General features: G+C 37.9%; 4 protein-coding genes across 5 annotated transcripts in view; 2 read left to right on the top strand and 2 right to left on the bottom strand.

The window, feature by feature from the left end:
• LOC121856717 (organic cation transporter protein-like) overlaps positions 1–14676 on the bottom strand; it is a 20270-nt gene extending 5594 nt beyond the window's left edge. Inside the window, exons 1-5 of the mRNA XM_042352406.1 lie at positions 14476–14676; positions 3089–3223; positions 1119–1251; positions 580–760; positions 89–192 (exon numbers count right to left, since the gene is read on the bottom strand). Coding sequence (XP_042208340.1) covers positions 89–192; positions 580–760; positions 1119–1251; positions 3089–3221 — 551 coding nt within the window. The 5' untranslated portion in view covers positions 3222–3223; positions 14476–14676. The remainder of the gene's footprint in view (positions 1–88; positions 193–579; positions 761–1118; positions 1252–3088; positions 3224–14475) is intronic.
• Positions 14677–41875: 27199 nt separating this feature from the next.
• LOC121856716 lies at positions 41876–53537 on the top strand. The gene is made up of 5 exons (XM_042352405.1): positions 41876–41997; positions 43413–43584; positions 47127–47261; positions 51108–51203; positions 53143–53537. The coding sequence occupies exons 1-5, from the start codon at positions 41914–41916 to the stop codon at positions 53190–53192; spliced, it is 537 nt and encodes a 178-aa protein (XP_042208339.1). The 5' UTR covers positions 41876–41913; the 3' UTR covers positions 53193–53537.
• A 5878-nt stretch (positions 53538–59415) lies between these two features.
• On the bottom strand, positions 59416–62142 carry LOC121856715 (cytochrome c oxidase subunit NDUFA4-like). Its single transcript, XM_042352404.1, has 3 exons — positions 61927–62142; positions 60381–60527; positions 59416–59881 (listed from the first exon to the last, which is right to left on the bottom strand). Exons 1-3 carry the CDS (start codon positions 62101–62103, stop codon positions 59819–59821), a joined length of 387 nt encoding a protein of 128 aa, XP_042208338.1. The 5' UTR covers positions 62104–62142; the 3' UTR covers positions 59416–59818.
• Positions 62143–62343: 201 nt separating this feature from the next.
• On the top strand, positions 62344–69549 carry LOC121856714 (vacuolar protein sorting-associated protein 16 homolog). 2 transcript variants are annotated; one of them, XM_042352402.1, is made up of 6 exons: positions 62344–62437; positions 63418–63607; positions 65273–65401; positions 66536–66680; positions 68190–68305; positions 69345–69549. In XM_042352402.1, the coding sequence occupies exons 1-6, from the start codon at positions 62364–62366 to the stop codon at positions 69522–69524; spliced, it is 834 nt and encodes a 277-aa protein (XP_042208336.1). In that variant the 5' UTR covers positions 62344–62363; the 3' UTR covers positions 69525–69549. The 2 variants fall into 2 exon arrangements, with proteins under 2 accessions (XP_042208336.1, XP_042208337.1); XM_042352403.1 differs by lacking the exon at positions 62344–62437 and adding an exon at positions 62869–63025.
• The last annotated feature ends 2540 nt before the right edge of the window (positions 69550–72089 follow it).

Below are 72089 nucleotides of genomic sequence, written 5' to 3'. Positions count from 1 at the left end.
AGTCATGTGTAGAGATATTTAGACACAAAATATACGTCCTATTGATACAAAAACAGTGATTAGGGCAGGTTGGATTTCTCTCTCTCACCTGTCAGCAATGAAACCCATGAGAGGTTCCCCAACAGCTGTGCCAAAGAAGTAGAAGCTCTGGAAGAAGGGACTGAGGCTGGCCTTCCCACATACCAGGTCCCACTGCGAGAAAAATATAATTATGTTATGTGTGTGTAAAATATCTTTATAAAATACAATACAGTACAAAGGAACAAAAGCACCCATCCATTTGAATGTAATAATATGTAGCGAAATATATAACAGTATAACTATTATTTGGCATTACAAGAAGACGTGAAATATTACGCTATACATTTTAATATAACATCTTGTGTGAATCCCATAAGTGATACTCTCAACCTGTTTCAAAACCCCGACTCGTCCACAAATATCCTGACCATTGGGGGAAATATACCTAACTTATTGCAAGCTGTGATATATGACGCGTAAATGCTCACGTGGATGGTCTAAGAAAATCTAATTCGGGTATAAGTCATAATGTCACGATACTTCGTTACTAGGCCTCACCTCCATAGAGACAGTGGTGGAGAAGATGGAGGTGTCATACTGCCAAGAGTCACAATCCTGGATCTGGAGGGTAGCGGCCTCTTCCGGTGATGTCTGGAGGTCAGGGGTCCAGGGAACGCCCTCCACGGCACCGTAGTCCCTCACGAACATACGACATTGCGACCTCCCGCCACTCTCCTCCCTGCCGACCAACATCACCATCACCACAATACTCTTACTCGAGAGAAATACCACATGTTGTATCTGGTGTCTGGCAATAGAGCTCGGCCAAGCACCGGACCTAGCAGGTTAATTATCATGAATATATTAATATCGATAATGTTTTAAGGGCAAGTATGAATATCTCTTAAACAGCAGTTCAAGAGCAGCCATTACCTTATTTAGAATTGTCCAGGGGAAAAGGGGGAGTGTACCAGGGCATATTAGGGATCAATATGCCAGGGTATACAGAATACGGGCCAATGTACCAGGTTATTGGAGAGGTGCACTTAAAGATCAGTGTACTAGGGCATGAAGTGGTGTACTAGGGGTCAGTGTACCTGGGTATAGAGTAGTTCAGCCGCTGCTCGAGGGTCCAGGAAGAGTTGTCAAGTTGTGGGACGCGACACCAGTGGTCCACGGCGGGATTGTAGAAGGCGCCTCCCAGGGAGAAATAAGGCAGCAACAACGCCCCTGAAACACATAAGTCTCCCTCAGTGTACAAGTTACTGACGATACCCAACACCGCACGTTTATCTTTATGTCGTAAAGGTCCTCAAGTCTTTACGAAATTTTTTTCAGCCGCCACACTCTGTCATCAAAGATTTTACCTCAGTCGTTACGGTCTAAATGTTTCCTTTTCATCAACAGTATAATCCGAGTCTAACTTAAGAGCCAGACCCAGGAACGCAAGCTAGGATGGTTAGGTAGAGACAGCCTCATCTCAATGTCTGGTCATCAGAATATTTAGAAATTCCAACTCCTTGCGGCTCCAGGTTCACGCTGCCGACACGTGGACTGACAACGCACTATAAGTAGACGAGAAATCATAGCTGAGAAGCATGGCAGGAGAGCTGAACCATCTTGGCAGCCGCAAGATAATTTACACTGAAAACGAAAAAGAAAAAAATGTGAAACCAATGTTGAAGCCAAGTACCTCTGGTAATGGACGTCAGCGGCACTTCAAAAACATTGGATAAAAACCTTGGATTAATTTTCATCTCACTTTACTAATCACATGTACTGCAGTATATCCACCGACTTTGAAAAATGAATACTAATTAAATCTTGGAAGTGGTATATACATCCACCTGAATAAACGAGTCAAAGCAATCGTCCTTACGTAAAGAACCACCGTAACAAAATCTCCTACAGAATCGTAGCACGCTCTTGCCAAGACTTGTTACCTACTTTTAATGTGAATCTAACTAACCGCTGTCACCCATACCTGTTATACCACCAAACGAATACTAACTTTCTCTGATAAGACTAAATACCGATATAAGTGACCTTTGACTTAAACTAGACTACTGCTGAGGTATGACTGAGCTTAGTAATATACTGAGCATGTAATAATTATCTTGGGCAACGTTATTTCAAATGGACTCGATCACAACGCAAGCTGCCACACATGTCGGTAATCTTAGTGTAGAAAAGGCCAAGAAAACTCTAGGGAAAAACAATGAGAACACACCGTACTCGTATATAATATTTCAGTTCTTGATGACCTACTAAGCCCGGACAGGAAACATGTCCTGAGTACGTTATGTAAAAATAAAAGGCGGAAATATGCAAAGGCGAGAAAAAAGGAGACGATTCAGTGGCTTACCAATGAAAAATAAGACATTGGTAGCGGCGCCAATATAAAAATTTTTCCGCGGTCTGCTTGTTTTTGTTGAACCTCAGCGCCCGCAGGTCTCGGCCAAAAATATCCATTGCAGTAGAGGGACACTGATAGATGAACGGGTCCGCTTGGCAACTCTCTGTGAGTAGATGGGGTACACATGGAGTACTGTACCATTTTAGCCTAGCTTCTCTTACAGTGTTCATTTCAGACTCTTTGTAATTCTATGTGTCCATTTACTATTGTTTAGTGTATGAACACACCCGATTTTTTCTGGTTTAAAAATCCCAGTTTATAAATGAATATCCTCAGGTTTTCTTGTGGAAGTTGTGTTTTTGGACAAATAATTTTATCCTTTACTTTCTGTTTATACACTAACTGAATAATTTCTTTATCAAATTAAATTGCACGTTTTAGTTATATTACACACATACACACACACACACACACACACACACACACACACACACATATATATATATATATATGTGTGTGTGTGTGTGTGTGTTATTGCATTAATAGATGTATATCGCAAAACTTTAGTGTCAGGAATCCATCCGATAAAAATAATAAACACCAAACACTTACCACAGTTGTTATCAGCAGAGTGTACAAACAAGTACAGTAGTGTATTACACAAAAAAATATACACATAACAGATCTTCAGTTAAGTAGTACAGTACTCACATAGAAAGTATGAGCCAAACATGAGGAGAGTCCATCGTCCCACTCCCAAGGTGGTCAGGAGACTGTCGAAGTTCTTGAACTCCTTAGTGGTGGGTTGTGAGTGTCTCATCAAGGCCTCAGTCTGAGTCTCCATAGCTGCAGTGAGGGAGGATGAATAAATATGACTTGGGGATGTGCCTGTGTCCACCAGAAACCTTTGACAGTTCTTGGGGTGTGCAGTAGATAGTAATAAATAATAATAATAATAATTAACGGTTTATTGAAAGAGCTTGGCAGCCAGAAGGCTGAAAATATACAGTGGGCAGCGATGTGTGTTTACGGTGGCCTAAAAACGAGTCTCCAGGCCGCCGCCTTTCTGCTACACCTGAGGAACAAGAACACTGCCATTAGTGTTGTGTGGGGCTCCTTGACACGTAAAACTACAAGAGTTTTCACTTTCTTGTTTCTGGCACTTGACCTATGAGAAGCATATATTTGATTTTTTTTTTATTTGTTAATGTTGTACTTAAGTACACTGTTGACTCGTTCTTTCTTTTTACAGCAGACAGCGTTTAAATATACAGAATATTAAAAGAAACATATTCGGCTGTTCGACATTTAAAGATTAATGTGTTAATATGTTTATAATGCAGCGAGTTAAACAACCCGTGTCTAATATCGAGTTACAACACGGTCGTGAGCGAGGGGGCTGAAAAGGACACCCTGGCAGCATAGACACGGATTCAAGAGTCTGTTTGTGGTTCAGGAGAGGCGACAGGACTTTTGTGGGTAACTGTACATATTGTGACTTTTTAAAAGATAAAGAAATAATGACGTAGAGCATGCAAGCTGTTTAGGGCTACAATATACATTTGATTTAGTAAAAAATACAGTAGATTTATTTGTACTGAAACTGATTGCAGTGTAAAACCCAGTATGTAGCTCTATACGAATCTGTAAGGTTTGCAGCTCTATAAAGTTATACAGTTCCTGGTGTATCTTAATCCAGTCATTATTCTTCAGGGATATAATGTAAAGATTAAAAACATTGATGGAGCTACAGTTAGTGTATTTTGTGCCATAACAGAGGCACTAGTGGCACCACCGTTCCCTGCCAGCAGTTGTGGTCATGACACTATATTTCGTTAACCTAATTTAGTTCAGTTCCTAATTCCCGGAAATGTCTAACTTTATCTTCTTCACTCTATTGTTGCACATTACTGTTCCATGTTCAGCCACTGTAAATCGGGATAAATGGAATTTAGAAGCTCGGATTAGACCTTAAGACTATGGTGACAAATATAACCTTGCTAAGTGACGTCACGGGCAACCTTGCTTCAGCTATCTGGATTTTTTATCCCTTTCAATACGAATGAGACTGGGTGCTCGTCTCCAAAAGTGCAAACATTTCCCAAGTCCTCTTGCACTGTTATTTTCTGCCAATTTACTGCATCATGTCACATGATGAAAAATTATGACATGATGTTCCTCGAGCTCACTTTTATTGTAAATTATGACATACAATTCTACTCATTTGAGGAACTAGAATTCAAGGAAGTACATTATACTTCTTATAACATCACACCAGTTCATCATCTACTGTCCGCAGATTCCCGTCTGGTGTCGTTTTCAAACCCACAAACTTCTCTCGAGGTCTAGCCATCGTCGGACCTTCCTTCTGGCTCCTGAATGTCTTGCTCTGGAATCTATGAGTTCTTTTTGATAGACCTTGCGATGTAACGTACGACCTCACCCCCAACCATCACGGCAGCTCAGCTCACCGTTTTCCCTGGTAAAATATGTCGTCTGTAAACTGTTTGCAGTTTGAAACTGGTGTAGACATCCGCGGAGTAGTGACAGGTGACCGGGCCACAACAGCTAACAAAGATAACACTGGCTACAGGGAGAGATGGCGCGCCTAGCGGGAGAGATGACACTATTTATGGCTCGCACGTGCGCGTTTGTGCACGTGATAGGTGCGTGTGAGGTGGTTGTTGTTGCGACGGGGGTGTCGTGCACCAGTATACACTTGATGGCCAGGTGGGGCGAGGCGGTCTTCCCGGTGGTTGTGGTGTATCTCCTTGGCGACACTTAACTGATGGCGTTCACTGTCCACATTATTCATGGCTCATATATTGTGAAACTGTAGGTGAACCAGACCTTATACCCTTGATCTTCTGGTTCTTATCATTATAAATCTATACTATTTTCAGTCTCAGTATCTTTTATCTTTTAATGTGTAAGTTATCTCGTTCACCTGCGGTATATGTTTTGATGTGAACTGTAGATGATGGTTGACGTATGTACACAATTAAGAGGATTGATTAGCCTATTCTTGTAGGCAGACATGATTCTAAAAAGTAAATGACGAGACGAAACCGAAGCGCTACCGTTTTTTTCTTTTTCGTTTCTAATACTTGAATAAAAATAAAACAAATAAAACGTATACTGTAATTAGAAAACGGAATCCGTTACATGATTTGTGATTAACGAACAGAGAAACAATAGAAAAATCAATACGATATGCGGTTATTACTGAGGTAAATGTCAAGGTTTTAGAAAAGTAGACGTTGAAATAGTACATTACACACCTGAGAGTATACATGTAAACCAGTTGAACAGGTTCCTGGTGGTGGGGACTGTCAGTCAAGGATGCATGTACTGTACTGCTGTAACTTAAGGCAGAGAACTTCCTCAGGCGTAACGTTACATAACTGCTCCTTGGGATTTTCCGCACTAGAGAATTACAGCCAGTTTTTATGAAGATGTGAACAACATTGACACACGTCCATTATTGAAAAAAAAATTAATGTACAGTATGTGAAATTTAATTGTTATCGTCTTCCAAGCTGAGTGTCTATCTTCCGTGGAGGGGGGGGGGGGTTAATGGCATAGAAAGGATTTTTTCCTGTCATATTTACTGTAGGTGCATCTTCCTTACAACGTGAAGACATTTACTAATATGGCACAATAAGAAACTACACTATGGTAATTATTGTTTACATAGTGATAACTGAAACATGTAAGCGTGTTCTTATGGGTGAAGGGTAACAGAATACGTGTTGTGGTTCACTTCAACTTCTAAACAATACATATAGAGAGTACTCTAGACTTGTGCACAGATAAGGCAAAGTGAACGTCGTTTCATAGTGTTTGTATTATTACAATTTTATTAGATTGAGTTAGTTTGGATGGGTCTTGTTAACGATTGGTTAGATAAGGTTTAAAAGTAACACACACACACACACACACACACACACACACATTACACCATAAAACGCCCGTCACTGTTGGATAAAACTGTTGGCCGCTGTAAGAAGATAACTGGTCACTCAGTGATTACTGGTATAACACACCAGACCAGCAGACTCTTACAGAACATGCGTAAGATCGGTCAGAGAATCCTTGAATTAGTTATATGCGCACCTCCGTCTGCCGCTTAAAGTATTATGATGAAAATTAGTATATGCCAATAATGTTGTGAGTGAGGATCTTCCGGGGAAGTTAGAGACGTGTTCTTGACCCAGTGACTGACTGACTGACTAACCTGCAGTACAAGAACTTGAAAGAAAGTTTTTAACACGTCATCCTCAACATATGATGAAAAATAAAACAGCTGTTACATGACTGTGTTATTTTGGAGTATAAAACTAATTTCCCCTCAAGAAATTCAGCTGGAGGTAAATATTGTATGGTGGTGGACGCTGTGGCCACGACAGCTGCACTGAATGATATAACCGATTTAGTTCATCACTCCTGAATGGCACGGGCATAAGACCTCTTTCAGGCAAACCAGACCGCTCACTCACACCGCATCTGAGCCAACTACATCCACTAGGGGCTTCCCAGTTGAATTACGAGTCATTCGAGTTAACGTTACTCTCTGAACAACTCAGATCAAAATTAGCAGTAGTTCGTTGTCACCTTCTGGGCTGGCAATGTCTTGGAACTCAGCCTAGAAGTAATGCCAGACAAACGTCTGCTACTCAGCAATAGGGTAAGGCTGTCCAGCTGCTACATATAGCTCACGAGTCACTACGGGTTTCAGGTGTGGCCAACGACCGAGTTCACTAGTGTGGGCGTCTAACAAGGGTCGACGGTCGGCGTTGTGTGAGGACAGCCTCAACACTACCTTTATATAGTGTGTGTGTGTGTGTGTGTGTGTGTGTGTGTGACTATATTTCACATTATTTCACCAAGAAAGTCAATTTAAACACCCATACCATCATATCACCTCAGCTGTGATTAACTCAGTCGGATAAACTCATAAAATGATAATTACAGGTAAGCAGATGATAAACTTAGGTTAATGATACACTCTTCGATACACCACGAAGATTATTACCAATTATTGGGTTTATAGTATACAGTATTCACTTATTCAGTCACAGAATTATCTAAATTATGTTAATGATTAATAATGTTATCATCATCATAATTAATTATTCCTATAAATTTTATAACATTGTTCACTGAATTATCAATCATTAATTCAGTAAAAATATTGCAGTAGGGAGCCAGTAACTTGAGCGTGAACATATTTTTCAAGGGTGACTTTTTGTCACTCGTTATCATAAATAAATTTTAAACATGCCTTAAAATACAAGTTAAAAACTACCGCCAAGTAAACAACATGAAATTGTTGTTCTAAACAGCGTAAGAGTGAGAGTCAAACTTAACACGTGAAGAATCTGACACACTATAGCACACGCAGCGTAAAGACAGTTGCCAGATGACAATGTCACATGTCAGACCAGTGTGTTTTGTCTCTTTACTTCCTGTAAAATATATTTCTGTCCAAGATGCCAGACGTAATTTATCCGTTTGGGAGACGCGGTGTGTCTGGGGCAAAAAGTTACCATGGCAACAACCAACCTGGCCGCCCACAATGAATATTCTCGAGAGAAATTTAGTTTTCACTGTAAAAAAATTTCAAATAATTGTAATTTTGTTTTTCATCTCATTTTTAAGTGTTAATGTTTTTAATGAAATACGGTAATACAAGCGTTTCCATTTTCTTTGGTTATTTTTGGAGGCCGTCCGGCCGTCAGTGGTTTGGTATCTTTCTCGTTTCCTCCCTCACAACATTACAGGTACTATACGTACTGATTGTCACCATAGTATTTTAAGCGTTAGATACAACTAATTCAAGAATACTTTGAGGTATGTTATGTTAAGAGTCTGTACTGGTTGTCTTATAGCATCACAGTGTAAACGGAGCCAATTTAGGTAAGGTAAATGATCAAAAACTCGAAGTGAACGTAAACATTTTACACTTAAATCACTCATATGTCTGTAGAGGCAATGGAAATACATTTCTGACTTGAAACTCAGACCTCCATGATTAATCGTCATCATTATTAACTCTTTAGAGAGCACAGTGTCCCCTAGGTACTTTATTATGGCTGACGTAGGCAGTGTTCTCAGTCACAGCTTACACACTGGGAGAGGAGGATACTGAAGATCAGAAGTTCGTGTGTAGTAATCAGTGAGTGGTCAGTTATCTGCTTACAATGTCTGAAGTTCAAAACCGTTAGTTGCTTGGTAACAACCCACAGTGACGCGTTTTGTGGTGTGTAGGTGGACGGCGCCAGTTGGTCTCTAACCTTTACCTAGCCTATCAACAAAATCCATCCAAACTAATTCAACTTAATAAAATCTTAACTAATATAAACACTATGAAACAACTACTACTTTGTTTTAACTGTGTACAAATCTATGCCTTACCTAGTTTAGCTTAATAGTATGACCATTATTTAACCCATTAATGTACTGTACGGTACTTATTACAAATTGTGTTATGTCAATGTTACCACAAGACACTTAAAAACACACTTTGAAAGAAACACAGCGAGATTGAAGAACTTAGAACTTTTGTATTTTTTTTTTGGGGGGGGGGGATTTTAGTCACATTAGATTCCTATAACAAGTTCCTCGATAACTGGACTTATGGGTGAAACACTAACATGACTCTCTCTCTCTCTCTTTCTCTCTCTCTCTCTCTCTCTCTCTCTCTCTCTCTCTCTCGGAAACGTCAATTCTATCACAGTCATCGCCCCAATACTCGTGTCGCCAAAACACACGTCCTCATTTCCACACACTTTCCTCTTCCTCTCACTCTCTCCCCTGTACATTTTTATACCTCTCCCCACCCTCAGTCTGCATGCCATCCCCCCCTTCCCTCCTCCCTGACCCTTTACTCCGACTCAGTGACACACACACACACACACACACACACACACACACACTGGGTCATTTACCTGGTCTTTACCTTTGTAGTAAATCTAACATTCTTTACTGAGGCCATATTTATTTCTCACTGCTGTCCTAGCTATCATTGTTAAAGTACATTTCAGGACAAGATTTGTCCGTATGATTAGCCTTTGTTTTTATTTGAAGGTAAGCATCAGTGGTTGTGAATGAGAATGTATCCGCGAGAATGTACTAATAAATTGTATAATCAGTAGACTAAGCTGTATTAATATTTGTTTATGTTCTCTCTTGTCATAATTCAGTCAGGCAGACCAATGCCTTTTAATGTGTAAGTTGGCAACGGACATCACCTCCACTTTGTTTTGTTCACAATCTCTGGCGCACAGCTTGTGAATTCTCGGCGTATATCCACGTTGATTTATCCTACCCAGACCATTTAACGCTACACAGAGGATCATTACCCAACAACTGCGTGCGTCTGCCCACAAAAACCTCTCACTGCCACTGGTATTTAGGTCAGTGCCGGATTTCGACCTGTGGAGGCCCATGGGCAGCCTCTTTGTGGAGGCCCCCCGCATTATAGCTACCCAAGAGGGTGGGGTGGCGAGTGAAGCGAGCCTAAATATCTGGGAGTTCCGGGGGGCGCTGTAAGCCCCCCGGGAAAATTTTGAAATTTGAACACTTCTTTGGGGAATTTTGAAGCCATATGCAGTTATATTGAGGAAATTAGAACATTGAGAAATTTTTAATTAACTGTATATTTATTGATAGTGTACAAATTCCCAACACACACACACACACACACACACACAAAAGTGTATGTGTGTGTGTGTTGGGAATTTGTACACATGAATGTTAAAGAATGAAAATAAAAATAATCCAAATGAATAAACAAATAAATAAAATATTGTAATATGTGGAGGCCCCTGGGCAGCTGCCCACTTTGCCCACTCCTGAATCCGGCCCTGATTTAGGTCTGCTTCCTGAATATTTGTCCTTTCTAGTGGTGTGTTCAATACCCTTTCCTGTCATTTTATTAATGCTCTCTCTCTCTTACCTCAACCATGTTAATTCCCACTGACCATGGCCACCGCATTACCTAATCTCGGCACAGTCCCACATTTTCTCCCGCCACACACATCAGTCTCACTCGGCTGTAAGAACCTCATGTAACATTTAACCATTTCCCATTCACCCCATTTCTGATGAGTTTAACATGTGTTTTTTTTCCTCATATCTATCGATGCCATAATTAAACTCTCTGGGTCACCTGAAGATTAGACACCCCGGCTTATTTTTACCTGAAGATTAATCACCTTAGCGTTACCTGGAGAGGTTATAGGTTAGGTGAGATTAAGATATGCTGGGTTAGGTAACTTAGGTTCTAATCAGGTTGGTTTATAAGTGAAGTTATAGGCTATGTTATAATCAGTTTGGTTAGGTTAATCTTAAAGTTAAATTAGCTAGAGGAAGGGGACCAATTAATCCTGTCTTCCATCATATAATTCCTGGACTGGCTGCTTATATTCGCCTCCTTAAATCATCACTCAGCAACACCCGCTACACATACTTTGCCTTCATCCTCTCACCCTCACCCTCTCACTCATCCTCTCACCCTTACCCTCTCACTCGTCCTCTCACCCTCTCACTCGTCCTCTCACCCTCACCCTCTCACTCATCCTCTCACCCTTACCCTCTCACTCGTCCTCTCACCCTCTCACTCATCCTCTCACCCTCACCCTCTCAGCACTCCCTCACCCTCCCACTCCGTGTCCCCACCTCCCTCCCCCTCTACCCTCCCCACTCCGTCCCTCCTCCTCACCATCCCTCCCCACCCCACCACTCCCTCTCCCCCACTCGTCCCTCCACCCTCAATCTCACTCGTCCCTCTCACCAATCTCCTCACCTGTCTCTCTCCACCTCCTCTCACCCTCACTCACCCTTACCCCCTCACCTGTCCCCTCACCTCCCACTGTCCTCTCACCCCTCACTCTCCCTCCTCACCCCTCCTCACTGTCCTCTCACCCTCACCACCTCTCCATCGTCCCTCTCACCCTCACCCCTCTCACCTCACCCTCCTCATCCTCTCACCCCACCTCCTCTCACCTGTCCTCCTCACCCTCCTCACTCATCCTCTCACCCCCTCACCCTCCCACTCCTCTCCTCTCACCCTCTCACTCGTCCCTCTCACCCCTCCACTCCATCCTCTCACCCTCACCCTCCTTCACCTCATCCTCTCACCCCCTCACCCTCCCACTCGTCCTCTCACCCTCTCATCTCCCTCTCACCTCACCTCCTCACTCGTCCTCTCACCCTCACCCTCTCACTCATCCTCTCACCCTTACCCTCTCACTCGTCCTCTCACCCTCTCACTCGTCCTCTCACCCTCACCCTCTCACTCGTCCTCTCACCCTCTCACTCGTCCTCTCACCCTCACCCTCTCACTCGTCCTCTCACCCTCACCCTCTCACTCGTCCTCTTATCTCCCTCCCTTCACCCTCAATTCCTCTAATTTTGTTTCACGCAGATCTAAGACATCCAGGTTCATCTCTTGTTACACCCACACACTTACACACACACATCATTATTATTTTATGTCCTTTCTTCTGTTGTGTGTGTGTGTGTGTGTGTGTGTGTAATAATAATTAACGGTTTATTGGGAAAGTTCTGCAGACCGAAGGCTGAAAATATACATTGGACATAAATGACTTATTACATACATTGACATTGGTGGTTTAACAAAAGTCTTCATTAGAGAAAGGTGAAGGAACATTAGTGAACATACAGATTAATGTTTACAGTGGAGGTCACGTAGATCATGTGCGTTGGGATGTTGAACAGCAGACACGTAGTGTAGTAACTCCCTCACAGATGGTGTTATGAGGGACCTGATGTGGTGTAGTGATTCCCTCACAGATGGTGTTATGAGGGGCCTCATATGGTGTAGTAATTCCCTTACAGATAGTGTTATGAGGAGCCTGATGTGGTGTAGTGATTCCCTCACAGATGGTGTTATGAGGGGCCTCACATGGTGTAGTAATTCCCTCACAGATGGTGTTATGAGGAGCCTGATGTGGTGTAGTAATCCCCTCACAGATGGTGTTATGAAGGGCATCACGTGGTGTAGTAATTCCCTCACAGATGGTGTTATGAAGGGCATCACGTGGTGTAGTAATTCCCTCACAGATGGTGTTATGAGGGGCCTGACGTGGTGTAGTAATTCCCTCACAGATAGTATTATGAGGGGCCTGACCTGGTGTAGTAATTCCCTCACAGATGGTATTATGAGGGGCCTGATGTGATGTAGTAATTCCCTCACAGATGGTGTTATGAGGGGCTTGACTTGGTGCAGTAATTCCCTCACAGATGGTGTTATGAGGGGCCTGATGTGGTGTAGTAATTCCCTCAAAGATGGTTTTATGAGGAACCTTACATGATGCTGTAGCAACTCATTCGCTACGTGGTGTCGTAGCATCATGGGGACACCACGTGACCTGGTGTCACAGTACCGGGGAGTGGGACCTCACTGTGTGAAGGTTAGCTTGGGTACGACTCAGCTGTTACTGTGAATTGTTTTCACTGACTTAAACACTGTTCACCACTATTTAACACTGGTTCCATTCCTTTCCTAAATGAAATAGTAACTTCTGGCGAGAACTTGTTGATATATATTCCGGTGGGGAGGAGGGGTTCAGGGGAGGGAGTTGGTATGGGCCAACATAACAGTTAACCTGGCTGCTGCCAGAGCAGCGCCAGATACGTCTTGACCCTTCGGTGGCCATGGATGAAGTGTGTGTGTGTGTGTGTGTTTGTGTGTGTTAAATTGATGAAAATAGTTAAAGAAAAAATATAGACTTCGTGGGGGAGGAGTAGTGAGTGACGGACTGAATTTCATTGACCTCAAAACAGCAGACAGACACAGATAAGCGTTACATAGTGACAAAACACCAGCAAGTTATCAGTCACCATGAGATAAAGAAAATTCCCCGGTGAGGGATATTCTCCTAGCCTAATAACAAGGTTTATTTAAGGTTAATTTAATCCTTTAACTAATTATACTCCACGAAACAGAATTACTTGGTGTTAGTCGTTAGCGAGTTACTATGAGCCGCTGTTGAAACATAATATCCGCGGTCTTTATCGAGTCTAATTGACCTAAACCTTGATCTTGATCAAATTATTATCACCCACGTACTTATCTTTATCTTATTTAGCTCCTTAACTGACCTAACTCATAACAAAAAGTATCGGTCAATCAAAAGTTATCATTCCGAAACGAAATTCTCAACAACCGTATTTTTCCACTAACTATTGAACGTAACACCAAGGTAATAAATTAAATGTAGTAAGTCAATGAATAGTATTTAAATCTCGTTCACTTATTCATTGACACAAACCAAAACTACAAGAACAGTGAGTTGAGACGACATCCTGTAGGTACTCTGTATAGCCTACTTAGATCTCGTGCCTGCAGAAATTTGTCAACACTCGTTTAAAATTGTTCCCCACGTCATGATAACTTTTGGAGTACTGTATATACCTGATTGTTTAATGCTCAATGACGAAAGTTAAAGCCGGGGTAATATTTGTAACGTATACTGTACACCCAGACGTCAGCACCACAAGCCAAGGAGTGACTAGGATAATGTAGAGATAAAACTGTCAGTGAGGGGAGATGGAACTAAAAATTTACTCACAAAGGATCGGATTTTTTCACGCGGTTTTCCTTAGTTTCTTGTTCAAGTAAATTTCATAATACGTATTCAACTTTCTTTCATATACCACGTAAATTAAAATTCCCATAATGATTTCTACTCCCACTATAATGTGTAGGAAAATGTAAGTCATGTCACATTCTCTTCACCACGAAAAATGGTATATGAAAAGTATAGCTTTGTCTCTAGTGCCCAGGAAATGATACATAAAGAGTATATACCTTCCTAACCACTGTGTTCCCTCCCAGTGTCATGTTAAGTATGAGGATTATGTTGTTTTAGTGTTTATTAAGAGTGAATATCCCAATGTTTATATAATACCATGTGTAAGATTCTCTCACACGTGTCATGAACAATGGGTGAACGATTTTCTTCATTTGTGTAATCAGTGATAATAGGTTCACTTATTTATTCACATTTTTATCAGTTGGTGATAATAAAGTCTACCTTGTTCCTGTAATTAAGGGTTTTTAGCCTCACCTTAAGCCTTTACTGGCGAGAGAGAAGAAGCAACTTGTAACTCTTGGTGTTTAAGGAGAACAGCAACAGTTTATTGTCCTTGTAGTCTATAGGCATAGCAGCAGTGTCTTGAATAATGTGTCCGGGACAGCAGGTCATGTGCTGTGGTCATCAACCTTCCAGCGCGGCGCCCTGCCTACAACTGACACCATCTCCCGCCAACACGTCCTACATTAAGTTTGGTGATGCGCACGCCAGTTGGCTCAGTTAGATGTTCTGTACTTAACCCTTTATACTGCCCCGCGTCCCCCTCCCCAACAACCCCTTACCCTTATCCTATAGCTACCCCAGGTTCCAGGTTTTTAGTTGTAAAGGAATTTGAGAGGATTTTTTGTGAAATGGTAATACTAAGAGATTCTTATGGTCATGGGTGGGCTTGGGATCAGTTCTATAAAAAGATTTCTTAGTAATGTTCAGGCATTTACCTATGGAAGATCTAGGGTATTTAAGGTTTGAGCCAATATTATAGATATATTTATATTCCTCATCAATGAATTCCGGGCTGCAAATTCTCAAAGCACGTAAAAACATTGTTGAAAATACTGACTGTTTGACTCTATTATGGTGGGCAGAATAATAATGAATGTATGAACACACATTAGTAGGTTTTCTATAAATACTGAACTTAAAAGTGTTACCTATTCTGTGTATCAGACAGTCTAGGAATGGCAATTTACAGTCATGCTCTAATTCCACAGTGAATTTGATCGAGGGGGCTAAGTTGTTAAGTTGTGGCAGGAAAGCTTTTAGGTCCTCATTACATGGCCAGAGACATAATACATCATCAACATATCTAAACCAGACTGCTGAAGGTGGTAAAATATTACTTAATAGTTTCTTTTCAAAGAATTCCATATATAGGTTGCTTAATACAGGTGAGAGTGGATTACCCATTGCCATACCAAATTTTTGAGCATAATATTCTCCATTGAATTCAAATTACAATCCTTAATACATAGTTTGATGAGTTCGATGAAGTCGTCTTTCGAGACGGGCAATGAAATATTATCCAGGGAATCTATGAGGAACTCTAGTAAATCATCAACTTTCTGTACTCACCCCTGAAGATGTGAATTACACGAAAGCGCTTGGGAACTTCGTGTTTTCTTCTTTCCTTGTGGTTATCAGCATATATATATATATATATACTGCATATATATATATATATATATATATATATATATATATATATATATATATATATATATATATATATATATATATATATACTGTATATATATATAGCCACGTTTTTGTTGAACTAATGCGTTGATAAATGAATGTCACAAAATATACCTTACCATGGGTGTAAATACATGTGGTGTCTGGGCTTCATCACTACTTGGTAACTGGCGCCACAGAATCAACCAAAACTCCACTCAGGAAACAAATAATATTTTGTTGGTCTAATTAAGAACGATATAGGTATTAACGACACTGCAAAAGAAGTTTGTGTTTTGTTATTAGATTTTTTATTTGAAATACCTTACTGAGAATCAGTCACTTCATACGGTTTTGTGTTCTTTCATGTTGCTTACCTCACGTATCAGAGTAAACCTACCACCCTTTATCTCAAACTATTTTTGGTACAATGGCTGGCATATGGTCCGGTGTAAAGCAGAACTGCAGTTGTGATCAGCAATATGACAGAGTAGATTATCAGGTTCGCTTTCTTTATTCACGAGAGGAAAATGCTCAGTGTTGGTAGGACGGATTCCCGACACACTCCCGTCACGCCGGTACACGTCCTAGGGTGTATTGCATATGCCAGCACTTCTACTGATGTAATACTAGCAACTGGTATGCATGACAAAAGCCGCGTGAGGTCTATAAGTATGGCACCGTGGGGTAAGATAAGAGATAAGACGCAAGTACTGTAACTCTGCACTCCATGACAGATCAACTGATAACACATACACATACATACATACATACATATATATATATATATATATATATATATATATATATATATATATATATATATATATATATATATATATATATATATATATATATATATATATATATATATACATATATATACTTGAGTTCCCCTTAGCTACGAATTCGATTCTGAAAATTCAAATATTATAAGATCAAAGATATGAAATACAGACCTACTGTACTTGTAGGTGAAACGAGGCTGTAGGGTGATCGTGTCGTGGCAGTGGACAGACACCTTATATAGTGTAGCCTTTTACCGTTCAGAAATGTAAACTGTATGTATTTAGATAATCAGTAATACAAGGTCTTTATTAGATAAATGGTTTTCCCATACTGTAGAATCTTCTGCCATCAGCCAAAAAAAGCAGTACCTTGCTGTGTTGTGAGGCAGCGTGGCATGTTAGCCTGGCAACAATGTAAACATAACTGTTTGCTCATTATGAACATTAAAAAATAACAACGTCAACGTCTTTCCATGTGCCTTGTGGTTGGTTGGATAAAACTGGCCATGGATGTCCAGGGTTACAATTCCCGTGTACACTGTACTATCATTAATGTCTTTCAGGTGGCCAGGGAGGAGGGGCCGAGCAGATGGTTCCACGTCCTTTTTTTCCGTTGCCTTCCCCAACTTCCTTTATAGATAGAGACAAAGTGTAACAAGGATCAAGTATGTTGTCGTTGTATAGGTAAACACTAATATAGTGTTCTCTTTAGACTTACACTGTGCAGGAGACGATTAAGACTTCGGTACACGAGACAGCATGACCGGCACTGCACTCTCCTGCCCCGCATTTCCCATTCTACAGCTTGGTCGATTTAGGTCGTCTAACTCACCAGCAGACTGCAAGACTCGAGCTGGCCATCAGAGAGTCAAGACGCTGTAAACTGGCCGATCCCTGCTACGTCCTCGATGACGGTAGGAATTGCCACCCAAATCACTGAGATCGTATCGTTGACTATAATAATATGACATCTTTACATTCATATTTTTAAAGTAATTCTTTTAGTATATTTCTCATGCTTTTATGTCTGTTTGGAAGGCGCGAAATAGGTAAACATTGGTTTGGAAATAGATTAGTGGGCGAGTGGAACAAGTTACCAAACATCATCGTAAACTCGAACACGCTGGATAGCTTCAAACATAGGTTGGATGGATATATGAGGAATAGGGGTTGGGTGTAAACGGGACTGCCCAGTATGGGCCAATATGCCCGCTGCAGTTTCCTCCATTCTTATGTTCTTAAGGAAAGACAATTTTCGAGATGGAGTGAATTCACATTTGAACACAAGTACAGTGCTCTCAGTCATTGATTAGTTACCTGGGGTATGATAAGCGGAGTGAAGAGACACCTCACTTATCTCTGAGCACCTTCTTTATGGCCAGTCACCAGGCAACTCGAAAGATTGAACATAAAATAAAAATTAACTAAAAGACAGACCAGCTTGACGTCATTCGCCACTGTTCACCAGAATAAACCAGTCAGATGTAAGTGTGTGTGAAAGGAGGGTTTAACCGCCAGCAAGTTGTTACCAGCTCAAACCTGTTGAACCTACGTCGCCAGCCCCTTGGAGTTATTTTCATAATGGGGTCTTAAGTTCGTAGAGTATGGTACAATAACCTCTGTCTCACTCACACCTGCCCACCACCCACACCTTCCTACCACCAACACATAAAGAGCAGTGTTCATGACGTTCTGCGTAGATGTAGTTTTAATGGTTACTTCAGAGAAGCTTTTCTTGTAGCAAATTATCATCAGTGTCTGGCTGCCAGGACAAAGTCATTATCTTTAAAGAATCATCATCAAAGTGTTGTGTCCTCATTTTCTTAATTAATGTTACGAAATGCCCTACTTGTTATCATTGGCCCGAACCCTTCTTTTAAGCCTTAATGATAAAATTAAAAAATTGCTTAAATTTCTCTTCTTGGGATAAGATCTATTCGTTGTGATAGATTGTTTTTTCTTCAGAAGGCATGGGCATATATTTCAAGATAATTACAAATATAGAAGCAAGTTAACCAGGGCATCGTATCGTATCGTTAACTCCCATCACGCCAGGAACATATTACAGTGAACCAAGGTTAAGTGGGGTGGTGTGAGGGACGTCCTATCTCACTTGACATGAGGGAATGACCTTGGGGCTGTTTATGGGTGTTGCGTCGTGTTATATTCTCCGGCGTGAATACATGTGCTTCAACCCTTAACTTATGAATGTACACTTTAGATGGTCAGTGTCAAATAGTCTACACAATCTACACAGTGAGAGGTGTGTAGTACGATTAGTGTGGAGTTTATGTGTGTACAGCCGGTGACCGGATAAAACCCCAACGGACAAAACCCCAGTCTCATATATAAAATATAAAATAAAACACTTTTAAGCTTGGGTTAGGTTAGGTTGGGTTAGGTTAGTGTTGACAAATGACAACCCCGTTGGGGTTTTATCATGGAACCGAACAGCCACGGTCTCGGTGTTGGGCCTCTGGCAATAAGCCATCAACACTGGCCAGAAACTCGACCCTCTCAGATCGCAGTTTAGTTTAGTTTAACAAATTTATTGACAAAGCTTGGAGTACAGTTTGCCTATTCTGCGTAATTCAGTCAGGTCTTGAAACTGAGGATGGTATCACTTCTCACTGCCACGCAGGACAGAGGTTCATACACAAAGAAATACATCATATTCATTAACAGTATATATATATATATATATATATATATATATATATATATATATATATATATATATATATATATATATATATATATATATATATATATATATATATATATATATATATGCAAGTAAATCACTGTAGGTGCGCGTGATCCAGGTATATGCTGATAACCACAAGGAAAAAGAAAACACGAAGTTCCCAAGCGCTTTCGTGTAATTCACATCTTCAGGGGTGAGTACAGACTAAGGAGAAATACATAACAAGGCATATATACATACAGTTGAGGAGGGTGAGATCAAGTCCACAATGGTCAGGTCACTAGGTAGTGACCCTACTAATCTGCTGCGGTGCTTTTGAAGATTAGTAGGGTCACTTCCTAGTGACCTGACCATTGTGGACACATAAATACATAGATCAGATTCATGTGGGTGATGTCACTGTTCGCGAGCGTAGTGCCGTAGTGTTGGGAGTGGGGAGGTGAGGCTGTGTTCACTGTTGCCAAGACTAACACACTCACCCCTGAAGGTCGTAAGTTAACCATCCCGCCTCCAACACCCGTTAGTTAGATAGTTAATTTGTCGGTACTTAGTTTGTTTATTTGTTTGTCTGTTAGTTTGCTGCTGTTGTGTCCGTGGAACTATTAACAGTTGGTAAAAAGATAGATAGATAGATAATTCAGGAAAATCACCACACAAGTTTACAATTAGTTGTCCATATATTAGACAATGCAGGTATACAGTTCAGCTTACATATAGACAACGCAGATATACAATTTCAAATGTATCTAGACAGTGTAGGTGAACAAATAATGGTAAACAGTGCTGCAGTTTGACTAAGGATAGACGATAACGAACTCAGTTGCTTATTTCCAGAAGGGGCTTTGCTTAACCTTGGTAGCAGTATAAATCTACCTCTCCCTCCCTCCAACCTATCATACCTCCTCACAAGACTCAGCAGCACTGTTCTACTAGCTAATTTTCATTAAAAATTTTAACATTTCACATACCATAGAAGCGAAAAAGATTAATTATTTTTTTCTAATGTGGAAAACAAATAAGGTGGTCACTCCAGCTAATCAGAGCACTGTTGCTTGTGCGAGTCTTCTGGTTGGACTGCGCGACACACGGCTAGCCAACTAAAACAGTGAGACGGTTAAATTTTTCATCGCGACTAATATCAAGGATCTAGTCGCCCAGGGCGTTCATGCGTAACCTTTCAGTTTTGTTGTTGGTGGTGTTGTTTTTCACCACTTATCAGCTAGCTATCCGTTCGGAAGATTATTTTACTTTTATCCTCTTCGCCACTGATCGGCTGGTTAGCCGCTTGGGCGGTCGGTCACGCTTCCGATGTGCACTGTTGGCAGATACTGGGCTTGTACTGGCTCCTGAATATATCGGAACCTACTCCAGTGTTGCTCAAGCTTGGCCTTGAATCAGCTCACACTCGGTGCCAACGCTCTCGGCAGATTGTTCCAAGAGTTTACAATTCTCACTCCGAAAAAAATTTGCCCTCACAGTTTTCTGGACTTCAGTCTGGCAGCCTCTTTTGGACGTTTTCAATCAATTGATAGTCTCTAGCATATATCGGAGAGCAGACATTACTCCAAACAGGGAAGCACCTCACCTCTGAAGAGCGTCATGAGAGACAGACCATCTAGGTGTATTCATACCTGGAACTAGTGGATTCCCATCCCACTAGAGGTCACAGCCTTAGGTTAAAGAATTCGCTAGTTCAGAAAATTGTTAGGGCAAACTTTTTTGGAGAGTTGTGAATTCTTGGAATAATCTGCAAGAGGTGACGGCACCGAGTTTGAGCTCATTTAAGACCAGACCTGACCAACACTTGCACACATTCAGATTCATCCTGAACTTCTGAAGTCAGTACATGCCTGATATTTGTCAGCAGTGCGTCACAGAGACGTGACCGACCGCCCAAGCGGCTAACTGGGCGATCGGTGGCTTAGAGATAAAGTATAAAGTATGAAGTGTTGTGACGGCACCGAGTGTGAGCTCTTTCAAGAGAAGACTTGACCAACACTGGAGCGGGTTCAGGCACATTCAGGAGCCGGTGCATGCCCAGTATTTGCCAACAGTGCGTGACAGAGACGTGATCGATCGCCCGGGCGGCTAGCAAGCCGATCTTTGGTGAAGAATATAAATGAAAAGAGACGTGACCGATCGCCCAAGCGGCTAACAAGCCGATCAGTGCCGAAGAGGATAAAAGTAAAAAGTAAAGTGAAGCGGATGCAGAAAATTGTAATACCTAACCTTAAAATGTACTGTGCTGTGGCTATTACAGAAAATGAATAAGTATAAATAAAATTTGAGGAGGAACTACTTTACGTATCCATAAACACAAGCTCCAAATGCGCTACCTATTTCATGAGGTTATAATTTTATTCATTTTAATTGTATTATACATTAATCCTATTTGTTATAATTTCACTTATTTTTCTCAATGAGTGTGGTACACACGTAATTCGCGTCCATAATTGTCCAAATGCACCTCTCTTTTTTTATGGCAGCTTGCGCCTATGCGAAATACGTTTTGTTATTCAAATTCCCTTACAAACATCGTTTTGTAATACAATGCCTGACTTTACTTTTTCCCCTTCGTCACTTGTCTGCTTGTTAGCCGCATGGGCGGTCGGTCACGTCTCTGTGTGTTGCGGGATTCCGGGAAGTGTCCAAGCGTGGATCGGAGACTTTCTTCATGACCGCAAGTAGTGTGTTGTGATTAATGGCACGAAATCGTCATGTGTACCCGTATCACAGGGAAGTGTACTGGGCCCATTGTTGAGTGTTTGTTTCACAAATGTCATGCCAGAAGCTATACACTCCTCCATACAAATGCTTGCGGACGATGCCAAGTTATTCAGAGAAATTAAGAACCAAACAGACTGTGGATAGCTACAGAAAGATCTCTTATCAGTTTCAAGAGTGGTTGATGAAATGGCTGTTAAGAATGAATGTTACGAAGTGTAAGAGGATGCAACTAGGTAATCTTGGTCGTACCAACAGTAAGGAGGCGTATCACATGTCCCAACGGACGAAGAAACAGCATTAATAGAGACCGAATGTAAAAAGGACTTGGGTACTTTTATTTGCTTTTATCCTCTTCACCACTGATCGGCTCGTTAGCCGCTTGGGCGATCGGCCACGTCTCTGTTACGCACTGTTGGCAAGTACTGGGCATGCACTGGCTCTTGAATGTATCTGAACCTGCTCCAGTGCTTGTCAAGTCTGGTCTTGAAAGAGCTCACACTCGGTGCCGTCACAGATTGTTCCAAGAGTTCACAATTCTCACTCCGAAAAAGCTACCCCTCACAGTTTTCTGGGCTTGCGGCTTCTTCAACCTTGAGCTGTACATTCCTCCATACAAATGTTTGCGGCTGACGCCAAGTTATTTCGGGAAATTAAGAACCAAGCAGACAGTGAAGAGCTGCAGAAGGATCTCTGTGAGCTCTAAGAATGGTCGAAGAAATGGCTACTAAGATTCAATGTCACGAAGTGTAAGAGAGTGCACCTGGGACGTACCAACGGTAAGGAGGCGTATCATATGCCCCAACGGGACGAAGAAACTGCATTAGTTGAGACTGACTGTGAAAAGGACCTAGGTGTGTACAGTATGTTTACAATGAGGTGAAGTTCTCAGGTCATTGCGAGAAGAAGGTAAACGCAACTAAATTATTAGTCGTTCAGATATCTAACGATCTTCAAGAGTGAAGCTTCCCCCGAGATATGCTAGGGACTGTCAATTGATTGAAAATGTCCAGAGGGCTGGCCCACCAGACTGGTGCCTGCACTACGGCATCCCAGTTACCCTGAGGAGCGCCTGAACTTGCCTAGCTTATACTACAGACGGGCACTACTCAGTCGAGTGTCCACGGAACTGGAGGACGTCCTCTCCACCAGAGGTCACAGCTCAAGGTTGAAGAAGCCACAAGTGCAGAAAACTGTGAGAGCAAACTTTTTCGGAGTGAGAACAACCTGCCAGTGAGTGTTGTAACGACACAGAGTGTGAGCTTTTTCCAGACCAGACTTGACCAGCACTGGCCAAGGGCAGATCCAGGGGGAGTCCTGGGGGTCTGGACCCCTCTTTTCATCAGAAAATTCGAAAACATTTTCTTTAATAGTATAGTAAAAAGTAATTACTATTGACATCAGAATATTTCCTAATATCAAATGCACATGGCTTCAAAATCAGCCTAAAATTGTCCATGATAATGGTCAGATTTCTAAAAAAACCGGGGCTCTACAGCGTCAAACACCCCCACCCCCAGTTGGGTTGGCCTGCTCTCGCCACGTCCCCCCTTTAATATTCCTAGATCCGCCCCTGTTGGCGCAGGTACAGGTCCATTCAGGAGCCAGTGTTTGTACAGTACTTGCCAACAGTGCATAACAAAGACGTGCCCGACTGCCTAAGCAGCTAACAGGCCGATCAGTGACGAACAGGATAAAATTAAGTAAAAATAAAAATTAATGATCTCGGGGGTGTTTATAAATTTCCACTATGTCACCTCTTGCCCGCCTATAGTATAAGCTGGGCAACTGTATGATCTTCAATTAAGCTCTGAATGTAGGCGTTCCATTCTCTGGGTAACTAAAATGCCGTAGTGAGGGCACCTGTTTGGTGGCTCTCCTTAGACATTTTCAACCAATTAACAGTCTCTAGTACAGATGTCTGGGGGACTAGACTAGGTAACACTACTCCAAGTCAGGAGAGAATATACAGTACGTCTATTTCATCATCTAGCTTCACTAATTTGCTTGTTGTTGCCCTACCATATTCAAGTGCAACGGTGGGGAGAGCATTAACCGAGGTAAACAGAATGCAAACAAAATAAAGAAGCACCATATCTACCGCCACCTTAAGAATTCTTCATTCGAAAAAGACATCATTCTAACAACTAGTGCTTTAGCCTAAAAATATCACCTCAGATGTTTTCATTTGTGAAAAATAGAATGTATAAACATTCCAGTGATGATGAAGAGGAAGAAATTGACAAAGAATAATTTATACCGGTTTCTTTAGAGATGTGGAAAAATACTTTCTGCCCCCTCTGCTTTACATGATACGGACGAATGTTATTGTCTAATTTGTCTTTTTGAAATGAGTTTATTTTAGATTATTTTCTGTAATAGTTTTTACTATTTTTACACACCAAGAGCTGGGAAATTAGCAAATGTTGTACCATATTTTACATATTTTGAAAAATCCTTAAATAAGGTGTGCATTCACGATTTACAGAAAATTTTCCTAAATTTCAAGAATTACTGATATTTTAGGGTCAGTAAATGACATGGCAGCACTGTAAGGACAGCCACGTGTGACCGTCGTGTTCCTATTACCAGGTTGAGCCTCTGCTGATAAGGTGTGAAAGACTAATCTTGCCTCTCCAGGACGTTTCTTACTCTGCCAGCGAGTGAAAACTGTCTCTCATTATCATGGGACGAAAAAGGCAACAGCAGAATGAATTTTATTTCTTCATGGTTGAGAAAAAGTCAGAAGTAGAGAAGAGACTGGGTCGGAGTGTGTCAATGGCCGAATTGCCCGATTTGGTGTACAAGGAGAGTGAGCCCCGAGGTCCACCATCATTGTTTACGTCCAATAGAGACTTATTTGCATGTTGATATTATTGTTATACTAGTAAAACAGGCTGTTTTACCTAAGGTTTACTATATGTATGATACAATTATGAGGTAGAATAGAGGGTTGTTGATCGGATCATTATAATGTGTGGTTGTGGTAGCATTACGAAAGTGAAAGTACCTGGCTTAATTTTTTACTTAAGTTATAATGCATCATAGGGAAAGGTGTTTGCATTCATATATTCCTTATGTTATTTTGTGATTGTTAGAGCTTATAAAATACTCAAGTAAGATGAGCTGTCCCAGATCAAAGTAAGGGAGTTTAATTCTCTTAAAAAGCGGATTAGTATAGGCAAATGCTTAGATGGTGTAACCACCTCCTCCACTTCGAAAAAAAGGGTTAATATTCGTCCATTGGTTCTGCCATGCTTTCCTGAGGCTATACTCCTCACTTAGTTACTTGTCTCATCCTTTACTCCCCCTCCTTGTAGGTTAGGTTAGGTACGTTGGTTCCTTTGGTATGAGTATAAATTTGTTGTTTTACTCAAATCTGACTTCCATTTTTGGGGCAAAGCGTTTCTTGTTAAATTGAAAATGTAAAATTTTGCCCCAAAATGCTAATTTGCACAAGAAATGAAGGTCAGATTTTAGTAAAACACCAAACAATACAAAAAAATATTCTCATACCAAACCTGAGGATGGCGGTGGACGAATATTTACCCCCATAAAAGAAATAAAATAATTTTTCCATGATTCTTAAGCAACCTCAAATAAAATAAATGTTGAGAAAATTGGGTTAATATTGACAACTGAACCACAGACGAGTTATTTGTTGTGTTGTTTATTTTCTTACTCTATTTTCATCAGTGAGTTCTGATGATGATCATTTCTTGTGCATGACCTTTGTTTGGTAGATAATTTGGCGACTAGCGTGCATTATTTTGTCTTCGGCGGTAATGTGGAGGTGACGTTCATACCAGGCTGCAAGCAGCCAATCATATTGACGATTTCAAAACACTCCGCCGCCTGGGCTGGCTCAACGCCGATGCTCAGTGTATCCTTATGAACTGTTCAGTATGGCGGCTGGTCTCGTGTCAAAAAAATCGGGTATTATTGTATTTCCGACTCGACATTTCCTACCCCTAATCTATTATCATATTCGAATAAGACGCTCTAATTATAAGATCATTTTCTATTGCATTGGAGCAACGTCACAAGTGGAGTTCCCAAGGCTCAGTACTGACCATTATTATTTATTATATACATAAACGACATAGATATCGCATAGACAGCAACACAAGTAAATTTGCTGATGACACTAAAATAGGATGTTATTAAATCTGGACGAGGACTCAGCAAAACTACAGGAAGATCTAAACAAATTTTTCGAATGGTCTGAAAAACAGATGAAATTCAACGTGGACAAATGTAAAGTACTCAGTATAGGAGATGTAAACAGGGAAACCAGATACCAGATGAACAACGATGCCATAGAGAAACCGACTGCAGAGAGATTTAGGAGTAATGATAAGTAGGAACCTTAAGCCAAGTAAACAATGTGTTTTGTTGTAACAAGGCTAATAAAGTACTTGTTCATACAAAGGAGTGTTAAGTAAGACTAGCGAGGTCATCTTAAACTGTATCATAGCTTAGAGACCACACCTGGATTATGCAGTTCAGTTCTGGTCACTGTATTACAGGATGGATATAGAATCATTGAAAGAATTCACAGGAGAATGACAAGACTATTCCCGGGCATTAGGAACCTTGAGTATAGAGACAGGTTAAAGCATCTTAATTTGCATCAAGAGACGAGAGCGATGGGCGACCTGATAGAGGTGTATAAGTGGAAGTCAGGGCTAAACAAAGGGGACATTACAAAGGTACTCAAACTATCCAACCAGGAGCGAACCTGTAACAATGGTTTTAAATTAGACAAATTTAGATTTAGGCGTGAAATAGGTAAACACTGGTGGAAACAGAGTAGTGGGAAGAATGGATCAAGTTACCAAATATCATTATTAACTCGAATACGCTGAATAGCTCAAACATAGGTTGGATGCTTATATGAGCAATAGGGGTTGGGTGTACGGACTCCTGTATGGGCCAATAGGCCCGCTGCAGTTTCCTCCATTCTTATGTTCTTATGTACTGTCGCAAATGTATAATAACGGAGATAGCATATCCAAATTTTCACTTTTCTTCCATTAAACTTCCGCCATTATTGCCTACCTTACCTCCCACACTGCGTGTCTCCTTCATAAATCATCACGCATATGCGTTCCCGTACATGTCACGCGGCAAATCAAAAGTGTTTTTTTTCTTTTTTTTTTTTTGCAACCAATTAAAATTATTTGTTGTTTAGTTCGTATTTTGGCCCAATCAAATTCGATTTTTATTTTGGGTCTCATATTTCGAAATTCAAATTCATTTCCGACCATGGAAGTCAACGATTGGTGTCACTTCAATTATTTGGAGCTGATTGCGAGTTTTGGGGAAAAAGAATGAAGAAACTATAGCATTTTTAGATCTCGTGGTGTTCTCCCGACCTCAGCAAAGTGTCCAAAGTGCAAGAACGAATGTAAATGTCGTCAAGATCAACATATGTGGCATTGTGGTAACTTCAACGACAAACGAAAACCAGGCCAATAAGGTAAGAAATACGTGATTCCTTCTTATGGTGAGAGTCAGTTAGGTTAGGTCAGGTTTGTTTTTTATTTTTTATTTTTATTTAATTTTTTATTCGCTTCGCCATTATTTTGGGGAAAAACGCCCCACCAAAAAAAATCGATAAAAAAAAAGATCGTCCAATTTCTGACAGAAATGAAGGTCATAACCAATCTAAACACACATAAATACACTAGAAAAATATATTTTTGACTTTCTAATACTGTAGTTGGGTGCACTTATACAAATTTACCAAAAAACGTTGCATTACACCATATCATGGTAAGTTCCTTTGTTTAATGTGCTGGGGGGTCCGAGAAAAACTAAAAAGAAAAAAGCTATTTAAAACAAAAAGTTGTCATGTAGTTTTTATTACTTATGGTATTATCGTCAAAAGAAAATATGAAAAAATTAACAAAATTGAACAACTGGTGATAGCTATCTGCCTCAGTATTTACTTTACTTTTATCCTCTTCACCATTGATCGGCTCGTTAGCCGCTTGGGCGATCGGTCACGTCTCTGTTACGCACTGTTGGCAAGTAATGGGCATGCACTGGCTCCTGAATGTACCTGAACCTGGTCCAATGTTGGTCAAGTCTGGTCTTGAAAGAGCTCACACTCGGTGCCGTCACAACACTTTCTGGGTGTTCCAAGAGTTCACAACTCTCACTCTGAAAAAGTTTGCCCTCACAGTTTTCTGGACCTGGGTTTGTATGTTGGCAATGGACTGAAATTTTGGGACCATTGTAAGAGGAAGGTGAATCAAGTGACTAAGCTATAGTATTTCCACGCTAACCTGGCCCGTAAGCCCTCCCTCGTTTAGCTACAAATAACCGATTGGTTCACAGAAAATGTTAGTAGCTGTCGATTTATTCAAACTAAATGTGTTCACAATTGGTAAGCAGACCTTTTATTCTCTAAAATAATGTTAAACATCTGCAATATCAAAATGCAAAGGATTTCAAGGCATTAGCACTTCAGGAAGGATGTTTGAAAATTTTTAATATTTATCAAAAAGGTCAAAGATGAAATTCACTTTCGAATGAAGCCTTTTCAATGTTTCTTTGTTTTGTACCAAACATAAAGCAAACAGAAACAAATGATACCAAACATATAGCACAATAGGTAATGAACTACCGCAGTACAGCCAGATATATCGGCTAATAGGCCGATCAGTGGTGAAGAGGATAAAAGTATAACTCCGATATAAATATGTGCAGTCCGTGGGACTGTGCCACAGCGGGGATTTTGCACATCTCAACGTACAACAGCCACCAGATGTCAACTCTTAACTGTTAACAGCTGAATATAGAAGGAAAGATAAAGCATTTGACCATCTAAGAGAAAGTTTTGTTATGAGCATCGATGATGACAGTCGTGATTTGGACAGTGATGAATGAATTAATAACAGTTTATGAAAATAATAATGGGGTCCCCAGGTTACGAACGGGTTCTGTTCCTTAGGACGTTCTTAAGTTGTATTTGTGTGTAAGTCGGAACACATGCTTTGTGCATACAGAACAATGTTTAAAATCACACTACTGTACGTACATCATAGCCCAAGCCTTTATATGCATCTAAAATCACTTAATTTAAGACAAAAGAAGAAATAGAATGACAAAATACAGTAAGTCCTCGCTTTACGTCATGGTTCCGTTTCTGAAAACCGCTACGTTAACGGAATAAATTTTCCCCATAAGAAATAGATAAAATATGGGAGTTACGATCCCGACCTCCCTTTGCCCCATGAAATACCTTACATATACATAATTCAATGGAATTTTTATAGAAAATAGTATGTACTGTATTGTACATCCAAAAAGATAAATAAACTAAATCATTTTGTATTGTACCTGTACTCACAGCTGGGCGGAGGTGGGGCGAGGTGTCGTAGATCGAGAATACCTGTGTGTGTGTGTGTTAGAGGTTCACGGCGCCATAGCTCGTTGAACAGGCTGTGTGAAATATAAAGTCTAGGACTGCCTGTATCCTGGTGGTCCAGCGGTTACGCTCCGGTCCTGATCATAGGCTTGTAGGGTATCGAGATATTAATGTTGTCTAGCACTCAGGATGGAAGGAAACTCTAATGTGGTTTTCTTGTATATATAAGTTATATGATAGACAGTCTGGTGCTGGAGATGCCGTGTGGTGGGGAGCTGCTCAGTAGAAGACGTTTGGTGAGTAGTGTGTTGAAGGAGGTAGATGTGCAGGAGCTTCGTTAGAGAAGATCTTGCCTGTTGCTGGCCTCCTGGTTGAATAAATGTTAACAGCTAGGAGCTTGCTGGAGGAGGTGTTGCTTGTTCAGGAAAATGGGCAGAATGGAGAGTTGGTTGGTGAGGAAGCTCAGAGGACAGCTGGTGGGTCGCCATCTGCTGCTGGGAGGCGGACCGCCAGGCAGGCGAGGAGATGCGAGGGCTGCCAGGCAGCGGCTGAGGAGGTGTTGCTTGTTCAAGAAGAATGGTCAGAATGAATCTCAATGGAAGACAGAGCTTATATACCCAGCAGCAGCCGCTATGAGTCATGTTGGGAAACCCGAGAAGTCGCGGTGAATAGTTTGTTGCTGCGATTTAGATGTGATAGCAGGTGGTGGGCTGCTCGCGTTTGTGGGGAGACGTCCACTACAGGCTTGTGGGCTGTGGGTTCGAATCCTGGCGGGTTGAGGTGTTGATTGTATGTAGAAGTCGCGTGCTTTATTGGGCTAATGAAATATATATGGATCCTCGTGTTTGAAGCGGATTTGGTAAAACGTTATCTGACCACCTCACGTGTCTGGTGGTCCATTAAGTTTCGGCACCACAAACCCGTTGAACAGGCTTTGTGTGGAATATAACAAAGTCTAGGACTGCTTTTAGTATCCTGGTGGTCAGCGGTTAGCGTTCCCAGTCTGATCATGGGCTTGTGTGCGTGGGTTCGAATCTGGCAGGTTGAGGTGTTGATTTATATATATATATATATATATATATATATATATATATATATATATATATATATATATGTATGTATATATATATATATATATATATATATATATATATATATATATATATATATATATATATATATATATATATATATATAAAATCACCAGGGAAAATGGAAACAGCAATTATATCAGCTTTTCGTCTTTGTTCAAGACATCTTCAGAGGCAGATGTCAGACAAAGCCAAAGCTGTACTGCCATTCCTAATAAAGATTATCTTATCACGTTTTCATTGTGGTTTACATATATATATATATATATATATATATATATATATATATATATATATATATATATATATATATATATATATATATATATATATATATATATATATATATATACTATATATATATATATATATATATATATATATATATATATATACATACATACATACATACATACATACATACATACATACCCCCTGTACTGTATACTGTATATAATTTTTACTGTATTTATGTTTCTTTATATGTACCCTATTTGCACTACATTTCCCTTTAGCACATAATTTTGTTGATTCTTATTTGCTTCTTCATTTTACTTTTATATTATTACTTTTATCCTCTTCACCACTGATCGGCTCGTTAACCGCTTGGGCGATCTGTTACGTCTCTGTTATGCACTGTTGGCAAGTGCTGGGCATGCACTGGCTCCTGAATGTATCTGAACCTGCTCCAGTGCCTATCCAGTCTGGTCTTGAAAGAGCTCACACTCGGTACCGTCGCACAGTTTGTGCTCCACATGGTCATTACAATACCTTTGATTATATCGAGAGTTGCTACCCAACTCTGTCAGCTAGAAGGGCACTTGGAAGTCCTACATATAATACCCAGTTCCCACTCTGTAAAAGTGGGTTGGTGATAGGAAGAGCATCCAACCATATAATTTGTGACAAATTTTCCTTATGGCTCCTGGGAGTTGAGGCTGCAGGAGGGCTTGCAGGTTAGAGTGCCGCCGTGAGGTAAACACAACTAAACAACGCAGGTGTGCAAAATGTTCTTAAACCGATGATGATAAATTATACCCTTATCACTTTTTTGTCTACTCAAAAATGGTTTTCTCTCCTCACATTTCTTAATATACTTATTACCTATACTTTTTCCCATGCCCTACTGTTTCAATTCATCACTCGTTCCATGTGCTGAAATATCTACTCTCAGATATTACAAACAGTCCAGTTCCTCTATTTGGTACCATACCCATTCAAACTAACATTTATTTATTTCTACATTATCACCCTTCTCTATTAATGTCCATCTTTTTACATTTAGCTAATATTTGTATTCATAGGACCATTATAACCAGAAGAATCTTTGCCTGTTTTAGTTCAGTATACATTTCTGGATACACTGTATTACAGAAGCCCAACTTCAGTGCAACAAATTCAAAAAATTTTGACCTAATTATGCTAGGGAAAAAATTATGATAATATTACAACACTTTTCTCTTTCCTTTTAAGGCATTGCCACCAGCAATGAAGCAAAAATATGTACTCTTGAAAGAAGGAAATAGACAGTCACAAGGGAAACTTGATTGCACAAATACGCCCTTATTGGAAATTGAGCGCAAGCAAGAAGAGAGTAAGAAAAAAGCGGAAGATATGAATCGAGAAATAATCAACTTTGTTCACCTGTACAAATCAGGCTGTGGTAAGTTTGGAAACAACTTCATCTTGTGTTGAATGTCTATACCTCAGTTGAATGTTTATTATACCTCATTTATTTACCAAATGAATAACTAGACCACCCACTAGAGGTGGAAAATGCCAAGAAGAGACCAGAAGCTTGTATAGGCTCCTCCATTGAATTGATCACTTTAAGAGCTACCACCCTCTTGTGTGCAGAATTATCTTATGTTCATTCTGCATGATAACATAACGCAAGCTTGTAGTTATGTCCCTTCGTGTTGGTGGTGTTCATCATAAAGAAATGGCCTGAGTTCACTTTTTCCATTCCTTTCAGGTTTTTTAAAGTTTCAGTGAAATTTGTCCTGTTGTGCCTTGTCTAAAGGGTTGATAGTCCTAAGGCCCTCAGTCTACTTGGATAATTGAGATGACATTTCTGGAATCATCTTAGTCACTCTTGCACCATTTCTAGTGATTTTGGGTTTTTCTGGAGTTATGTTTCCATGCCTGTACAGTATACTGTACAGTAAACTATACTGGGACATATGTGAGATTTCTACAATTGAAGGAGCATTTTTCTCTCTTTGTATTCGAAGGTACGCTTTATAGTTCCTAAATCTCGGTTTGCCTTTCTCACTGCTGCCCTACCTGTAGCTTTGCCTTCATTGAATGATCTATCACAACGCCAAGATTTCTCCTTGACATTATCCAGGAAAGTGTTATTAACAGAATAGTTATGAGAAGGGTTGTTGTATCCTAAGTGGTAGAGTCTTGCATTTCGTAATGTTAAAGAGCATTTGAACAGCTCGTGAAGGTTTATCTGCATTGTTGTGACATCGTCTTGACTTTCTACCTTCCCAAATCTCGTGTCATCTGCCAGTTTGACATTGTCTCCCGATATATTTTCATTTGTCTTTTATGTAGATCATAAACAGGGTGGGTCCAAGGATAGCCTAGTGGTACACCTAAGAAAATTATACCATTCAGAATGTACTCCATTTATTACCTCTCTATGTTGCCTTTCTTAGAGCCAGTTGTTCATCCACTTCAAAATCTTGCCTGTGATGTCTTGTGCCTTGATCTTACAGGCTAGTTATGCATGTGTGACTTTGTCAAATGCCTTGGAAAGCCATATACAGTACATCATATCCACTGGTAAGCCTTGGTTCACGTAGTCTTTTATCTTTTCGAGGAACAAAAGTAATTTTGTCAGGCAGGATTTCCTTTCCATGAAACCAATGTTGTGATGCATTGATGAGACTGCCTGGTCAAAGTTTTCTCTCGGAACTTAGTACTGTACATATATGGGATGTTAGGCTGATTGGTTTGTAGTTTTCTGCTGCACTTTTTTACCCTTCTTGTATGTACTTGGGTGACGTTGGCCGATTTTCAGTCCCCATGCGCTTTACTTTGATCCAAGGATTTCCTGAATGAGTCTTAGTAGAGTGCAAATCTCATTTGCCACCTCCTTTATCACCTTGGTCTGTGCTCTGTCATCACTTTCCGGGAGGATTCTGTTTGTAGCGGCTGTTTTGTATGCTCACCTGTTGTTTTTAAGCTACCATTGCATTACAGTAGAACACATTTCTTTAATTTTTTATCCTCGTGTCACCGATTGGCTTGTTAGCATTATCAGGGCCCATTTATACTTCTTTATAACTATACAATGCCAAGATGTACATGTAGTGTATCGTTTATTCATGTCTCCAAATTGGCCATATTAAACAGAATATTTTTTTTATATGGTGCCAATCATCATGTGTGTTTAAACAAGTTTGTTAGTGCTTTGTTGCATAACAGTACATGTACTCCACTTTTATTAAGTTTTTTTAGGGTACTATTAAACACAGGAATGGGCATTATATGTTTTATTTACTAAAGTGTAGTACAGTACAGTATATTATTTGGGTTTCTTAAGTTTCTAGCTTACTGTCACATGCTGTTATTTCTTTACAAATTATTATTGTCTGCAAGGGGTCTGTCCCCCAACTACTGAAGGTAATCAATATCTAAAGTCATTGCTATCCTCCTCCTTACCTAGCACAGATTGCAAGAAATCACTTTTACAAATGTGGATTTCTGTGTTTTTCTTTTCAGGCCTTGAGCGAGCACCGTTTTACGTTATCAGTACAAGCCATTATGTACACACAGATGAGAACTACTGCTATCCAGCAGAGCTTGGATTGGTCTTCTTCAGCTTTGAGAAAGGAATCGTAAAAGACTATCATGTCATCTTTAAACGTAGGTTCATAAGATGCATGTTTTACCCCTAGACATTAGAACAAGAAGTGAGTAGTATAGTCTGCATTTACGCGGTCAATTGAACCCGTGGAGGTCCGAAGCGAAACGAGAAACGTGTAAATGAAATAACAGAACATATGGGATAAATTGAAATGAGATCCGACCTCAAACTCCACTTTTTCCGACAATACATACCTTGTAGTAAAAATAACATCTTAATTTTATGATGGTATGCACACACAATTAATATTTAAAAGAAATATCAATAATATTAGGTTTTTTAACACTTACATTAGTAGAAAATATGGGTCGGCACACGGATGGCGGCTGGTTCCGAGGCAGAGGGCAGATTAGTTGCCCTCCGTGAATCACTTTCACTACTCACAGAGGTTTGCAGGGCCTCCCAGACAAACCCTCAAAGTCCATATCCTCACTGTCACTATCACTGACTTGGGCTGGCTGTGGTGGGTTGCGGCGAGGAAGTCCTTAATACTACGCTTGACGACTAGCATTGATGTTGTCTAGATAGATCTGGATATAGGCCCATAACTTTCATCAGATGGTTATTAGACTCTTCATACCGATGCTTGTCTGGGTCGTTGTCAGGATGAGCTTAATTTTCCCCAATTCGATTTACTTCCTTCACACAATCGTGGCTTGGTCCAGGTAATTCAAGGTTTTTCTCGGTGTGGGGGTCCAGCGAAGTTATTGTGAGGAAGGCGGCACAAGAGAAACTATACGCCGGACTGAGAAGAATGAGACAGGCCGCCAGGGTCAGCAACTCTTACCCTCTGGTGGCAGGGCTCGCTATGCCACATTAGACCAACAGCTAGCGGCGGAGGGAATGCGGGTGGTAAGGATGCGGCCCAATCACAGTCCGACACGTCATATGACGTCAGCGATAACGTAAGAGCGCACCACTCACCGCGGCCGCTTCCCGGTAAGGTCAAGATGGACCGCGAGTAAAAATGGCGCGCGGTCTGGGCATTCTCTGCCGCCGCCAGAAATGATGAAATTTACCGCGTAATTAAAACATTTCATTCTGGCAAGGCACCGCGTAAATCCAGACTATATTGTACTACAGTGTAGTATTGAACTATTTTATAATGTAATATTTTTTTGTGTTCGTGAAAATTTGGAAGTTGGTCAGATCTGTTAATAATTTACCATGTATATTTCACTCCTTTTTTGTATGTCTTCACTAAAATGCTTGAGATATGTTCTTTTGTTTAATACTAGATTTTGTAATGTGTACTATATACAGTATACTGTACTTATTATTTTAAATTGAAGTAGGGTACTGAATTATACTGTATTTATGAAGTACAGTATGATGAATATCATAATAAACTTGAATTTTACTACATTGATGTAGCATAGGCATGCCTTGATGTAGGAGGCTTTGATTTATGAACGAAAACCCTGAAGTTAAGAAAAATTACTTTAATTACCTTGGTAATAATGTACAGTAGAGTAATAAAAATTTGCTAGGATAATGCAGTTTTTGGTACAGTATTACCTTAATGCTTGATTATTTTATTAACTTATTTCATTATTTTCTAACATTCACAATGTTAAGTACTGTACAAATAAGCTTTGTGTGTCATCCTTCTTCTACATCTACCATATAACCTACTCCTCAAACTCATGTACAGTATTCTTAAATTCATATACAGGGTACTAATTATGTACAACACAATATAGGTGTATAGTTGTAGGAAAAAATATGGAATTTGGAAGTGAAAAATGTTTGGAGGTGTGGAGAATGCTGGCAAAGCAACGAGGGAGGGTGAGTAGCTGTTGACTACTATCTAATGAACTGCTTTAGTCACTTGCATTGTTTAGGAACTGCTTGAATGACTAGTCCCAAATAATGCACTGGAAATCATTCTCACAAAATTAAAGAGACCTCGTTTCTCCTATAATTGAGAATGCACTTTCTTACTAACGGCGTCATGCATTGGAGGAATGTGTTTCTCATTTTTCACCGATTTGATGAGAGACTTCATAAGTACCCTCTGGCTAAAACATTTTAATATTTATGTGCAGAACGTGGTTTCAGACCATAATCATTTGATACAGCTTGAGTATTGGTAGTGTCTATGACCTGCATTGTTACGTTTTGGACGTTTTTGGATGCAGCTTGTGCAGAAATGGTATCTATAGCTTGTGTAGGAGTAGGATCTAAAGAGGTCGGCTGAGATGGTTATGTAGAGAGAATGGATGTGACCAACTAGGTCAAGAGATGCACAAGTCTAAATTGAGAGGGGAGGACAGTCGGGCTGGCCAGGAATGACATGGGGATAGGTTGTAAGATATGACATCAGAGTTAAAAATCTGACGAGAGGCTGCAAGAGTCTGTCCAGCATGGCGAGCTAACCTATGCAAGCTTGGAAAATGACCATAAAATGGTGATGGTAAATAAGAGTGAAGGAAGCTTTTAATGATAGTGATATGGTTTTATTTATCTTTCAGCTATGGTCCCTGTAAAGTTATGGTTTCACTGCAGTGGAACATTCTGAAAAGACCCACAGGTTATTAGAAGATAATGATGGTGTTGACAACATGGATAAAGTTTTCCAAGAACTGAAAGAATTTACAGATGAGGTTTGTAGACTAGAATTAAAATGCAATACATTTGCCAGTAGTATTTGTGTAAAATATATTGAAGTATTTTTCCAGTATATATTAAGATTAATCTGACTTTCTTCTATTAATAATAAAATATTGTTAAAATGTCTTAACAAAATACATTAATTAAGGATTTATGAGGCTGGCATTTTTATATTTCTTGTAGGCAAAGAATGGAACACCTCCTCTCTATACTTTGGAAGAGAATATGAAGATAACAGAGTCAATCATGGATTCTATTGCAGGTAGGCAAACATTTTTTTTTTAATTCCTTATTGCATTATACACAAACCCTTAAAGCCTAAGTGACATTCCTGTACATTCACTTAGGCGACCCCGGGTGACTTTCCTTAACAAAGGAACAAGACATTAAATATGTAGCTAGGCTCCTCTGTAATCATTTGCTTTGTCAACATATGGCAACTTGTTGCATTGCTGGTCAGACAAACTTTCCTTGGTTTCAAATAGTAATTTATTTTATTTTGTTGTGGCCATTATGGTACAGTCGTGAAATTTGTGTTCAATTTAGGTTTCACCCATCCTTTATTTTACAGCCACCTCAACAGAGCTTCTCCACATCATTGATATCTGGCAATCATCCCATTTTATATATATATATAATATATATATATACAGTAGTACCCCGCTTAACGCGGTCAATAAAACCCACAGGGTACCGTGTTAAGTGAAAACCGCGCTAAGTGAACAACAGAACATATGGGATTAATTCCAATAGAAACTGGCCCGACCCCCAAACTCCACTTTTCCGACACAATACCTATGTTCTAGTAAAATAACATCTTAATTTTATGATGGTACATGCACACAATTAATACTTAAGAGAAATAGAGAAATACAGTCGCCAAGTTAATGTCCATTCAAATAATGACCTCGACTCTCCCCCTCTTCTCACACTACACTGCTGGCTCTTCCCTCTCTGAGAAATTTTGGGGAAACCACTAAATTTTAATAAATAATAACTCAAACTAAAGTTAGGATAATGCAAGTGACATTGCTGGATTCCTTGTAAGACCAGGAATATTTTGAATATAAATGTCATATATTTTGCACAAAAGATAACATATTTACTCAGAGTAAACATTATATCTAAAATTTGTATGTCTAATGCAAAATCTATGATGTTTATATTCAAAATGATCATCATATTGTAAGAATTCCAGCAATGTAAATTATATTCTGGCCGGGTAATTTGTATGAATTTTATGAGCTAAAACAGGCAGTCAGGCAGGTGGCAGGTGGGTGAATCTAAAATAGCTCGAGACACACACTGCCGTGATAATGGAAAACCCTCAAGTGAAAGTTCATCTGGCGAGGCACCGCGTATACGTGAAATCGCGCTAAGCGTAAACCGCGGTAAGCGGGTATTGTGTGTGTATATATATATATATATAATATATATAATATATGTATATATATATTATATATATATATATATATATATATATATATTATATATGTATGTATGTATATATATATATATATATAATATATATATGTATATATATATATATATATATATATATTATATATATATATATATTATTATATATATATATATATATAAATTTTTTTTTACATATTGTACTGGTATTGATTTTGAAGTTGATTTGTTGCCAGGTGGTTACATTATAGTAGGATAGTTTTCCAAATAGAGGTGGTAGGGGAAGGGAATAATGTAATTGAAGCACTTGCCATAGATGGCCTTCCCTGTGGATCTAGTGGCCTGAGATATTTATTTGCTTATGCAATTATAGTTCTTTAAATAAATAAAAAATAGCTTGATAATTTAAGGTATTTATAAAATGGCGTACTGGTGGTTACTTGCAACATATACTGTATGATGTCAAATAGTAAAGTTATTTTTACCCGTCTGAAAAATCCTGTATAATGATGGAGTGATACAAAGGAAAGAAAAGCCAAAGATGTACACAGCATGAATTTAACTTTATCTTTTCTAATATAATATACTACTGTAGTACTGTACTGTATATCATTTTCCAGAGTTTGTTAGCCTAACGTGTGTGACTGGGATTATATTTTATAATGTCCCTTAAGAGCCAGAAATTATAAGAAAATCTTTCCAGTAAGCTGTCATTCATAAAAAGGGGGTAACATCAAGAAGCATATTTTGGCAAGGATAAAGTATTATTCAAAATTTTGCATGGTTTTCTTTGAGACATTTTATGTTATAATTTTGCATGCAGATGAAGGAAAAGCAAATTAATTATAGGAAAAAATCCCAAAACTATCTATTGTACTGCATATATATACAGTTAGATTTAGTGCCCCCTAAACCATGTGTGTAGATAGCCTCCCCTTCCAAAGCTTCATCAGTGACTAGCTCAGGTGAACATGGGCTACTAGGTTTGTAAGGCTTTCACTAGCAAATGTATGGGGGATGTCAAATCATCCAGGAAGGCCCTATGTTGGGACCATGTAACACACACTTCTATATTTATGATGGTGGATCTTTTTTTCTTTCTTTCTTAATTTTTATTCGTTTCGTTCTTTCTTTCCATCTTCTGGTGCTGAGAACATAGATAATGGAGTTCAGCATGGTGCCATCTTATATGTAACTGTTCTGTATTTACTTTTTGTATTATATTCAAAATGCCTTGGCTACAATTTTCCCACTCCAAACAGGCAAAGGACACTATCGAATCTACTCGCTAGATAAACTGTTCATGCACATGTACCGCAGCTCTCCCCGAGTATCCTATTCCACAATCAGTTGCAAAGGAGATGTTGACTCAGTGCGGCTTAGATTATCATCCAGATCTTGCTTGTGGGGTATGTTAACTTTATTTTTTTTTGTAGTTTACTGATATTTTTGATACTTGGTAAGGTGTTCAAGTGTGGTTCATATTAAACCAAACCCCTTAATAGAAATTGTAGGGATTCCTGGGCAAAACCTTGTTTATTACAACTCTTCTGTACTTTAATCTTTTTGGAAACACATCACTCATTAACAAGCCCATTCCATAGCCATTAACACATTGTGTGTGAATTCCCTTATCATTTTGTATAAGTCCTCCAAAAGTGCATGATAATTCTCTTAGAAAAACTAATGCATGCAGGCAGAGTATTTTGATATACATATAGGTATTATTTTTTGTAGATTTTTTTGATATTGGTTTCTCTAAGTTTTGCAAACCAGCAGGGACACTACCTCTGCCAACTGCCTAGCAACACTCCCCTAACCACAGTGCACCCTCCTCCCACTCACCCACTGAGCCAACTAACTCGTGTACAAAGAAATGTACAGCCGTCTCTCGATTTACACGGTAGTTACGTTCTTGAGGATAGTTGTGTAAATCAAATTTAATTTTCCCAAAAGAAATAAAGAAAATGGCAGGGGTCAGGAGTAACCCTCCATAAAAACTGCAATTTGTTTATCTATTTTCTTCAATATGTTTTATTTACAATAATATAATAAAAATAATAATAATACAGTAGTAAGAAAATAGATTTTAAATTAAAATTTGTGCTAACACTTACGTTGAATGATGGCTGGGATGGCGTAGGGAACTGGTGGTGGTGGAGGAGGAGAGGTGGGGATTACTGAGAGGGAGTCATCTGAATCAGGTGATGGGGGAGAAGTGGGAGCTTTCAAGTTGCCAGATGTCAATGTCTGAGGTTCAGGTGATTTTACTTCTTCCTATTTTGCAAAGTTGGAAAGTAATGAAGTACTGAACTATGCTGCCTGGTGCAATGGCATCTTTCTCAAAACCATGCTATTTAAAAAGTGTTATTTTAAAAATAGGTATTAATTTATTACTAGTGTTATTTCTAAAATGTGCAAATTAAATCCGTGTAAATCGAGAGGTGGTTGTATACTGTATTCCCTTTGTGTTTGTGCCATAAGACAATTATTTATTTTACTCTTTTTCACAATATGTATGTAGGATGGTGTATGCTTACTTCCCACTCATAATCAACAACATTTAACAGCCATTTTTTCAGCTTATGCAAATAAATTTCTTATAAAGTTATTATGCTTTTCTTCTCTTTTTACATTGACTTTGCACACACACACAAAATTTACTACTAATGTTGTGTCCATCATCAAAGAATGTTTAATTTCAGTGGCATCAAAAATACCAGAAAGATGCTGGGAAATACTGCTCCCTCATGTGCACGTCGATGGGTGTTTCTGATGTGTGATAACATTAACGTCGAGAAGACATTTGAAGTGGTTCCACAAGTGGGGAAACATCTCCCTCAAGAATTTGGTATTTATGGTGTGGTGGTGAACATACCTAATGATTATCTTGAGGTAACTGTAATATCCTTATTTAGTAGTGTGGGTAGAATATTTGTAATTTTTGACAGCAAACGACAAAGAGAAACAGGGTTTTCCAGGTTCTGCAAAAGGTGATAGGCCAAAAAGAAATGTTAGGTAATAAGTGAAAGGCTTAGAATCAGTAATGCCTAAAGGGTAATATAAACAGTTGTGGCCGTACTTGTTTGAAAATGAAAGTGTCTGATGAAATTCAAGGGAGTTGTCTCTGGAATATGATAAATTAGAAGAAGTTGGGTATGGGGGATGGCTTATTTAATTTTTTATGAGTGTAACACTGCATATGCCCTAGGGAGTTGATTCTTTGAAAATTTAGAGTAAAAAGCACTGAAAAAAATTTTTCGACATCAGTATTCTGTAAACACGGGATGTGGCTTGCAAGAGCTAAAAAAAAAATAATAATAATTGCTAATGTAAACATGAAAAGCCTGCCCATTACTACGAGTAGATGAATTTTGAGTGGTAAAGGAGGAGTTTGGGGACTTCGTTGAATTATGTGATATTTTATAGGTGTGGTAAATTAGAAAAAAAAAAGAATACACGGTTAATGTTGGAGTGCTAAAATACTGTTTTTAATATGAAATAGTTTCAGTTGCAAGGTGCATAAAATGTGTATGAGGAGTGTGGCTGTAAAGTGCTACTTAAGAAATAGTATAATTAGCAATAGATATTATTTGTAAAATTTACTTTTAGGTTCGTCAAGAAAGAAAACATATCAGATGAATAACTCTGGGGGTCCTGTTGCCAAAGATGATAGTAACGATGGTGATAATTCAAGCTTCTCCTTTGTGTACACCAACAAAGTAAGTGCCCTTCTGTGTTATCTTTTTAGGGGCCTACATTAAGGACATGAATACTCTGCCTATGGTAATAGTGTCCCAGTGACCATTTATTTGTCAATATATTTTTTTTTCTCTTGAGTTTAAGTAGACAAACTGTGTGGCGTGGAGTTAGCCTGTCTTGGTCTGGCTGTAGGTCCATTCACGTGAAATAAATTCACCATTTCATTGTAATTCTTTGTCTCAATCTCACAATTTATCAAGGGTCTACTCAGTCGACTCTACTGTATATATTAACACCTAATGATGTGCCTTGCTAGGGTCATGATTGTAGAATCAAAATCAGAAATTAAGGACAGATTCTCTTTAAATGTGTTCCTGTCTGCTTTATGACTGTATATTGCACTGATTGGCGATATGCTTTTGTGTTTATTGCCTTATAGCCAGGCAGCTTTCTTAATATTGGGCAGATAACAAGGTCTTTCTTGAGTCTCTAAACAGAGCCCCTTCCCCCTTTACTGCCAGCATCAAATGATGGGAAATGTGTTGAGACTTCTACTCTTACTACTGCACTACTACTAAAACTTCAACACAATACTTTTACTACTACTTGTACTACACTATCTACCACTGCTACTACATTTAATACTACTACTATATTAATACTGTACCTGGTTCCTTCCCACGATGGGGGGATGGATGAGGGTAACAGATCAAACATATGTAGCATTGTTCTGCAAAAGTTAATAAACCTTAGAAAGGGCTTTATTACATTGCAGCAAAATAAACACTACCTACAGTACAAGGTGAAACAGTTCAAGAGCCCTCCACCGTGGCATTATGTTTACCCAATATGGTCACTCACAGTAGCTGACACATGCAGATATATTTGCATCTCACAGTTTTATCCTTTTTTTTTTCTTCAGTCTAGAAAGATTCTACATCCTCTACCTTTAGCTCATTACTTTCTGATTTCTTACTTTACTTTTATCCTCTTCACCACTGATCGGCTCGTTAGCAGGCGATCAGTCATGTCTCTGTTACGCTCTGTTGGCAAGTACTGGGCTTGCACCGGCTCCTGAATGTACCTGAACCTGTATATGCCAAGGCATGTAACTGGTTTTGTATCACATGAATGTACTGTACAGTATTCAAGTGTTCATAGGATTTCTAAAAAATTTAGTGCAATGAATGTCAGGAAAGTAGTACATTTGTTTTTTAAATACATATTTACTGTATAATCTAGAAAGTACCGGTAAATCTTAGATAAGGTTTGTGTGTTTTCATTTTGTATGTTTTTTTTTAAAGAATGTAACGTGATGCTTATTACTACCACAGAATTTCTTTGAATTTCACTTTATTGATCAAAAGCTGAACATATGCAGCATATATAAAGTTTGAAAGTTACAAATGGTATTCTTCCTTTATTTCAACAACAGAAGAAACCAGTCAGGCAAATTTCACCTGTTCGAACTGAAAGTTCTTGGACCAAAAAAGGTGATGCCAGGGGTGCATTATCCTCTACCTTCTCATTAGGATCTCGCTCAACAGAAATTGATACATCATGTGAAGAGAATTTTCCAGCCCTTGGTGCTTGTGGGTCTATAAAAGGTAGGTAATAGAAGTGTATATATATTTCCATCATCTTCTGGTCTAGGGACACTATATCCTCTATATTCCCAGCATCTTCTGGTCTAGGAACACTATATCCTCTATATTTCCATCATCTTCTGGTCTAGGGACACTATATCCTCTATATTCCATCATCTTCTGGTCTAGGGACACTATATCCTCTATATTTCCATCATCTTCTGGTCTAGGAACACTATATCCTCTATATTCCCATCATCTTCTGATCTGGACACTATATCCTCTATATTCGCATCTTCTGATCTAGGGACACTATATCCTCTATATTCCCAGCATCTTCTGGTCTAGGGACACTATATCCTCTATATTAGCATCTTCTGATCTAGGGACACTATATCCTCTATATTTCCATCATCTTCTGGTCTACTCCAGCATCTTCTGGTCTAGGAACACTATATCTCTATATTCCCAGCATCTTCTGGTCTAGGGACACTATATCCTCTATATTTCCATCATCTTCTGGTCTAGGGACACTATATCCTCTATATTTCCATCATCTTCTGGTCTAGGAACACTATATCCTCTATATTCAGCATCTTCTGGTCTAGGGACACTATATATATATTCCCAGCATCTTCTGATCTAGGGACACTATCCTCTATTTTTCCATCATCTTCTGGTCTAGGACACTATATACTCTATATTCCCATCATCTTCTGGTTCGAACACTATATCCTCTATATTTCCATCATCTTCTGGTCTAAGAACACTATATCCTCTATATTCCCAGCATCTTCTGGTCTAGGGACACTATATCCTCTATATTTCCATCATCTTCTGGTCTAGGGACACTATATCTCTATATTTCCATCTTCTGGTCTAGGGACACTATATCCTCTATATTCCCAGCATCTTCTGATCTAGGGACACTATATCCTCTATATTTCCATCATCTTCTGGTCTAGGGACACTATATCCTCTATATTTCCATCATCTTCTGGTCTAGGGACACTATATCCTCTATATTCCCAGCATCTTCTGATTAGGACACTATATCCTATATTTCCATCATCTTCTGGTCTAGGAACACTATATCCTCTTATATTCCCATCATCTTCTGGTCTAGGAACACTATATCCTCTATATTCCCATCATCTTCTGATCTAGGGACACTATATCCTCTATATTCCCATCATCTTCTGGTCTAGGGACACTATATCCTCTATATTCCCATCATCTTCTGGTCTAGGGACACTATATCCTCTATATTCCCATCATCTTCTGGTCTAGGAACACTATATCCTCTATATTCCCATCATCTTCTGATCTAGGGACACTATATTCTCTATATTCCCATCATCTTCTGGTCTAGGGACACTATATCCTCTATATTCCCATCATCTTCTGATCTAGGGACACTATATTCTCTATATTCCCATCATCTTCTGGTCTAGGAACACTATATCCTCTATATTCCCATCATCTTCTGATCTAGGGCACTATATCCTCTATATTCCCAGCATCTTCTGGTCTGAGAACACATATTCCCATCATCTTCTGGTCTAGGAACACTATATCCTCTATATTCCCATCATCTTCTGATCTAGGGACACTATATCCTCTATATTCCCATCATCTTCTGGTCTAGGGACACTATATCCTCTATATTCCCATCATCTTCTGGTCTAGGGACACTATATCCTCTATATTCCCATCATCTTCTGGTCTAGGGACACTATATCCTCTATATTTCCATCATCTTCTGGTCTAGGGACACTATATTCTCTATATTCCCAGCATCTTCTGGTCTAGGGACACTATATCCTCTATATTCCATCATCTTCTGGTCTAGGGACACTATATCCTCTATATTCCCATCATCTTCTGATCTAGGGACACTATATCCTCTATATTCCCATCATCTTCTGGTCTAGGGACACTATATCCTCTATATTTCCATCATCTTCTGGTCTAGGGACACTATATCCTCTATATTCCCAGCATCTTCTGGTCTAGGGACACTATATCCTCTATATTCCCAGCATCTTCTGGTCTAGGGACACTATATCCTCTATATTCCCAGCATCTTCTGATCTAGGGACACTATATCCTCTATATTTCCATCATCTTCTGGTCTAGGGACACTATATCCTCTATATTCCCAGCATCTTCTGGTCTAGGGACACTATATCCTCTATATTTCCATCATCTTCTGGTCTAGGGACACTATATCCTCTATATTTCCATCATCTTCTGGTCTAGGGACACTATATCCTCTATATTCCCAGCATCTTCTGATCTAGGGACACTATATCCTCTATATTTCCATCATCTTCTGGTCTAGGGACACTATATCCTCTATATTCCCAGCATCTTCTGGTCTAGGAACACTATATACTCTATATTTCCATCATCTTCTGGTCTAGGGACACTATATCCTCTATATTTCCATCATCTTCTGGTCTAGGGACACTATATCCTCTATATTTCCATCATCTTCTGGTCTAGGGACACTATATCCTCTATATTCCCAGCATCTTCTGGTCTAGGAACACTATATCCTCTATATTTCCATCATCTTCTGGTCTAGGGACACTATATCCTCTATATTCCCAGCATCTTCTGGTCTAGGAACACTATATACTCTGTATTCCCATCGTCTTCTGATCTGGGCACACTATACACTGGACCCTTGCTTTATGCACATTCACAAAATGCGAGTTTGCATTTATGCTGCAACCCTATTTCTACCCCGTAATTCATTTTATGCATAAATGATTCCTTATTATGCATTTTGTAGAAGATATGGCACACTAGTTTTATATATTATATTATCTTTATTTCTAAGTCACATTAGAGTATTTTATGATCTTCAACTTTTTTAGCATTAATGCCCCAGAAATGGTTGTGAAATGTGGCAGTGTGTGTGTGTGTGTGTACACTGCGGCTCTGTATGTAACATCACAGTACTTGGCTGGAGTGGTGAGTAAGCCACACTCCACACACTTTCACCACAACACCCATGCTCTTCATGTCGTAGTTTATAGTTTTATGTTATATTATATTTATTTCTAAGCCACATCAGAGCATTGTAATGATATTTCCACAACTTTTATGACTTTACTGTTGACTTTTAGTAGTTGTGGAACATATATGTGAATTCCCATTATGCTGTGTTGTGTCGTAATACAACCACAGCATAAAGCGAGGGTCAGGTGTATCCTCTATATTTCCATCATCAGTTTCACATTCTGAATGAAATGTTAATTTTTTGTTCGGTAGTATCCCCAGTAGTCCAAGGTTCAGTTACACAAAGATTCTAGAAACTAATTTTGGCTCCCATTTGAAATTAAGAAAGCTTATTTAATAAAGGTACTGTCTCGGTATTTCAAACATTAGTGTGGACGTTACTTCTGCACTATACCATGTGTATGCCAATTTGGTAAGGGTTCTTATATACCGTACTCTGTGTTTTCACTACAAACCCAAGAAAATCTATCCCCACTATTCTGATCAGCATGTCTTATTGTAAAAAAATATATTACCTGTACTCTTTGGAACAGGTGCAGTTAAAAAGTCCAGCTGCCAACTGACACCTTTTGGAGGACCAGTAAAAGGAGTTAAACTTGATGCTATGCCTGAAGTTGCTGATATGCCTGCAGTTGCTGATCTTAAACTTGATGATAAGTCTGAATTTGGTAAGATTATTTTTTTTTCTTGCCAGGTATTAACCGAATCCACCAGGCCCTCCTTTCCATGTATCGTATCATGTTGTTCAATCAAACATAGCATTCTATCATGAGTCATAATATAGTAAAATCATGCATTAACAGGCTGTCATACATGGGGGGGAGGGCTTATGGGAAATGAAATATGTTCCTTGCAAATCCTTTGAGTATAAATATACGAGTATAAACAGAAGCAAGAAGTAACCAGGTATTATATGATCAGAAGTCAGTTTTGTTTTGTCTCTTGAGAGCCCTAAATGATTATTGTACAGCATGCCCTGACAAATGTTGATTTTTAATTCACATATGACACCCTGGATGCACCCAAGAATGTCTAAGGGTAGTTTTAAAGTTGCTGGCATTTTTGCGGTTGGGACAGGAAGCCATTCGTTTGGAGACAGTAATTTCTTTTACCTGTACAGTATTGTATGTGTGTGTAGACACATACAAATAAATAATAATTAGAAAATCTTCTCACAAATAATCAGAAACAAGACAACAAAATGCATTAAAAATATTAATCTGCCCCCAAATCAACTCCGTGCTTTGTTATAACTTTAATAACAAAGCACAGAGTTGACTTAAGGTAGACTTTCATTTTTAATACATTTTTTTTTCTTGTTTCTGATTAATTGTGAGAGGATTTTCCCATTATACAGATAAAAGAAATAATTGTCCTATGGGCAAACACGTAAAGGGAATATACATTTTTTTGCTCGTGAGTAGAAATGTACCCCTCCCCCCTGGTAAGCAAATGTTATTCACAGATTTGGCTATTCGCGGTCATTTTGGGAACCTAATCCCTGCGAATTTTAAGGGCATGCTGTAGTATTATATTTGAGGATGTGCAATAAACGGGAGCCTAAAAATACATAGGAATAAAGTCTGAGCATTGCATCCTAAAATAAAGTAACAAATTAGGGTTCTCAAAAAAAAAAAAAAAAATCCTGTGCGTATAAAAATAAATGAGAATTAGAAAGCATGTGAAGAATGTAAAACTAATAAGAGAGTTAGTGACAGGATCAGACCACTGCCTGGTGATTGCAAAATTTGAAATAAGAATGAAATGTGTATACAAGCCAAAAATGCAAGGAGAATACAGTAAAGCCTCCGATAACAACGGTTCGACCAACAACTTTTCATATTTAAGACCCTAGTTAATTTAGGACCCGATTCAATTTACGTCCTTATTTCATTCGTATTTACGACCAAAATATAATACAAAAAATAAAATTATATTTTCATATAAATAATAACTAAATCCCTATATGTATTAGTACAAAAAAAATAAATAAAAAATTAATGTAAAAAAAAATGAAGAGTGCCTTGCACAAAGAAACTGCCTGGCTAATGAGTGGTAATGACATCGCCAGCAAACAACAGTCGGAGCTTGGCAGTCCATTTGTTTTCACACATCTGAACAGGAGAAAAACTTCCTCAGGTTTCTTACAGCAGTTTTGCATCCCTATTCAACATGAGCAAGAGAGCAAGTGATGGTAGTGTTTCAAAAGCTAATAGAAAGTGTATAAGCTTAGCTGAGAAACTAGATGTGTTAAAACGATATGAAAAAGGTGAGAGGTCTGTGGATATTATATGGAACAAGCAAAGAACATATTTTCTGAATTGGATCCATTAACAGAACAAAGCATTAAAATTTAAATAAACGCAAATGACCTCTACGTAAAGATGTATAATGAGAAAAGAAAGCAGCTGTGCAAGGTTCTTTTAGACAGCTTTATTATTCGAAGGCCTAAACCACCAACTTCAGCATCATAAGCAGCTTCAACATCAACTTCTGGTTCAGTAACAGTTTCAGCAACAGCTTTATGGAAAGTTACAGCTTCAGCCACAGTTAAAACTGATGACTGCGTCATCTGAGTAATAACTCGCACAATATTCATTGGCTGTCCTTATGTTTTAGACTTTACCACAATTGGTGAGTAGAATTTTTGTTTTACATTCGAAAATATTATTTAAAACCTATATGAAAAGTAAATAAGTGTTGCTTTCATATGTAGAGAAATGACAATTGTTATATGTACGCACTTACTGTATACATACGTTGGCATTCCCAATCGCCTCTCTTTATTTCTTTACCATTAGTGGTTAGCTACTTCTAGTGTTCCATTTATGAACATTAAATAACATTACTTAAGACATACATACAGGTATTCAATTTTTTTACATTAAGTTCACTACAGCTACAACCAGGGTCTTATTTTCTTCAGTTTCTTATGTAGAACCATCGTCACTCACGAAAACTATGCCGTCTTGTCTCCTCATGTGTGTTTTAATATTCTACCTATTATTGATGAATTGCATTGTTCATTCCACATATATAAACTTTATTTCAATCAGATACATAGTCAGTAATAAACAATAATGAATCTTTTGTACATATTCTTGAGATAAATGACTGTGTTTCCTTGAGTGCGCACATATACATTGGCGTTCCACTATCAGTCTCACGTTTTTCTTTAATATCAGTGGTTACTTCTACTGTACATTAAATAACATTAATTAAAACATACATTTCTTTTAAATTGATTTTACTACATCAACCAGGGTCTAATTTTCTTCACTTTCAGGTGGATAACTGGCATTATGGGTGTAAACACTGACAACAATGCCGTCTCTTATCCTCTTGTGTGTTTTAATATTCTATGTATTATTAATGAATTGTATTATTCATTTTGCGTATATAAAGATTAATTCAATCAAATACATATTTAGTAATAAGTAATAATGAATCTTCTGTACATATTCTTAAAAAGATAAATGACGTGGTATCCTTAAATGCGCACTTATATGTTGCCATTCTCAATCCATCTCACTTTTTTTTTTTTTTTTACCATTAGTGGCTAGCTACCTAATTTCAATTTCAATTGTTTATTCCTTGATAGAGGAAGCGGGATCCTAGTGCTGTCACTAGGTACCCCTGTACAATGACACCAGAAGCATCTGGCAAGTGTGACAAGTATATACAGTATAAATATTATAAAGGGGCTTACTAAAGCCTAAGGAAGGAAGGATATTCCTTTAACACATAATCAACATTATTTACAAAATATCTGGCCAGTATGGGGAGGATCATCGTGTCTCCATCGGGGTCGTGGAGTGGTGGTCCAGCAGGCGTCACGGAAGCGTTGTGTGTGGGGACATCTTAGGAGGTAGTGGATAAGGGTGCTGCTGTCGGGTCTTCTGCATAATGCACAAGAGGGCTAGCTACTTCTATTGTTCTATTTAATAACATTAAATAACATTACTTAAAACATATATTCATTTTTTTTTACGTTAATTTTACTACAGCTACAACCAGGGTCTTATTCTTCATTTTCTCGTGTAGAACTATCGTCCCGGACTCCCGGCTGTAAACACAAACGAAAACAATGGTGTCTCATCTCTTGTGTGACCATATTATTCATTTATATTGTATAAGGTACATTCAGAAACATTATTTAAAGAATAGAGTTTGCAATTATCATTAATTGTATTGTTTTTGGGGGGGAAAGAGGGTAAAAAGCCACACAAAAGATATGAATAGGTCACACTTGGAAATGCATTTCACTATTATTGCTTTATTTTAATGGTAATTAATGATTCGCAATACGATGATTCACCTTACACTGCAATATTGGAGGACACATAACTGTTGTTATTCGAGGCTTTACTGTACTCTACTGTGTAAACCCATGAGGATCTATCCCCATTATTCATATTTATTTTGAGATTTGGTGGGACGTGGAGTTATGTTCAACGGATCAGCATGTCTTATTGTAAAAACATATACTGAATTACCTGTTCTCTTTGGAACAGGTGTATGGGGAGTTTCAGCTAACGAGTTCAGCAACCCGCTGATGACTTTTGGAAGAGCAGGAAGAAAAGTTAAACTTGAGGATATGTCTGAAGTTGGTAAGATTAATTAGGTTTTTTGTTTTCCACCAAGTAATAGCTGAATCAATCAGGTCCTCCTTCACGTGTATCGTATCATGATAGTGTCAAAAATCGCATTCTATCATGAGCTGTACTAATACAGTAAAATCGTGCATTAACAGCCATCCAGATTTTTTATGCATACAATATAGTATTTTTATTTTGACATCTTGTCTTTGGAAGCCGTGATAATTATTAAATAAAGTCACAAATTGTCTGTGGAAGGTAAGTAATGCACACACAAGTGGTATAGAAGTACAACTGGCTTGTAAACAAAGCAGCTGCTGGGTGGCGTTTGCAGATATCCATTCTGATTTTCCATCCGGATTTTTTTTTCGGTTAATCCGGATTTCTTCTGGAAATTAGCTTTATCTGGAATATCGTTTAATCAGTACTGAATTTCCCCCAAATTAATTTGGATTAATCGTTTGGTATTTGTTACACATATACCCATGCTTGTTGGTAATTACAGGGCGTCTCGAAAGTCTCTCTCCAGTTTTAACCCTTAGGCCTCGGGTGACGTTCCAGAACGTTCGGCTATTCTCCACCCCCCCCCCCCCTTTTATGTTGATTTTTTTTTCTCGATTTAACCCCGTGTGGGGGGTACTGCCAGCAACATCTTAACCCGGGGCTTAAGGGTTAAATATTTATGACGAAAAAACCAAAAGGGATATTGCAATACAGTTTGCTGCATCATATTCCTTAGTCAATAGTTTTTTCTTTACAGGTGCAGTTTAAATGACCTCGACATGTGCACCCTCTGTGGTTCTAAGCACATCCAGCCGATACTCAATTTCTCTCCGAGTGTGGCTTGCTTCTCTGGGGTTGCCATGCCTATTGCTTCGGTTATTCATAGACCTAGGATTGCAACGTCGGCTACAGGTGTTTTGTAGACACAATCCTTTACATAACCCCACAAGATTAAATCTAGTAGTGTGATATATGGAGAGCGTGGATGGGTCCATCCCGACCAATCAAGTATTGGCTGGATGTGCTTAGAGCCACAGAGGGTGCACATGTCGAGGGCATTTAAACTGCACCTGTAAAGAAAAACTATTAACTAAGGAATATGCTGCAGCAAACTGTATTACAATATCCCTTTTGTGTTTTTAGGAATGAATATTTAAAACTGGGAAGAGACTTTCGGGACACCCTATATTTCCATTTTAAAGTAACATCAATGGAATTCAACCCCTCGATTATGCTGTAGTACTTGTGTGAACTGATACCCTAATAGTTTTACTTTAAAAAAATCTGCTTATACATGAGCATAAAATAATGGCAGATTTTTATTTGTTTTGGTTTGGTTTTGGACTTAATGGTCTTGGCTGTATCACTGCTATCTAGGTAACTTTGTACGACATATTTGCCATAAAATAGTATTTTTACCTCATCTTTCAATTTGCAGAAATATTTGTAAATGAAACATTCTGCAGATTAAGTGTTGTAAAAGATGCTGAAATTTTGATTGGTTTAGATTAAATGAATGTAAGGTCAAGATGCATAACCTCTCTGTAAAATACTGTACGTATATTTTATTAGGGTAGTTAACAGGAAAAAATTTTCAGTGAGGGACAAAATTTCGCTCCAGTGGTGAAACTGTCGTGGGAATGAGTCTGAACTTACTAACCCAGATTGTCATGGGTGTACTGTTTTAGCTCATTTGGGGTTGATGCTGCTTTTCAGTTTGGGTGGGAGTGAACTTTTGGCCCTGACTACTTGAAAAGTCCTAAAGAATAAATGAATGGTTGAGGATAAGCTAGATAAATGTGTCAATTTGTGGAGACCTACAAAGTTCCTGGAAGTTCTGGTAAATTTAAAAGCAAATAATTTTCTTATAGATATTTTGAAGCTATCTGAAAGAAAAGGATTGTATTACAGTACTGTACTACTTTAATAAGCTCTCTTGAATCCTCAGGTCGTGGCCAGAAGTCCCCAAACCAAAGGTCAAAGAGAGGAGGACTATGAAGCTTTATCTAAATGTGACCCAAGATACTGAAGAATAGTTGAATTAACCTGCTTACTTTTAAAACTAATTTTCTTTTATCACTGCACTCTATACCATTACTGTATTAAATTTTTAGTTGTTAGAAACAAATTTTTATTTGTAGTACAGTTCTTAAGGAAACTGCACTAGTTAAGGATAGCGTAAGTTTTTTATTGTTAGATATGTCAGTATGTAAGTGCAGATAGTACATGTAGAAATTAACACGGATTGAAAAATAGCATGATTCTGTTTGGTACTGTATAGTACAGGTTGTACCTCTCTAGTCCGGCATTCTGTGGTCCGGAACGATTTTAGTTTGTCCAATAGGCAGGTTTTTTTTTTTACTTATCTGAATTATTATTATTATTATTACAGGAGTTTTAAATTTTTGCCCCTCAGGCCCCAATGTGGGTCGGTGACCTATGCCCAGGTGGGCTAATCCCCGTAAAAAAAAAAAACAAAGCCGCGGGAAATTAAGGTTTGTTTACATCCGGCAGTTCGGCTGCTCTCTCTTTCTCTCTCTCTCTGCTTGTCTATACAGAGTACAACATTTAACCCTTCAATATATATGAGCAGTAAATAAGTGTTGCTTTCATATTCTTATGTAGAAAAATGACGATATGTTTTCACACGTGTGCACTTACATACGTGCAGTCTCACTTTTTTTTTTTTACCATTAATGGTTAGCTACTTATATTGTTCCATTTATTAACATTAAATAACATTACAGGTACTTCAAACAACCATATTAATTTTTTTTACATTAATTTTACTACAGCTACAATCAGGGTCATATTTTCTTCAGTTTTATATGTAGAAGCAATCAGTCACTGGTTTTGTAAGCTTTAACATAAACAATGCCGGCAGCCGTGTCGTCTCCTCATTATTAATAAATTGTATTGTTAATTTTACACACACAAACATTAATTCAATAAAAACAAATTCAGAAACATTAATTAAAATATATATGAACAGTAAATAAGTGTTGCTTTCATATTCTTATGTAAAGTAATGACGATATGTTTTCACGTGTGTGCACTTACATACGCAATCTCTCTTTTTTCTTTACCATTATCGTTAGCTACTTCTATTGTTCCATTTATTAACATTAAATAACATTACTTAAAACAACCATATTAATTTTACTACACCTACAACCATGGTCTTATTTTCTTCAGTTTTATATGTAGAACCAGTCAGTCACTGTCATTTCCTCGTGTGTTTTAATATTCTACATATTATTAATGAATTGTATTGCTCATTTTGCACACAAACATTAATTCAATAAAAAAGACATTCAGTAATAAACAATAATGAATCTTTTGTACATGAGAAATGACGCTGTTTACACGCTTATGCATGTTGGCGGGCCGTTCAAACCCTTCGAAATTCAAGTTTCCGCCGTCAAAATTTTTATTTATTTTTTTTTGTGTTCCAATAAAATACATTGAATTAAAAACTCGCGAAATTTGAGAAGCTACTATACGACATTTACCCCTTCAATATGTCTTCAAAGAGACCATGATGCAGAGAAAGTGGTGCTAGTGCTTCCAAGCATAAGCACAAGTCAATATCTATCCAGGAAAAGGGTGAATTTCCATGGTCCGGCACCGGTCAGGTCACGAGGTTGCCGGACTAGAAAGGTTCAACCTGTATAATGTTTTATTTAAGCAGTATCTTAAAAGCTTTAAAATGGTAAATTGGTCTGTGCTTTGATGTATGAAACTTTTTAGCTTTTTTTGTCATGCTTCCATATATTTCATGGCATATTTTGAATGTTAAGTATAGTACTTCAAATTTCATGAAGTTGCAACCTTCGAGGACTCTATTCTCCTTTGTATAAATTTAAGGCAATAATTCTTTTGTTATAATAATTTTTGCAATGTATAATTGTAATATGAATTTACAAGAAAAACATGCCTCTATCTGAATACTGCATTATATTAATATACAGGTTGCAACCTCGGGACCTGACCGGTGCCGGACCATGGAAATTCACCCTTTTCCTGGATAGATAGTGAATTGTGCTTATGCCTGGAAGCACTAGCACCACTTTCTCTGCGTCATGGTCTCTTTGAAGACATATTGAAGGGTTAAATGTCGTATAGTAGCTTCTCAAATTTCGCGAGTTTTTAATTCTTAACGTATTTTATTGAAACACAAAAAAATAAATAAATAAAAATTTTGACGGCGGAAACTTGAATTTCGACGGGTTTGAACGGCCCGCCAACGTGCATAATCGTGTAAACAGCGTCATTTCTCTTATGTACAAAAGATTCATTATTGTTTATTACTGAATGTCTTTTTTATCGAATTAATGTTTGTGTGCAAAATGAGCAATAAAATTCATTAATAATACGTAGAATATTAAAACACACGAGGAAATGACACAACATTGTTTTCGTTGATTACAAAACCAGTGACTGACTGGTTCTACATATAAAACTGAAGAAAATAAGACCTTGGTTGTAGCTGTAGTAAAATTAATATGGTTGTTTTAAGTAATGTTATTTAATGTTAATAAATGGAACAATAGAAGTAGCTAACGATAATGGTAAGAGATATATGAAAGTGCTGCATATCGACCATTACATAAGAATATGGCACAACACTGTTCATCAATATTTTAATGACTGAAATTGTTTTATTGAATTAATATACGTGTGTGCAAAATTAACAATTTAATAATAATAAATGGGAATATTAGAGGAGGCGGGCGGCTGCGGCATTGTTTATGTTGAAGCTTACGAACCAGTGACTACTGGTTCTACATATAAAACCGGAAGAAAACTAAACACGAGTTTAGCTTGTAAAATTAATGTAAAAAATGAATATGATTGCTGAAGTACCTGTAATGTTATTTAATGTTAATAAATGGAACAATATAGTAACTAACCATTAATGTTAAAAAAAAGTGAGACTGCCAAACATCGAATAAGAAATTTACCATCTACCTCTACATAAGAATATGAAAGCAACATTATTTACTGCTCTATTGAAGGGTTAAATACTCTGTATAGACAAGCGAGAAGGCGACTGCGGGATAAACAAACCTTAATTTCCAGCGGCTTTAAGGGATTAGCCCGCGGATAGGTCGCCACATTGGGGCCTGAGGGCAAAAAATTAACTACTAATAATAATAATAATAATTCAGAAGAAAAAGCTGCGTATCTACCTATTGGACAAACTAAAATCGTTCCGGACCACAGAATGCCGGACTAGAGAGGTACAACCTGTATTATTACAAGCTTTCTTGGATTATACTGATGAGGTTATTTTACTCAAGTTTTATGGTAAGTCCAGCACTGTACACTGATTAAATAATTTAAGAATTACTTTACATTAAATTGTGTGTAAGAATATTTGCTAAATTTTTGGAAACAAAGTAGACCAAGGAGAGCTGAAATGAGAATGGCGAGGTGGTTGTGCAATGTGACACTGAAAGACAGCAGGCCGTGCAGCATGTTAAGGTGGTATCAGGTAACCACAGTTAACCCATGGAAAATTACCATAAAATGAAACCCCAACTTCTATAATAGTTTATAAATGTTAGTTTTTGTTGTTTTTCTATTATGCTCAAGTTGAAGTAAATATATAACTCCACAATCATACATATTTTACTGTACTTGAGCAATTAATCATTTGTGTTGATTAAATTTTGTGGCAGTGTCTCATTAGTAGTTTTTCTGTAGTAATTCATTAAAAATATAAGAAATTTTATTGATATTTTTATAGCCTAAGTACAGCATGTTGTACAGAGCAGGTTATGAAGGTTTGGATTGTTGAAAAGGCTGTCAAAAAAGTGCATGGGGAATGATACAGTAAAAACCCCATAATTTGAAATAATAGGGGCTCTACCCTTTATGAATTATGAGGAACACCTCCTGAGGGAAAACAATGGTGCTTTTCTGTTATCTGCCTTAATCAAAATGTGAATATTTCTAAGTACAGTACCAGATTTAGGGTTATCAGACATAATGGCTCAAACTGGGCAATGATGGAAAAACAAGTGATAAAAGCTCGTGCGGTAGGCCATGGATATGCACTCCATGACTGACCAACACGTGTATACTAGTTTACAGTAAAGCAGGCGGTCGAACTAATGGTGACGTGCGTCATACATGCTGCATTTGTTAATGTGTGTAATCGAAATTATACCAAATATGAAAATTTTAATATATTTCTTAATAAAAAAACATTACAAGTTAAGAGTAATTTCGAATTAGGGGTGTAAAATTATGGCGCTTTACTGTACTGTATTTTAAAGTACTACCCTTCCTCAAAAAATCACAGGTCCCAGTTTTATACAGAAATCATGTAATAATCTCTAAATATGAACATGCTCAAACATTGTGCCCTATACCTTCCATGCATCACCCAGTGCTGAATGCCCATGTGTTTTGTGACATTATTCCCTGCCATGATGTAAATAGTGATTCTGTAATATTACATTACACAATTAAGTTTTCTTGTAAAATTGACACAAAGCCACAGAGGATCTTTGGGTTTAAGTTGGAGTACCATAATGGAAACAACTACAACAGCAGGCCTCCTATTGCATTATTTCTGGTGAGAGACTTCATTCCACTTTCAGGCCATGCAACAGCCGTTTCCACAATATTCAGGAAAATACAGTATGTGACCTGAAGGAAGCTCAGAACAATATGCAAAGCATGGATAAGCCTTTTTTGATCTGGACCAATGTTATCTCTTTAATGATTCTTACATCATAGTTTAATTACAAAATTTTTACACCATTAAAAACAAAAGTTCTGTATATAATAAGAAAAATTTGTTTGAAAGTACTGTATGCCATAATATACAAATAGAAAGTATAAAAACAAAGCACGCTACTTTAGATGTTAACTCCTTCCTTTGAAACCCAGGAAAATTAACTAATTCCAATATTAGAAATTAATTTTATTGGAATTAGTTAATTTTACCCCCACACCACCCCGTTAAGTACTGTACTGCGGTGTCCCTCAGGACTCTTTTTGTTTAAAACTCGGTTAAAACACGACAACCCTCTTCAAGGAAAGATGTTTAATAATACGGGCATAAGCCCTCTGGTGCTCCTGGCCTTGGTCGGAAATCTCGACCCCTCACGGTCTTTCCATGCAGGAATGGTTTTTCCATTTTAGTAAATAATGGCTAGGGCGATCCAAACCCAAATTGCACCCTAAGAGATGCATCTGCCAGCCAATAAGGCTAGTAGGAGGAACTTGGTGGTTGATAAACCAGGTCCACTGTTCAGGGTTTATGCTTACAGGAAGGGGGTGCTCTTAGTGTGAAATATGGCCAAGCGGGAGGGGTTGGGCCTGCACACGAGCACTTGGTGATGCAATCTGCTTCAAAAACCATGAGGGAGATGTCTCCATAACTTAGTGTGTGGTTGTTAAAAATGAAGTGTATGTAGCACTTGATGGATTCTTGTGCAACTCGGAGAATTGGTTTATACTTGAGACCTTAACTATGACAGCTTTAGCTAATCTAAAAACCTCCCAGAGTGCCCTTAACTCTTGTGAAGGGGTCAGAGAAGCCCCAGCTACCACTAAAGACTCAATGTCGAACATTTCCAAAGCAACACAATGAAAACTACTCTCAGCCAGTAGTAATGCAAGGTCAACATGGTATTACCACCACCTTAGCTCTGCAGAAACCAGCCACTAACAGCACACTGGCTCAAATCAACATTAAATCCCGCAAAATATGAATTTTCTAAAATTGTAGCTTCTTCCCTAAAGTATCATATAGCAGACAGCCTTTTAATAAAGAACAGCAGGGGAGACCATAGCAGGTGTAACTAATGTCAGTTGAGAACAATCTTAGAATTATTGATGGCTCATTAAAAATGTGAGGTACGGATTAGGTAGCTCTTCAAAATTTACCACCTCCCTTAGTTTCAAATCTCATTTTGAGGGTGTGGGAGAGGCAATATTAGCCCTCGCCTGTCAAATGAGGGCATGGGAAGATGGCTGTAATATGTTAGCTGGCCCTTTTTTTTTTTTTTTAAACAAAGGGCCAGAACCTTGCCAAATTCTATTGACCATGAAAATAAGGTGCATATCTCTAGATGATGACAGTAAACTATGTCATATCAATTCAATAAAATTGTGACTAGTTGCATCATATTGGGGGGGGGGGAGGTGTCACTCTGGCAGGAGGAGAGACCCCTTTGCTGAATTGTATGAATGAAAAACAAAATTAGAGGATATTTTTATTTTTCAAGATTTTTATACACCATAACTGTACATAGGAGAATACTAAAACCTGCAACTTCAGGTGCCTAAGAAAACTGAAGTTACAAGAATCAAAAATACTCCATAGGTCTGGAAAAAGAACATTGCTATTGATACTTCAAAGCATATTTACTTATAGCTAATTATTGTCTGTTCACATTGCAGTAATATTTGAACTTAATTATTGTCCTAAATGTCACAACAGTACATGAACTTTATAAGATGGAAAATGCTCCCCAGTAACTATCAAGTCCCTTTGGTAATAGTTTCATGAAATAAGTATTTAAGACATTTTTGTCTAACCTCACATAATACCGTAAAATTTTTAGTTTCTAGACATCGATAGTATACTGTACTTTCAAATATATTTACTCGGAGAACTTGGGAACTGGTGCCCTGTAGGTTGCATAATCCCGAACTGGCGAGTAGAACTGAAAATAAAATAAAACATTAGTTTCATTACCAAAAACTGAACAAGGACTTTTCTAGACCCTGCTCCCAGTTAACTCAATTATAATCACACTTCAACAAACAAATTTATCCTCTTCCAGATTTTACATGTATTCACATAAACTTAATTAAAAAAAAATGTATAATTTACATATAAAATGCACTAGCCTAACAAAGGAAAAGTTGTTAAGTGGCTGTCAAAGTATAATACAATCATTCAACACAAGGAAAAATGTCCTTCATGCATGTTTTACAATGTGAGGGCTGATTTCTAAAGAGATGGAGGTTATACTTATTCCCCAATTGGTGAAATAAATGTGCATCTAAATTACTAGAGCTATACAGTATAATGATACTGCTCCATGCATTCTCATATCTTCAATCTCAAAAATAAAATTAGCTCAGAGGAGTAATGTCCCAAATTTAGAATCCCTTATATTAAATGTGATGTATATGGTCTAATACACATGTTTTACACACTTTGTACTGCTTCTCAGCATATTCCTGCTGGGGTTCTGGGTTGGTGACGCGGTTCCATGTTACATCTGGGTTTCTGGTAGCTAAGCGGAGTGTATAGAAGGCAGCACCCACTACACCAGCACCCACACATACATACAGTGGGATCAACTGTAAATCAGAGATAATTACTCTTCATTTTCTAACAAGATATCGAGTGGAATCTTAAACAGAAAGTTTTGAATGTACACCTTATGGGATTAATGTAAAAATGAGTGAATTCGCCTAAAATTCGTTTGAATACGTGGACAAATAAATTAATCTGCTGGTAATAAAGTAGAAGGCTTAATAACTTGACAACAGATACAAAACAAACAAGACCGTCCTTTGGTCCTTCACACAGGCACTTGACCAACTGTTTTATAGTCTGGTATCAGGCAGTCATTATATACTATGAGTGAGGGCTCTTAGGACCTCAAGTAGCCATGTGACCAGGGCAGCCTCACACCTTTTTATTCAGGAATACGTCCATTGAAATCTCCCGGACTTTGTTTTGGCTTGTATAGTAGAATGGGGTAGATGGGATGCAGCAGCCCTGGCAGGGTTCAACGAATTACCCAAAAATACCCAAATGTACCCAAAAGTATATTAAATCGGAGTAAAATCTTAACGAATATCTGTTATACATACACAAAACATGTCTAATAATATTTTTAGTGTAATTTTGTAAAAATAATTTGTAAGATGAAATAAACTGAAAAACTTTCAGTACTGGCGAACGCTAAATTCCAAAGAGTTCGTGAACAAGGGAGATAACTCAGATCCATCGTGATGCACTTCGCTAACCTAACCAAACCTAACCTAACGAAAAGTAAATTCTACGGCTATGTTAAATACGCCAAAGTAACAGAAACATCGGTAATTATATCTCCATTTTGGATAGGCGACTCTTTGAAATTTAGCGTTTTTCGCTGTTTATTATTTCATTATTTTGACATTTCAATGAAAACATTATTAATCAGGTTTTATTGATGTAAAACATATATTCGTTAAGATTTTACCCTGATTTAATATACTTTTGGGTATATTTGGGTAATTCGTTGGACCAGCCCTGGCACCCTTGTCCACCTTTTCAACACCCAATACACTATAGTGTATACCCAAAACATTACGTTCTTTTTACAATATAGGAACAAAACACGGGCAGTGCTCAACTACACTTCCTCCACTTTTTCAAAACTTACTGTATTATAAAATTATTTTTTTTAATATTTGAAAACTCCTACAAAGCTAGTTAACAATGTTCTCTGAAATAAGTGTCTGCAAAGTGGTTATGATGCAAAAGAAAAAAAGTAAAGTAAAGAACAGGAAACCACATAAAGCGTCTTCCTAACAATACATATCTATACAAGAAAACAATTACCTCAAGAATAAGCCAAATAGTGTTCGACCGTTCTTTACAGATTGATACTGCATCACCGTCTAGGTACAGTAGTCTGCATCCGTGAGCATTTAAGACTAATACCATATATAACTCTCAATAGTGTCTGAAATCTACATCCATACTTACAGCAGGATGCCTTTTCAAACTAGCAGCTGTAATTCCCTGCATTTTGATACTTTCACTAGCAGTTGTTAGACTCCCAACAGCCGGATGAACAATATGGCGAGTATCTGGCTCACAGCTGATCACTAGAAGGCCAATATAATAGAAAGTATAGTACGCATTATCAACGAATGTGGACATGAATATTACAATCCATACATATTTAATGATAAAAGTAATTTTCTAAATCGTTTTATCAAGATTAATTTATATTTTTCATTGGCAACATTTTTAATTGGGTTAAAAATTATGTTTAAAGAGAGAACACTGTACATAAAGAATGTATTAGAAAATAAAAGCCTTATTTTCCTATATACATATTCCTATATCTAATGATATATCAAAGGATTTATGCTAAAAGTTACCTAAAATGTATGTTTGTATTTGTAGTGGACTAGTGGATGACTCTCGCCAGGCGGCTCGTCATGGCATTCATCTCAGATTGGACGCAACTCGGAAATGATGTATTTTACAGGTATAATATATATAGTCTTGTAGTGTGGAATACTTCCTGAACGAGCCTGTATTTTTATGTAGTTATTTAAAAATAAACAACATAATTACCGTAAATTTGGGATATAAGTTAAAGGGTTAGGCTGCTAGGCTAATGAAGAACCGCCCCCCTTGTTAACTTCGGACCAGTAAGATCGACCCATAGCATGTTGGTCCAAACTTGCCAGTAGTTTTCTTGTTTTCAGGTTCGGTTTGGGTAGGTTAGGTTTGGTTAGATTAGATTTGGTTTGGTTAGGTATGGTATGGTTTGGTTTGGTTTGGTTTGGTTTGGTTTGGTTAGGTATGGTATGGTTTGGTTAGGTTTAGTTAGGTATGGTTTGGTTAGGTATGGTATGGTTTGGTTTGGTTAGGTATGGTATGGTTTGGTTAGGTTTAGTTAGGTATGGTTTGGTTAGGTTAAGTTTTCTTAGGTTAAGTTTGTTAATGTTAGGTTTGGTTAGTGTTATGTTCCTTTCTGTTCATAAACTATTATACTAATTTTCTTTGCGTGTATGGTATCATAAATAATCACTTCACAATATATGGTCCAAACTTACTGAAGTTGGGCAAGGTAAGTTCGGTCCTTCTCACAATGGGTCAAATATACTGTAAATCCTTGATAAAATTGTCCATGAGTAATATTTTCCCTGTATTCATTGTACAATAATTAAATTTTATAGTCGTTATTAATGCTGGAGTACGGTATCAGTACTGTAATACGGGTATAGTACTCTAGAATTAGAACAAGTGTACCAGCAACTTTAAAAAGTTTGTGTATCATGATAACTTCATTTTGGCAATCGTGAAAAAGAATATTCTGCTTATATATATACCATCTAAATTTGTACATGAAATATGATTTGGTTTACAGTACAAGAATATTTGACTTTAGATTTACTGCTCTAATGGACAGTCCAGTATTTACCTTTTTCTGCGTATTAAGAATTGTGGTGAATGTTGCAGGAAGTATGAACTTTATACCATGGAGTGGGGCGGAGGCATCAACCTGGGCGACTTCATGGTTGCTGCAGCACAGTATGGGGGTCCCTTGGCTCTGACTCGTGATGAAACTAAATTCACCAAGACTCAACATGCAGGCAAACCTCTGATATTTATCTTCAGCTCCTCTGGAAGGAAAATTTCTTCATTTAAAGTAATTGAAATACAGGTTGTACCTCTCTAGTCCGGTATTCTGTGGTCCGGAAACTCCCGTGGTCCGGAACGATTTTAGTTTGTCCAATAGGTAGATAGGCAGCTTTTTTTTTTTTTTTTTTACTTATCTGAATTATTATTATTATTACAGGAGTATTAAATTTTTGCCCCTCAGGCCCCAATGTGGGTCAGTGACCTATCCCGGGTGGGCTAATCCCCTTAAAAAAAAAAACAAAGCCGCGGGAAATTAAGGTTTGTTTACATCCGGCAGTTCGGCTGCTCTCTCTCTCTCTCTGCTTGTCTATACAGAGTACAACATTTAACCCTTCAATATATATGAGCAGTAAATAAGTGTTGCTTTCATATTCTTATGTAGAGTAATGACGATATATTTTCACATGTGCGCACTTACATACGAGCAGTCTCACTTTTTTTTTTACCATTAATGGTTAGCTACTTATATTGTTCCATTTATTAACATTAAATAACATTACAGGTACTTCAAGCAACCATATTCATATTTTACATTAATTTTACTACAGCTAAACTCAGGGTCTTATTTTCTTCAGTTTTATATGTAGAACCAGTCAGTCACTGGTTTTGTAATCAACGAAAACAATGCTGTGTCATTTCCTCATGTGTTTTAAACGTATTATTAATGAATTGTATTGCTCATTTTGCACACAAACATTAATTCAATAAAAAGACATTCAGTAATAAACAATAATGAATTTTGTACATAAGAGAAATGACGCTGTTTACACGATTATGCACGTCGTCTGCACGTTGGCGGGCCGTTCAAACCCGTCGAAATTCAAGTTTCCGCCGTCAAAATTTTTATTTATTTATTTTTTTGTGTGTTCCAATAAAATACGTTAAGAATTAAAAACTCGCGAAATTTGAGAAGCTACTATACGACATTTAACCCTTCAATATGTCTTAAAAGAGACCATGACGCAGAGAAAGTGGTGCTAGTGCTTCCAGGCATAAGCACAAGTCACTATCTATCCAGGAAAAGGGTGAATTTCCATGGTCCGGCACCGGTCAGGTCCCGAGGTTGCCGGACTAGAGAGGTACAACCTGTACTACTACAATCTTTTTAAGCTTCATATATGACACTGTAGTAATGTTAAAGCTGACTCATAAAAGATTTTTTTTAAGATTTCACTTGACCTCTGGCCAAAAAACTCGAAAACTTTTTTATTCACATGCACTCAACAATTCATTGCATCAATCACCAGCATACAAATTGGCTGTTCCCTTAACTATAGTATGTTAATTTTTTTACATTTTTAGCTTGATCATTGCTTTTGCTGCTTATTTTCAGGCAATGGGGAATGATAGCCCTGATATGTTAATTATCTGCTTATGCTGCAATTATTTCTTCTTTATCTCAAAGTGCATCGCAAATCAACATGCTATATCTAGGGGATACTGTACGATATATGTTAGGGGACATGATGTTAAAGTCAAGTCTTAACCTTAACCCTCACATGAGGGTCCTAAAGGCATGTAGAAAATAATTAGACTAATGTTCACTAATTATTGTCAGCCTTATATTTTGTGAATTTTATTCAGTGTTCATATGTGTGCATTTGTATTTATTTACAGTTGACTTCTTCTTTTGGGATTGATATTAACAGTAGCATTTTGGTTTTCGAAATAGTGGACTAGTGGATTCCTACTATCACTGGGCTGGTCACGGAGTGAAGACCTTGTATGTGTGCAAGAGGATGGTGCAGTATCCATCTATGATATGTTTGGCACCTATCAACATACCTTCAACATGGGACAAGTAAGACTGCTTAAAATTTTTCTTTTACTCTATGATATTAAATATTAATAATGCACATAATTATTGTGCTGTTATAAAGATGAATAATTTAATACTCCATCTACTGTGTTTCCAACTGTGTACTGTACATATTCTGTATGTACTGTGCTTTCGTAAAATGATTACTGGTACCATCTCCTAAATACAGTAAATCCATTCCAGTCAATGAGGTTACATTTCCACTGACCATGTGGAATATAAATATGTATTTCAAATCATTTGTGATGATGATAGAACTGGCGTTAGTGTCCATAATCCCAGTACAGTACTGTATTACCATAATGCTCACTTAACATCTCCAAGACAACACTTGATAACCAAATCTTGAAGAAGTAAAACAGTGAGTTATAACTGTTTACTTTTTTGTACTGAATTCTTCTATAAACTAACTTTGACTGAGTACCATATTTACAAAATTTTCTCTTGTTCCTGAATTCAATCATGACACTAAAATACATGTACAGTAAAAATAGGAACATCAAACCTGGTGTTGTAGGTCCTTGATGGCCAGACAACTTGGTGCACCCTCATTCACCTCATTGCTAGTCATTACTGTTCTTCATAGTTGGTATGGCAGCAGTGGTTTTCCCACATCCTCTTTCTAGCTTATAGATAAAAAGACTAAAATAAGAAATCCCATTTTTGAGTAAAGGCAAGAAATTGGTGATCTGGTTCCCTGCCTTCATCCATAAGTAGGGCTGTAAATTGGCAGGAACTGAGGGTTCTTTAATATAAACTTATTAAGGACAAAGGGGGTTCAAAGCACATGCAACTAGAACTAGATCTTTGGTATGAACCCAGTGACCTGAAAATTTACTGGCCTTTCAGACAACTACCACATCAAATGGAATTGAAACTTTGACCTAAGTTTGGCTTTGGGAGAAAGTTTCTTTGTAGCTAAAGTTTTATCCTTACAGATAGAAGCTCCAGCAGCTTGATGTCTCAAACCCTACAGAAAAGGGATACTCAGTCAGAGGAACTTTTCAGGCATGGATCTCTCAGGTCACTTACTTCTTCTTACAGTCATAAAATAGATTTGATTCTTCAATTTTTAATGTTTCTTAGTTAACTAATATTAATTCATGGTGTCCACAGGAAGTAAAGGATACCCATATCCAGAGTGCTCAGATCTTCACTAGCCACAGAGAAACAGGAGTAGCCATCTTAAGTAAATCTAATCGCATATTCATGGTCAGCAATATATACGAACCAAAGACCAGAAAGTACCCAGATATTCCTGGTAAGTGAATGGGTGCTTGTTTTTTTCTACCAAGTATTAAGTATGTTGTGGATATTCTTTTAATTTTATAGTGAAGGTTATAATTATTAGTTATAGTTGTTCGACCATAATTGTTAATTTATTTCTAGAATGATTTGGAGAAAGCTTTATGTACTTTACATATGTTTACACATGTTTTGATCGTGGCTCTTTCCGTAAAATGAGAGAGTTGACCTTGAATGTTCCAGGGGTGACACATCTTCCCACACTTTACTTTGTTGGTTTCCTCTCATTCCTTATCTTTAGTCTCAACACTTCATCCAACTTTCATTAGTGTTTTGTGCACTCATTATGTCATCCTGCCTTCCTTACTTTTTGTATGTGTATAAGTTAAGAGAACTCATGGTTTGATAATGTCTCTCTTTTGCATATTTGTGAAATGGGCAAAAATGTTGCATTTAGCTCAACTTCAGAAATGCTGTGGATATTTTTTGCATATTTCTCTAAACACTGTCCTGTATATATAATTTTATGATACTTTGTCAACTACTTTTTGTGTTATCTATAGTCATCAAGGCTCATTGTTCCACAGTTTGTCCTGTATCTTTCCCCTTAATATCTAGGCTTCGGTTCACGTCATATGATGCGTGCGTACAGGGCTTCAGTTCATATCATTTGATGTTTATAATTTCATGGTACTGTTTGAATTGCTACATGGGCTTGGCTAGGTGTTGTCAAGTAGGTATTTATCTTTCACTCACTTACATATGCAAACCTCTCAGTCTCCCTTCTCAGTAGCTTCTCAGCTTTTGTGAGGTAGGGATCTCGCTCTTAGACTTCATGGGCCTCACCACTGGTTTCTACCCCCAAACCCCCAAATACAAACGTAGTAGAGGACTCTTGATGACCGAAACATTGGTCTGTCAGAAGCCTTGGTTTTTTAAGTTTCCTGTGTACATTTTATTGGTTTACTTGGTTCCCAGATATGTTTAGCCTGACCTGTATAGACTGTATACTGTACATTTCTTCTTTGGGGATGCTGTCATATACTGTATTGTCTTTGCTGGACATAGAAGTCATCTACTAATTGGTGCTGTGCAATGCAAAGGCTTGACTTGGAGGAATCCACAATGACTCCAGATCTAGTCAGTGAGAATGTTGTTCTGACCTATAATAACTAGGATCAATTCTGACTTTGATAGGTTCCATCTGTTAACTCCTGGAGCTTTTGTAGCACATCCTTCTCTCTGTTCTAAATTTGGATTACACTGAGCCTCCGAGCAGAGGACATTAAGCCAGAAATAAGAACTTGTCCTGAAATCCTATTTTTTCTTGTGGACCCAGTACAGTATCTAGATCAAAATCACCCCTTTCTCTCTTGGTGAGTTTCTTTATTGGAAGGAAGATGTGAAAATTGTTGTAAGTGTTTAGCTTTCAAAGCAACCACAAAGCCAGGGTTAGAACTTCTTTCAGAATCCTGGTTTCACTGAGTGATTTCATATTTCATTCTTTGTTTATTCACCCATTCAGGTGGTGTAGTGGAGTGCTGGTGTGTTGTCAGGGAAGAACGCCACACAAATGTTTTAGTTAGCCAGGGTCGTGACCTTCTCCTCCTGAACCACATAGAACAACGTCCTCAGCCTTTGGTAAGCTACAATTATTTTTCACATGTTGGTGTTTGGAAACTTAAGTTGTATATTGTCTCCAGGGTTGGATGATATGTACTTTTAAACTAATATGACTCCAAGAGTTCAAGAGAATGGCAGCATACTTTGATGGAGTTCACAAGGGAAAAATGGTGAAAAGAGCAAGTGCCTGTGTCTTGTTACTATAAATGGAGAAAACTGGAGGTTGTGAATTAATTAAAGAATTTGGGAGCATTCATCATCAATGAGGAAAATGGAAAAGCTGTAGTCAACAATAGAGTAATACAAGGAAGAAGAAAAGATGGGGCCAAGAGAAGACTGATTAATGAAATGAGTCTGCCTAAAGAGTGCACAAGGGAAACCCATGAAGGAGTTTGTGTTCAAGCTCTTTTAGATACAGTAGATGTAAAATTCTGGTATTTCAGAGTAGTTACAGACTGAGAATGATTGCATTGAAGATGGTTATATTGAGAAGCATAATGACAATTTGAAGTATTAATAGAGAAAGAAATTAAGGTATGAGAAGAGTGTGTGTAGTCAGAATGTCACAGGAGAGTTGAAAGGATGAGAGCACACTAAGTTGGTGTAGAAGGTATGACAGCATGCCTGAAGTCAGAGGAGTGAGCTAAAAAGCAGTAAAAGAGACGGATGGACAATACTGTACAGTTATAAGTAAATTAGTGAGGTCTACAGGGTCACGTAAATGGCCAGTGATTATAAACTGTGTAATTGTTTCATTTGTAAGAGTGATAACATGAGTGAATCTGAGCTAATGTGAAACCTTGTAAATTGTTGTGGATGTTAATGTCTCACTTTGTATGCTGGATATGCTTGTTGAGGATATGACAAAGTGTATATTGTTTTAACCCCTTACTGTTGCCTTCCACTCTTACCTTCTCCAGCATGACTCATTATTTTGCCCCTTATTTGAGTTTTTTTCCCCTTGATCCACCTCACACAGGAGAGAAAAGAAACAATAGTAGTAAATAGATATAATTGGATTCTTACCAACTAAGATATTTCTTCTTCTTAATTGTAGTATCCAGAATGGAATGAGGCAGGTGGATGTATTGTGGAAATGGCTGTCTCTACAAATTCTCGTCACATAGCCCTTCTCTCTGATACTGGCAAGTTGTGGATTGGCTCTTCAGATATCCGGATTAAATACTGCGAGTATGATGCCAAGAGTCAGGTCAAGCCAAAACAGCTTGCTTGGTGAGTATATTTATATTTGATCTAATAATTATTTACCTGTACCTGTCTGACCTTGATTGCTATTGCATCCCAACAGGATAAACCCAAAAAATTTTACACATTAATATAAAAAAAATTACATGTTTTTCTGGGTATTTTGTATACGTATTTTTTTCTTTTTTTGTGTGTGTAAGAAATGGGGATCCCTGCCATTAGGGAATATGACAACAGCACTAATAATATTAAAAGGTGAAAATAGAAGGGGTAAGTATACAAATACCCTCAGTAAAGAAGGGACTGTGATGCCATGTGGTGTAAAGGTCAGCATCCTCGCCTCGCAAGTGAGTTGACCCGAGTTCGATCCTCGGGCAGGGCGAAACTATGGGCAAGTTTCTTTACGCCATTTGCCTCTGTCTACCCAACAATAATTGGAAACCTGGATGTTAATCGACTTGCGGATTGTATTCTGGGGTAATGGTTAACTAGTACAGTTGGCGAGTTGTCCTGTCTTTTCGGACTATTCCTTGACACTGGGTCATGCAGCTCGTTAACTTAGGGTGTGGTTGTTGTGTGGGCGACAGCTTCTACACCAAACAAACTCACGCCTAGGTGGCCCTTGGGCCGGTCATCCTCGATTTCGAGGGGCTTCCATTATTATTATTAATACAGTAAAGTCTTGAATTTACTGTCCTTTTTCAATTCTTGATATTTCTAATGGGACCTTCTCTGGTATGTAACTTTGATACATAGGATACAAATTGGTGGAAAACTAAGGACAAAATGGAAAGTAAAATCATGTATGAAACCTGAAAACACAATAAAGGAGTAGTTTTGGTTATGTTAAGTTTAATTGGTTTGTGTTTTCTGCTTAGTAAATGGTGTTTAATCTTCTTTTCTCTTTGTTCTACCAGTGAGATATCATTCCGTACATGAAAAGAAACATATCAGTGAAGATCCCAGCATGAAATATCAATAAAAGGGAAACGTTCAGCTGAATGTTTCCTCCCTGCTGTTTAGGTTAGGTCAGGCACGAGATCAGGATGGGTGTAATTTGCAAATGTCATTAGATTATTTTACTCATTTGCTTTGTTCGACCCTTCATGAGACAAGACACATAGTATTACTGTCCCAAGTGTGATGGGAGCCTCTGTTTCCAAGTACTTCCAAGACTACCACACAATGAAAATGTACTAATCTGATTACCCATTATGTACTACATATGGCTACTGTAGTTATGGATATATTATTACATAGTATGTGTTTTGGCTTAATCAGAAGTGAGTACAGAGCTATAACCATCAAATATATACACAGGATATGTATGTACAGTACTGTATATACAGGCAGCCCCTGGGTTACGTACTAGTTCCATTCCTACAGACATTCTTAAGCCAAACCACATACCCTATGTGCATACTGTACTTACAGAACAATGTCTAAAATCCCACTGTATCATAGCCTAAGTCCTTTTATATATATATATATATATATATATATATATATATATATATATATATATATATATATATATATATATATATATATATATATATATATATATATATATATATATATATATATATATATATGCAGTATTACCCCGCTTTACGCAGTTTCACTTAACGCGATTTCTCATATACGTGGTGCCTCGCCAGAACCGAACTTTCATTTAACTCGGTTCATCTACTCATATACGCGGTGAAGTATAATTTTTTATTTTTTTTATTTAGCTCATAAAATTCATACAAATTACCCGGCCAGAATATAATTTACATTGCTGGAATTCTTACAATATGATGATCATTTTGAATATAAACATCATAGATTTTGCATTAGACATACAAATTTTAGATATAATGTTTACTCTGAGTAAATATGTTATTTTTTGTGCAAAATATATGACATTTGTATTCAAAATATTCCTGTCTTACAAGGAATCCAGCAATATCAATTATATTATCCTAACTTTAGTTTGAGGTATTATTTATTAAAATCTAGTGGTTTTCCACCCAAAATTTCTCAGAGGGAAGAGCCAGCAGTGTAGTGTGAGAAGAGGGGGAGGGAGTTGAGTCCATTATTTGAATGGACATTAACTTGGCGACTGTATTTCTCTATTTCTCTTAAGTATTAATTGTGTGCATGTACCATCATAAAATTAAGATGTTATTTTTACTAGAACATAGGTATTGTGTCCGAAAAGTGGAGTTTGGGAATTAGGGCCGGTCTATTGGAATTAATCCCATATGTTCTGTTGTTCCATTTACGCAGATTTCACTTAGCAGCGGTACCTGTGGGTTCAATTGACCCAGCGTAAATTGGGTAATACTGCAATATATATATATATATATATATATATATATATATATATATATATATATATATATATATATATATATATATATATATATATATATATATATATATATATATATATATATATATATATATATATATATATATATTATATATATATATATATATATTATATATATATATATATATATATATATATATATATATATATATATACATATATATAAAATATATATATATATATATATAATATATATATAATATATAATATAATGCA

Source organism: Homarus americanus, unplaced genomic scaffold, assembly GCF_018991925.1.
Source record: "Homarus americanus isolate GMGI-L3 unplaced genomic scaffold, GMGI_Hamer_2.0 scaffold1660, whole genome shotgun sequence".
NCBI classification, from domain to species: Eukaryota; Metazoa; Arthropoda; class Malacostraca; order Decapoda; family Nephropidae; genus Homarus; species Homarus americanus.
The sequence above is the reverse complement of the archived record's forward strand: the minus strand, read 5'-3'. Positions and strand labels throughout refer to the sequence as shown.

Bases quoted from the DNA above. Each gene is read 5' to 3' on its own strand.
- LOC121856714 (XM_042352402.1), top strand. From the start codon at position 62,364: ATGACTCTCGCCAGGCGGCTCGTCATGGCATTCATCTCAGATTGGACG. The intron at 63,608-65,272 runs GTAATTGAAATA...TTTTCGAAATAG, and splicing joins GGAAAATTTCTTCATTTAAA to TGGACTAGTGGATTCCTACT. The intron at 65,402-66,535 runs GTAAGACTGCTT...TGGTGTCCACAG, and splicing joins ATACCTTCAACATGGGACAA to GAAGTAAAGGATACCCATAT.
- LOC121856716 (XM_042352405.1), top strand. From the start codon at position 41,914: ATGAATAACTCTGGGGGTCCTGTTGCCAAAGATGATAGTAACGATGGT. The intron at 41,998-43,412 runs GTAAGTGCCCTT...TTTCAACAACAG, and splicing joins CCTTTGTGTACACCAACAAA to AAGAAACCAGTCAGGCAAAT. The intron at 51,204-53,142 runs GTAAGATTAATT...TTGAATCCTCAG, and splicing joins TGAGGATATGTCTGAAGTTG to GTCGTGGCCAGAAGTCCCCA.
- LOC121856715 (XM_042352404.1), bottom strand. From the start codon at position 62,103: ATGTCCACATTCGTTGATAATGCGTACTATACTTTCTATTATATTGGC. The intron at 60,528-61,926 runs GTAAGTATGGAT...TCTGATTTACAG, and splicing joins GTTTGAAAAGGCATCCTGCT to TTGATCCCACTGTATGTATG. The intron at 59,882-60,380 runs GTGTGTAAAACA...TTTTATTTTCAG, and splicing joins ATGCTGAGAAGCAGTACAAA to TTCTACTCGCCAGTTCGGGA.